Source organism: Chiloscyllium punctatum, chromosome 12 (genome assembly GCF_047496795.1).
Source record: "Chiloscyllium punctatum isolate Juve2018m chromosome 12, sChiPun1.3, whole genome shotgun sequence".
NCBI classification, from domain to species: Eukaryota; Metazoa; Chordata; class Chondrichthyes; order Orectolobiformes; family Hemiscylliidae; genus Chiloscyllium; species Chiloscyllium punctatum.
The window spans coordinates 111,986,621-112,058,709 of NC_092750.1; the positions used below are offsets into that span (position 1 = coordinate 111,986,621).

General features: G+C 42.5%; 1 long non-coding RNA gene across 4 annotated transcripts; it reads left to right on the forward strand.

Annotated features, from left to right (window-relative positions):
* Nucleotides 1-7,904: 7,904 nt before the first annotated feature.
* LOC140483983 (uncharacterized) lies at nucleotides 7,905-40,018 on the forward strand. 4 transcript variants are annotated; one of them, XR_011962142.1, is made up of 8 exons: nucleotides 7,905-7,959; nucleotides 9,817-9,923; nucleotides 16,254-16,342; nucleotides 18,769-18,876; nucleotides 19,143-19,322; nucleotides 34,285-34,410; nucleotides 35,152-35,269; nucleotides 39,246-40,018. It is a non-coding gene; the product is annotated as an uncharacterized lncRNA (long non-coding RNA). The 4 variants fall into 4 exon arrangements; XR_011962143.1 differs by lacking the exon at nucleotides 19,143-19,322 and having other exon boundaries at nucleotides 7,906-7,959; XR_011962141.1 differs by lacking the exon at nucleotides 34,285-34,410 and having other exon boundaries at nucleotides 7,911-7,959.
* The last annotated feature ends 32,071 nt before the right edge of the window (nucleotides 40,019-72,089 follow it).

Consider the following 72,089-nt stretch of genomic DNA (forward strand, 5'->3'; position numbering starts at 1 on the left):
TTGTAGGAACTGGAGTAGCCTTGGCAAACGGGCAGTTTGCAGTTATAGAAGGTGCTGAAGGGACTGGAAGCAGGAAAAGGTGTGGGGAAGGTTGTGGAGGCAGCTTGTGGTTTGAGATACGGATGGCTACAGAGACTGCAGGGGATCATACAGAGAGAGAGTGTTCTAAGAACAGGAGAAAGTAGCAGAAATAGAGAAAGTGCAGAGCCTGAAGAAGGTTCGGCAATCAGGAGGTTTCAAGGTGCAGGATAATGTTACAAAAACAGGGGCAATTGTAGGGATTGGAGGACCATACAAATATAGGGAGAGCTTTTGACACTGCAGGATATATTACAGACATGGGGAGAGTTTCACAACTAAAGGGAGTTAGAAACACCAGGAGGCTTTGAGGTTATTGGAGCAGCTTTGACTGCTCCAGGGAGAGATGTGGAGGCTGGAACAGGAGACAAATTTAGGGAGGGTTTTATGAATCAGGAGGACTTTTCAGAAAAACAGAGGGATATAGGGATGGGACATGGTGAGAGTCGGTGAGAATTACGGAAGCTCATGAAGGTAACGGAAATAAATAGTGTAGTCACATGGGGAGGACGTTAAAGATATAAAGATATGTAGTGACTGAAGCAGATTACATGCACAAGGAGGGGAGCAGGGACCAGCAGAGTTTACAGAGATTGAGTGCGCTTTAGAGAGGAAGAGTTTATCATCATCATTAGGATTATAGAGACAAAGTTCCATGATAGGGACGGTTGAACTGGAAGATTTCTACAGACGTGGAGAATGTTATCAGGTGGAGGGGTTCCTGAAGTCAGGGGTTCCTTGGGAGATTACACGGATAGTGAGATTCTCAGGTAGGAGCCTGACATAGTTTCAAAGACAGGGAGGTATTTAGATCTGGAAGGGATTACACAGATCGGGACAGCTCAATGGAGTGAATAATTTTTCACAGACAAGGAAGACTTGGAGGAGCTGGAGACGTTTACCCAGACAGGAAAGGATGGAGAGGTTAAAGGCAAATACATTTACATGGAGGGCAGTATTGGTAGGAGGGGCTTACAGGGATAAACAGGACTCTCGGGGTTAACCAGGATGAAGGAATTTAGTTTCTACTGGAGATGTATAGGGATTATGTTGTTAGGGATTGGAGAACCTGACAGAGATAGAGAGCATTGTGGGGACTAGAAGAGATTCCAAACAGAGGAAAGATGATCGGGAATGGAGGATATTACAGGGATCACTAATACAGCATGGGTCAAGATTGATACCTGGGACCACCTGGGTTGTCTCAGTGAGGACGATACATCAGAGGGGAAAGAAATGTCCTCACAAGATAGTGGGATTGAAGCCTCGAATATAGCTGTTCCTTGCCCAGCAGTGTCCCCACTCCCAGACCATACAGAACCTCATCACCTCAGGACATATCACACCCACAGCTTCCAACTTCATAGTCCGGGAACTCTGCACTGCCCGGTTCTACCTCCTTCCCAAGATCCACAAGCCTGACCACCCTGGCCGACTCATTGTCTCAGCATGCTCCTGCCCCACTGAACTCATCTCTACCTACCTCGACACTATCCTATCCCTCCAGTCCAGGAACTCCTCACATACGTTCGAGACACCACCCACGCCCTACACCATCTCAAAGACTTCCATTTTCCTGGCCCCCAACGCCTTATCTTAACCATGGATATCCAATCCCTGTGCACCTCCATCCGCCATGACTTGGGCCTCCAAGCCCTCTGTTTGTTCCTCTCCAGACGTCCCCAACAGTAACCTTCAACCGATACTCTCATTCGTTTGGCTGAATTGGTCCTCATCCTTAACAATTTCGCCTTTGAATCCTCCCACTTCCTCCAGACCAAAGAGGTAGCCATGGGCACACGTATGGGTTCCAACTATGCCTGTCTCTTTGTTGGCTACGTAGAGCAGTTGATCTTCCGTAATTACACCGGCACCACTCCCCACCTCTTCCTCCGCTACATTGATGACTGCATTGGCGCCACCTTGTGCTCCCGCGAGGAGGTTGAGCAATTCATCAACTTCACCAACACATTCCACCCTGAAATTAAAGTTACCTGGACCATCTCTGACACCTCTCTCCCCTTCCTGGACCTCTCCATCTCCATTAATGACGGCCGACTTGACACTGACATTTTTTACAAACCCACCGACTCCCACAGCTACCTGGATTACACCTCTTCCCACCCTACCTCTTGCAAAAATGCCATCCCGTATTCCCAATTCCTCCGCCTCCGCCGAATCTGTTCCCAGGAGGACCAGTTCCACCACAGAACACACCAGATGGCCTCCTTCTTTAGAGACCGCAATTTCCCTTCCCACGTGGTTAAAGATGCCCTCCAATGCATCGCATCCACATCCCGCACTTCTGCCCTCAGACCCCACCCCTCCAACCGTAACAAGGACAGAACGCCCCTGGTGCTCACCTTCCACCCTAACAACCTTCGCATAAACCAAATCATCCACCGACATTTCTGCCACCTCCAAACAGACCCCACTACCAGGGATATATTTCCCTCCCCACCCCTTTCCGCAAAAACCGTTCCCTCTGCAACTACCTCGTCAGGTCCACGCCCCCAATCAACCCAACCTCCAATCCTGGCACTTACCCCTGCTACCGCAGGAACTGTAAAACCTGCGCCCACACCTCCTCCCTCACCTCCATCCAAGGCCTTAAAGGAGCCTTCCACATCCATGAAAGTTTTACTTGCACATCCACTAATATCATTTATTGTATCCGTTGCTCCCGATGCGGTCTCCTCAACATTGGGGAGACTGGGCGCCTCCTAGCAGAGCAGTTTAGGGAACATCTCCAGGACACCCGCACCAATCAACCAAACCGCCCCGTGGCCCAACATTTCAACTCCCCCTCCCACTCTGCTGAGGACATTGAGGTCCTGGGCCTCCTTCACCGCCGCTCCCTCACCACCAGACGCCTGGAGGAAGAATGCCTCATCTTCCGCCTTGGAACACTTCAACCCCAGGGCATCAGTGTGAACTTCAACAGTTTCCTCATTTCCCCTTCCCCCACCTCACCTTAGTTCTAAACTTCTAGCTCAGTAACTGTCCCCTTGACTTGCCCGGACTTGTCCTACCTGCCTATCTTCTTTTCCACCTAACCACTCCATCCCCTCCTCCTTGACCTATCACCTTCATCTCCTCTCCCACTCACCCATTGTACTCTGTGCTACTCTCTCCCCACCCCCACCCTCCTCTAGTTTATCTCTCCACGCTTCAGGTTCACTGCCTTTATTCCCGATGAAGAGCATTTGTCCGAAATGTCGATTTCGCTGCTCGTTGGATGCTGCCTGAACTGCTGTGCTCTTCCAGCACCACTAATCTAGTATTTGGTTTTCAGCATCTGCAGTCAATGTTTTTACCTCGCAGTAATACCACTCGGCCATCAGCTCCCTCCTGTGATATTCATTATTTGTTGTTTTCAGTTCTCAAGAAATATGTTCTGCATTAATTTTGAACTCTGTAAAAGCATCCACAGTGAACACAAAAAGCCCACCTCCAGTCATGATGTTTGAGTCTGTATGACTCAGTCAGACTGGCTAATGAGGTGGAGTTACGCATTTTAATATCTGGCAGTTTCGGCTGGCGTTGGGCTGCTCTCATTCCTTCTGCGATGAAATGAAGAAATGACAGTCGATACTCCCCACTAAATCTCTAAATTCAATTGCACCGCAACCAAAGTAATTTATTTTAATTCAAAAATGTTTCAGTGAAAGACATTCCAGGAAGCTCACCACCACCTGTCTCAGTTTAATGGGAAATGGGATCAATTTTGTAGCGCCTACTGTCCCAGTGGAAAAGGCCACTGGTTTAAGCCCTTGAACAGGTTATCAGCTGATCTGAGTTTTCAATCTTATTCTTTGACAGATTGCAACATGTTTTGCACAAGGGGGCATGCAGACAGGGCAAACTTCAATTATATTCAACACAAGAAAAGGCAATTCCATTTAAATGAGGCAGATTAATTGAGATCAGGCCTCAGGTGAGGATACAAATCAGTCAAGTTTGGATTTTTCAGAGACCATCAAGATTGTCCATTCAATTACTGAAGTTTGTCTCAGTATTGCTTTCCCAATCAAACTATTTCAATGCATTATGACACCTCTGGAGGTGGGACAGTTCCAGGCCTTCTGGCTCAAAGTTGGAGACACTACCACAGAATCACAAGAGCACTGTGTTTTAGGCTGAGTGACTGGTGGGTTAATTTGCCCAATTATTTTACTAATCCGGAAGATGCTGTTACCATCCTAATGCTGGGAAATAAGCAAGGTATTAAGGGGAGCAAAGATGTTACAACAGTCTCTCTGACAAGGGACAAAATATCTTCCATCTGTTGTTTTGTTCATCCTTCGATAGTTTGAAATTTTTAAACTTTCTTGTCTACCATCATCTTTGCAGTTTTGTACATCTTTTCTTTCAATTTGATGTCACTCATAATTCCCTCAGCTATGCACCGCTGTTCATCGTGCATTTCTTTTACAAGTTAATATATATTGTTGAGAATAATAAAATAACTGAATATATTCTTCTGCTTTGACATTCTAACTAGAGTCCCATTCCAGTTTAGCGAACTACTACCTTATCCCCTTGTCACTGCCTTTAAGTTTAGATACTAGTTGAAGAGTCAAATTCCTCACCCTAAAGCTCGATTCTATCATGCTGCATTGCATCTTACCAAAAGGGTCTTTGACATTGAGCTCATTAATCAATCATATTATCAGGTCTAAAATAGCTGTTCCCTGATTGGTTCCAGAGCATCTGTTCTGTAAAATTGTACAGAGCAGTCGACCTCAAACTGCTTCAGAAGGTAGCATAAGCTGAGTGTACAATACTATTTTAACTAACAGTGAACCCTCTGAATTCCAGGATTCTGTTAGATCCCCAAAATTACTCATAGCAAGGAATCCCTACGTTGTGGAAACACGCCCTTCAGCCCAACAAATCCACACCAACCCTGCAAAGAGTATCCCAACCAAACCTATTCCTCAATGTTTACCCCTGATTAATGCGCTGAAACTGTGCATCGCTGGACACTATGGCAATTTAGCATAACCAATTCACCTAACCTGCAGTTCTTTGAATTGTGGGTTTGCAGCCCTGGTTCGCAGTTGCTTCGTGAAGTCTGAATGTTGTTGCCTCTATTAGTCCAACAGCACTGTCACTGACACAGGAGCTGTTCCCCCAGATCGGTTTGTGGCAGTCAGAGATCCTGCTACAACCTGCGCACATGCCAACCCAGTCATCTCAATCAGAAAGAATTAGTACAGCACAGATTAGAAGACAACTTGGATCACATTGTGCTTTTGAAATCGGAGGCCCCTCTTCAAACCATCACAACTGTGCTACCTTTTTAAAATAGGTATTTGGCTAGATCCCTGCTCTCACAGTAATACAAACAATTTCTTTTTGCAAGTATTCAAATTAATTTTGGAAATTAACAGCGAATCAGCTGTCACTTCCTTTGCAGCTGATCTCAGATCTTCTTTGAAACAGCAAAACCCAATGAGAACATTAAGGCATCCAATGTTTAAAAAAAATCACATGCTCAGTCACTGTAATATGATGAGTTTTGTTTTACATAATTCTTAGCAAAAGTTAATTTGAAGCAAAAAGGAGAACGCGAAGAGAAAGGTGAACCGCCCGTGGGTAACAAAGGCAGTCAAGAGCAGTACCCACAAGGAAAAGAATGACATAGCCGCGGATGACTAAAAAGGGAGAAAACTGATCATGTAATTAAATTGACAAGAAACAAAAATGAATGACAAGAGTTGTACAGGTATATAAAAATTGAGTATCTAACGTCAGCATCGAACCCTTGGAGGTTCTGACTGTGGAATTGATAATGGGTACAAGGAAACAGCAGATAATTTAAACCGATATTTTACATTGATCTTCATGAAGGAGGATACCGTTATCATCCTAAAGGTAGCAAATAAGCAAGTTAATCATGGGGAGAAAAATGTTATAACAGTTTTGTCACAAGGGACAAAGTATTGACCAACTAATAGGACTAATGGCAGACAGGACCTAATGGCCTGGATCAAACACTTTTCGGGCAACTGACTGCAGAGATATTCAAGGCATCAATTGGAATATTCCAGAATCAGGGGATACAGGAAAAATCCAGTGGATTGATGCACCTGTTCAAGAAGGGAAGGGAGACAGAAATCAGGAAACTATAGTTAGTTTAATGTCTGTGTTTGTAATATGGCAGAGTCGAATATTAAAGTAATAAATAGCAGGACATTTAGAAAAGCTTATCATTTAACATTGTAGACTGGGTTTTGTGAAAGAGACACTATGACAAATTTGCAACAGTTCATTTAGGAGATAACAAGCAGGGCTGATAAAGGGCAATCCAATGATGTTCTGTATTTGGGTTTTAAAAAATGCATATGATAAGGTGCTATAGAAAAGTTAATTGCATAATACAGGAGCTCACTGTGTCAGGGGTAACCTATTTGCATGGAGTGAGGATTGGTTAACCACACTGGCTGTTGCTGAGACCTCACTTGGAGTACTGTACACAATGTTAGTTCCCATATTTAATAAGGGATAAACCAGTATTGGAGACAATTCAAAAAAAATTCAGCTAGCCGCTTCAAGGATGAAAAGGTTGACCTATCAAGAATAGCTAAACAGGTTAGGTCATTATTCAATAGAATCTCGACAAACAGATTACATACAGTGTGGAAACAGGCACTTTGGCCCAACAAGTCCACACCGATCTGACGAAGCACAACCCACCCAGATCCATTCCCCAACATTCACCCCTTCACCTAACACTACAGGCAATTTAGCATTGCCAATTCACCTAACCTGCACTTTTTTTGGATTGTGGGAGGATACCGGAGCACCTGGAGGAAACCCACGCAGACAACGTGCAAACTCCACACAGAGAGTCACCTGAGGCAGGAATTAAACCCAGGTCTTTGGCACTGTGAGATATCAGTGCTAACCACTGTGCCACCCACATAATATAAGGGGTGATCTTATGGAAACAAGGTTCTGAGGAGCTTGACAGGGTAGATGTTGACTCGATCTTCTAGCACCAATGAAGTCTCAAACTAAACATTACATAAGGGAACATTCATTTTGTAAAAAATGTAAAGAATTTTTTTCTCTCAGTGAATGGCTAGAATTTTCTAGCCCAAAAAATTGTGAAAGTTAAATGTGGAAGGGGAATGGATCTGGTTGGGTTAGTCATCAGAGGGTCAGTGTGACTTGTTGGGCTGAAGGGCCTGTTTCCACACAGTAGGGAATTTATGATTCTGTCTCAAATTATTCTAAAAGAGGCCAGATAGATTTTTGAAATATTGAGCAGTTGAGGGATATGCGGATCAAGCATAAAAGAGGTGTTGAGGTCTGGGTTGGCCCAGCCATGATCTGATAGAATGGGGGAACAAGCCGAAGGGAATGAATGCCCTATTCCTGTTCTGATTCCTTGAGGCTCCATTTCATGCTTTTTTTATCTCCAAAGAAGAGTGTGATACAATGTGCTGAAGATCTCAGATGTTGTGAAAATGGTGTGTTTATGTACTGGTTCAGATGGCATTGATTCATCAATCACAGCTATGCAGTCATGAGTAGGAAGGGAATTCCCGCCATGAATAATGGAAATCTACTGCAGTGCTCACACAAAGGGATCCTTCCCCTCAGTGAACTCTCCCATCACATGACCCAACATATCAGCGAAAGCAGGACGCACAGTGCATGCTCGAGCCAACAAAGGGACCAGGGGTGATTGATGTCAGCACCGGACCAATGAAAGGACGGTGGGCGGAACTGGAGGACCAGGGGAGGTTGGTCCTCCAACCAATCAAAGTGAACTAGGGGCAGAACTAGACTAAACCACGTGGTTACCCTCGCGCGCAGCGGAGAGTCGCTGTAATGAGTTTTCCGGAAGTTATGGAGCGAAAGGATACGGTAAGGAAAGAAACAAATAAACAGAGGGAAACGGGAGAAAAACTGTATTGCTATGAGGGGAGAGGTTTTACAAGCATGTTGTGCACGTCGGAAAACACAAATTTGAACTTCCCAGTCCCGTGTTTGTAGTAAAAGGGAAATTGCCTCAGCGCGGCTGCAGGCCTGAGTGAGCACCGCCATCTTTATTCGGGGCAACGATTCACTGGACACGTGCGCAGCCGCCATCTTTGTAGGGGGCAAGGTGCAGCCAGGCGCATGTGCAGCCTTTCTCTGGTACAGAGTCATTGGGCAGGATTTACACAGAGTACATTCAAACTCAGAGTAATGAATGTTTATTTCTGGATTTGTTTCGTCATTCATTTAAAGGACTTGCTATCGTAACTGAGTTTGCAGGTCAATCAAAATTGGAGGTATTGTGCATAGGGAAGAAGGTTACCTCAGGTTACAGTGAAATATTGATCAGATACGGATTAATTTAGATAAATGTGAGATGCTGCATTTTGGAAAAGCAAGTCAAGGCAGGACTTATACTCTAGGGGAAAGTGAAGACTGCAGATGCTGGAGATCAGAGCTCAAAAATGTGTTGCTGGAAAATCACAGCAGGTCAAGCAGCATCTAAAGATCAGGAGAATCGACATTGCGGGCATGAGCCCTTCTTCAGGATTCCTGAAGAAGGGCTCATGCCCGAAATGTCGATTATCCCGATCTTTGGATGCTACCTGACCTGCTGTGCTTTTCCAGCAATACGTTTTTCAGCCCAGGACTTATGCACTGAATGGAAAGGCCCTGGAGACGTTTGCAGAACAAAGAGACCTTGGACTGCAGGTTCACAGTACTTCCAAGTCAAGTTGCAGGTAGATAGGATGATGAAGAAGGTGTTCAGTGTATTTTCCTTTATTGGCTAGAGCATTGAATATAGGATGTGGGAGGTCATGTTGCTGTACAGGACATTCATTAGGCCACTTTTGGAATATTGTGTGCAATTCTGGCCTGCCTCCTATCAGAAGGGTGCTGTGAAACTTGAAAGGTTTCAAAAAAGACTTACAAGGATGTTGTTAGGGTTGGAGGATTTGAGCTACAGGATGAGGCATAAAAGGCTGGGGCTGTTTTCCCTGGAGTGCCATAGGCTGAGCGGTGATGTTATGGAGATTTATACAATCATGAGGAGCATGAACAGGGTAAATGAACAAGGTGTTTTCCCTGGAGTAGTGGTGTCCAAAAGTAGAGGACATTGCTTTAGGGTTAACGGGGCAAAAATTCAAAGGGGGCTAAAGAACAACTCTTTCATGCAGTGGGTGGAATGAGCTGCCAGAGGAAGTGGTGGAGGCTAGTACAATTAAAACTTGTTGAAGGCATCTAAATAGACACATGATATGATTAGGAAGCGTTTACAGGGATATGGGCCAAGTGCTGGCAAATGGGAATAGACTAGGTTCGGATACCGGGTTGGCATGGATGAGTTAAACCGAAGGGTCTGTGTCGGTGCAATACGTCTCTATGACTGTGGGATCATAACAGCTTCTACAGCTCTACTTCATCTCTGGGCTCCCTTATGAGCACTTTGTCAATATCTAGCTTGCTCAGTATCGAACTATGGGTGTATTTTTGGTCTGTTTCGTATTTTACGATTACTTTTACAGACATTTTTGTAAGTTAATTTTTCTCTGCCACCCAGCCCCTGACCATGTGCTGCTTATTAATTTTCTTTCTGGAAAATCTTTGACACTCAAGAATTCTTTTTTCCAATAAGCAAGTGTATTTTCCTTCCATTTCGGACTATCAAATTCTGCACCATTTTCATTCCCTGTAATCCATTTTGCACTCCCTGAAACATCAACTGTGTTTCTCCTTCCACAGATACCAGTGATTAATGCCAAAGCCCTGTTGCTTGTGGAGAGGGTGATGTTTGACTTTCTTGTACAGCTGCAGTTTGTGTGGTGAAGGTACTCCCACAATGTGGTTAGGTAAGAGATATTACAGAGTATTCATTACAGCAACAGTGATGATTTGAAGGTAATGTCCAAATCAAGAACAGTTTGTAGTTTTATCATCATGCTTATAATTTCACAAAAATATTATTGGGAACTTTAGACATAAGGTCAGAGACTGATGGTATTAGGTCAGGTGACCAAAAGCATTGCCAAATAAGCAGGCTTTGAGGAATGTCTTAAAGGAGGAAAGCAGACCTGTGAGGTTTTGGCTGCGAATTTCAGAAAATGATGCTTTGGCAACTGTAAAAGCAGCCACACAGGTGAAGTAATGAATTAATAGATCATTGGGAGTCTCGAACAGAATGGGTTGTCGAGGTCTTCACGGAGGTCTGATGCGGCAAGCTAGGGATGATCACAATCAGGAATTAAATCAAGGGTCAGAATTTTAAATTGAGGGATGTGGGCCGGATGCTGGCAGGTGGGACGGAATTGGGTTGGAATATCTGGTTGGCATGGACGGGTTGGATTGAAGGGTCTGATTCCATTCTGTACATCTCTGTGGCTCTATGTTGTTGATTATGAATAGGAGCCTTGTGATGGATCAACAAGTTTTGGTACGAGGGAGTACTTGGGCAGCAGAGATTTAGTTTTTCTTAAGATTACAGGGAGATTGAATGTGGGAAGCTGGCCAGGAGTGTGTTTGGATACTGACGTCTGGAGATAACACAAGGTGGATGACAGTATATGAGCTGAGACAAGGGTAGAATCAGCTAGAAATAGTGATCTTGGAGTGGGACTGGGCTGTCACCCTCACCTCACCTCTGGGATTCAGCTGGTTGTCAGGTTGTGAATCAGGGCCGTAACACAATCGGGAGCTGAGTGACCCTGGTGGAGCCTAAAATGAGTGTCACTCAGCTGGCTATTGCTGTGCAGATGCTGCTTGATAGCCCTGTTGATGACATCTTCCATCACTTTACTGCTGATCGAGTGTGGACTGATAGATGGAAATTGCTTGGGTTGCATTGCCCTGTGTTTTTGTGCTGAACATCCCTGGGCAAGGTTCCACATTGTCGCTAGATGCCAGGGCTGGAGCGGTCCTTAGCTTGGTGGGTGGCAAGTTCTGGAGCTCAAACCATCAGTATTATTGCCAGAATATTGGGAGGGCCCGTAGCCTTTGCACTACTTAACCATTTCTTGATGTTATTCACACTGAATCAAACTGGCTTAAAACTCACATCTGTGATGTTGGAAATCACTGGAGAAGGCTGAGATGGATCATCCCACTTTGCACTTCTGGCTGAAGATTGCTGCAAATGCTGTCATCTTATCTGGTGCGTGGGCGTGTGAGACCCCTTCACCGGTAAGGGTGGGGATATCTGTGATGTTTCCTCCAGTGAGTTATTTAATTGTCCATCACCGTTCACAACTGGGTGTGGCAGAACTGCAGAGCTCCGATCTGATCTATTGGTTGTGGGATCGTTTAGCTCTGTTGCTTGCTGCTGATGCTGTTTGACATGAAATAGCTTCAGGAAATGGTTTAAGTAGAATCCAAAGAGATCAAACAAATATATCACAGACAAAAGATTAACTGGACCAGAGAATAGGACCCCTTAAAGATTAACGAGGCTGTCTATGGAACCACCAGGGGTGGGAAAGATATGGAAATATTTCACTTCATTTTTACTGGAGAAAGATATGGAAGCTCGAGAGTTTGGAGAAATAAACAGAGAGAACTTGAAAAGTATCCATGTTACAGTGGAGGTGTTACTGGATGTCTTGAATTGCATCAAGTTGAATAAAGCCCTGGGACCTGATCAGATGTATCCCGGAACTTTCTGGAAATCTAGGGAAGTGATTGTTGGGCCTCTCCTGAGGTATTTGTATCATTGATAGCGACAGATGAGGTGCCATTATTTTAAAAAGGTGGTAAGGAGAGGCCATGGAACAAGAAAATAGTGAGCCTGAAGTCAGTGGCAGGCAAGTTGTTGGAAAGGATTCTGAGGGACAGGATATCCATCTATTTGGAAAAGTAAGGAATAATTATTGACTGTTCTCAATGTGGCTTTGTACGTGCACAATAGTGTCTCACTAACTTGACTGAATGTTTTGAAGTGACAAAGAAAATTGATTAAACCAGGCTGTGAACGTTGTTTATATGGACATTCGACAAGATTCCACAAAGCAGACTGGTTAGCAGGGTTACATAACATGGAATGAAGGGGAACAAGCCATTTGGGTACGAAACTGGCTTGATGGTAGGAGACAGAGGGTGATGATGGAGATTTGCTTTGTGGACTGGAGGACTGTGAGCAGCAGTGTGCTACAAGGATCAATTATTGGGTCCTTATATAAATGACTTGGATGTGAATATGTGAGATATGGTTAGTAGCTTTACACAAGACACCAAAATTGGAGGTGGAGTGGACAGCGAAGAAGGTTATTTCAGAATACAACAGGATCTTGATCAGATGGGCCAGTGGAGCAAGGAATGGCAGATAGAGTTCAATTGAGATAAATGTTAGCTGTTGGATTTTGGAAAGACAAATCAGGGCAGGACTTATACACTTACTGGTAAGGTCCTGGGAAGTGTTGCTGAACAAAGAGACCTTGGAGTGCAGGTTCATAGTTCCTTGAAAGTAGAGTCACAGGTAGGTAAGGGAGTGAATGCAGCGTTTGTTATGCTCTCCGTCATGTTGTTGCTGTACAGGACATTGATTAAGGCTCTTCTGGAATTCTGTTTTCAGTTCCAATCTCCCTGTTCCAGGAATGATGTTGTGAAACTTGAAACATTTCAGAAAATGTTTGCAAGGACTTTGCCAGAGTTGGACAGTTTGAGGGCAGTGCATGTTTGGAGTGAGCTGCCAAGGGAAGGGGTGAAGGAGAGTACAATTACAACATTTAAAATACATTGATTAAGCCACTTCTCGAATTCTGTTTTCAGTTTGATTTTCCCTGTTCTGGGAAGGATGTTGTGAAACGTGAAAAGGTTCGGACAAGATTTACAAAAACGTTGCCAGGTTTGGAGGATTTGGGCTACAGGGAGAGGCTGAATAGGTTGGGGTTAATTTCCCTGGAGAGTCCAAGACTGAGAGGTGACTTCATGGAGATTTATAAAATCACGAGGGGCATGGATAAGGTGAGCAGACGGGGTTCTTTTTCCTGAGGTTAGATGGGTCCAAAACTGGAGCACATGGTTGAGAGGGCAACGATTAAAAGGAATCTAAGGGCAACGTTTTCAAGCTGAGTGTGGTGTGTGTATGGAATGAGCTGCCAGATGAAGTAGTGGAGGCTGATAAAAGCACAACATTTAAAAGGCATCCGATTGGGTACGTGAACAGGAAGGGTTTTGATGGATACAGGCCAATAGCTGGCAAATGGGACTCCAGTAGTTTAGGATTCCTAGTTGGCATGGATGAATTGGACCGAAGTTCTGTTTCTGTGCTGTATATGTCTATGACGTTAATAAACTAAGATGCATTCCTCTTTTGTGGAGAGCAAGCTGAAGCACAGATAATTGTCCTTGGAGCTGAGAAGGTGAAGCAGTGATTTTGACCTGGTGCAGATTTGGTTCCAAGGTCTTGAATTTGAGGAGAGAGAGGAATTGTTAACACTGTCATAACTTTTAGTAACTACTTTCAAGTAATTGGCAAATAATACAAAGTGAAAATGTGAACATTATTGTACTCAGTAAGTTCTGAGCATCTGGAACAGTCTGAATGACGCAGATTCAGCAGGTATTCTGAAAGAGACTTGGAATTTTAATTTTTAAGGAAAGATTTGGGGGGCTGTGGGCAAATAGGAGGGGATTTGGGACAGATTTGCAGCATCTCCAGAGGGAGAGAGTACAGCCCCAATGGGCTGAATAGCTCCCAGGCCCTGTGCTCTGTGGTACTGCCCCATTCACTGTGAATGATGAAGCTCATCCCAGGGCAGAGAGAGGGATTAGCCCTCCACTCTCATCACAATGGGGCCTGGCTGATTGACGGCAGCTCCAGACCAATGGGAGGAGAGTCTGTGTGGTCCTGCAGCCAATGGGAGTGAATGAGGGGTGTGGCCAGCAAGATGACACAGGTCCATGAGCTGTGCAGGTGCCGTGTCACTGGGTGGGGTTGGGAGAGACAGCAGAGACTGGGACAGAGGCTGTGGGACCTGAATTACAAACTCCCGGTAAATTAGAACCAAAAAACTGTGGAAGATGTAAATCAGAAAAAACAACCAGGAGGTTCTGGAAAAGCTCAGCAGGTCTGGCAGTATCTGTGATGAGAAATCAGAGTTAACATTTCAGATCCGGTGTCCCTTCCTCAGAACTGATACTGAGAGAAAACAATGTTGGTTTATATGCAGAGGGAAGGGTTTAGGGGAGGATGTAAGGATTAAAGGATAGGTGGGAATAGAGCGAGAAGAAGGGTTGGATAAAGGAGTGGATAACGATCTAGCTGGGGGAGGGCTACTAGCTGTTAGTGGAAACTGTTAGTGGCTAACCATAGGTAGTGTGTAATGACAGGCTGTGAGAACAAGGACTGGTGTGTGGGGTAGGGGGGCTAGGACATGGGGTTGCTAAACTACGGTTAGCCACTAACTGTCTCCGTCGTAAGCTGTTCTCCACAGACATCACTCCATGATTGGAGCTGCAGAGGACAGAGTTGCAGATGGGCGGCACGGTGGCATTGTGGTTAGCACTGCTGCCTCACAGCGCCAGATACCCGGGTTCTATTCCCACCTCAGGCAACTGTCTGTGTCGAGTTTGCACATTCTCCCAGTGTCTGCGTGGGTTTCCTCCGGGTGCTCCGGTTTCCTCCCACAGTCCAAAAATGTACAGGTTAGGTGAATTGGCCATGCTAAATTGCCCGTCGTGTTAGATGTAGGGGAATTGGTCTGGGTGGGTTGCTCTTTAGACGGTTTGTCTGATCTAAAAATCTCTTAAATATCCTTCCCAACCCCCTCTATACTCCTCAAAGATGTATCTTAAAGTTGTTCTCTTTAATCAACATTTCCAGCATTCGTGAAGCACTTTAGGAGATTTGTCAGTGTGAAAGGCTCCATACAATGCAGGTCGTTGTTGTTAATGTCTGACATTAGGAGAAACAGGAATGAACACTCTCTCTCTTATACCTGATAAACAGCAGCAAAAGCAGGAAGCACTGAGCATGCTCCAGCCCACAAAGGGCCTCTGGTGATTGATCTCAGTGCAGGACCAATAAAAGGATGGGGACGGGGCTGAAAGACAAGGTAGTGCCGGTTGGTCTGAGTGAATGAGGGGCGTGGCTACACTCAACCACGTGATAAGCCTCTCGATTAGTGGTGCTGGAAGAGCACAGCAGTTCAGGCAGCATCCAAGGAGCAGCAAAATCGACGTTTCGGGCAAAAGCCCTTCATCAGGAATAAAGTGATACCACGTGATAAGCTTCACTGGCAGCACTGTGATGTTGTGATCAAGGCATTGGAAATGTGTGAAGGTGCAGGGCATGGTTAAGGAAAGACATATTGATCAGGAAGAGAAGGAAATTTTAATGGAACGGGCTGAGATGTTTTACAGAACTTAGTGCACATCGGAAAACACAAATTTGAAAATCCCAGGCCTGTGTTTGTGGCAAACGGGAAAATGCTTCAAATGGTGAAAGGTGTGAGTGATCGCCGCCATCTTTATTGGGGGCAGTGATCCACGGGACATGTGTGTGGCTGCCAACTTTGAGAGGGGCAAGCTGTAGGGGGACGCATGCACAGCCTTCCTTGGCAGGGAGTGATAGGGCAGGATTTACACAGTGTCAGAGTCAGGATGTTTTCAATGTCAAAGAGTGTGATGCTAGAAAAGCACAGCAGGTCAGGCAGCAGCTGATTGGTGGGAAGGAAGATGGAAACGTAGGACAGGTCAAAAGGGCAGTGCCGAGTTGGAAGGCTGGATCTGGGATAAGGTGGGGGGAGTGGAAATGAGGAAAGTAGTGAAATCCACATTGATCCCATGTGGTTGGAGGATCTGAACACAGATGATGAGGCGTTCTTCGTCCAGCCATCAGATGCCTGGGATTTGGCGGTGGAGGTGGCCCAGGACCTGCATATCTTTGGTGGAGCGGGAAGGGGAGTTAAAGTCTTTGGGCACAGGCTGTTTGGCTTGTTTAGTGTTTTACTGTTACTTTCACAGACCTTTTGTAAGTTAATTTTCCTCTGCTGCCCAACCCCTGACAATGTGCTGCTCTCTCAACGGACTAAATTTTCCACAGTATCTTTGCCAGTGAATAAATCTTTTTTTCAACAAAAGAGTGCATTTTCCTTCCATTTCTGACCATCAAATTCTGCAACATTCTCACTTCCTGTAATGCATTTAGCACTCCCTGAAATATCAACTATGTGTTTCTCTCTCCACAGACACCAGTGATTAATGCCAAAGCCCCATTGCCTGTGGGGAGGGTGATGTTTGACTTCCTTGTACAGCTGCAGTTGGTGTGGTGACTTGGGTAAGAGATGTTACAGATTATTCACTCAGTGACAGTGAAGAGTTGACAATGTGTGTGCAAATCAACAACGGTTTGTATTTTTATCATTTTTATAATTTCACAGAAATTGAGAATTTCTGACATAAGGCCACAGATGGGGATATTAGGTCAGGTGATCAAAAGTATTGCCAAATAAGCAGGTTTTCAGGAATACATTAAAGGAGGAAAGCAAGTCTGAGAGGGTCAGGGTGCGAATTCCAGACTTTGTTCCCTTGACCGTGTCGAAACAGCCAGACTGGTGAAGCAATACATAAATGCATCTTTGGGAGTCTGAAAGAAAATGAGTTGTCGAGGTCTCTCAGGTTGTGTGGTTCAGGGAGACAGGGATGTTCACAGCCAGGAATTACATCAAGGGTGAGAATTTTAAATTGTTGCTTGGAAGGAGCCTTTTGATGAATCAACAAGTTTTGGTACAAGTGAGCACTTGGGCAGTAGGGTTTTAGATACTCTTGAGATTATATGTAAGTTGAATGTGGGAGGCTGGCCAGGACTGTGTTTGGATAACGTAGTCTGGAGATAACACAAGGATGGACGAGTATTTCAGTAAATGAGCTGAGACTAGGGTGGAGTTGGGTGATGTCACTGATGTAGAAATAGCAGTTTTGGAGTCGGGCCCCTCCTCATCACTCCCCCTCCCCAATTCACAAATATTGTTCGTTGTCCTGTCTGTCTTTTCTGGTTATGTCCTTCTCTCCAATTCTGCTAAGAACTAATACTTGGCCTCACGGTTGTTGGAAAATCCTGCTCCATCTCCACTCTCCCTTTCCTTTCTGAATTCCTCATATGTGGTGTCCATCCAGGATCTATCTTTGTTCCCTCCTGTATCTCACCTACACACTGCCAGGAGGTGACATCGTATTGGTTTCCCATGTACACTGACGATGCCCAGCTCTCTCTCCCTATCATCCCTCTCCATTGCTCCACTGTTACTCATTCATCAAACTGCTAACCACTCGATTGGCTGCAATTTCCTCCACTGAAACACTGCAATGGTTAAACCCATTGCCTTCAGTTGCTATTACAAATTACTTTCCCTTACTGCTCAGCCCCTCCCTCTTACTGGGAAATGCCTGAGGCAGAACTTAACAATATTGCTCTCATGTTCTGACCCCAAGGTAACCTTCTGATCAGACATCTACACAATTGCAAACACCTGGAACTCCAATCTCTAAAATGTTGCTTTTCTCCACCTCACCCCAGCTCCATTGCTACTGAAACCCCTTACCCATGTCTGTGTTGCATTAAAGTTGACAAATCTAAAACAGAACCCTTGATTCTGCAACTGACCCAGAATCTGGTTCTAGGTTCCCTCATGATGGGACACATCCTCTCAGTATTTACCCTGACATACCCCTTAATAAGCCTATGTTTCAATAAGGTCCCCTCTCATTCTCCCCCAAATCCAATGAGTCCAGTCCCAACTTCTTCAGCCTTTTCTTAAAAGATAGTCCCTGCAAACCAGGGATCATCCCAGTAAATCTTCTCTGAATGCTTCCGATGAAGTGATGTATTTCCTTAAATAAAGGGACCAAAATTTCTCTCATTACTCCATATGTGGTCTCACTCGCATATATAAAGTGGCTCTCAGGTATATACTCCAAACTCTTATACTGCAAATCCCCTGAAATCAGGAATAATATTCCATTCCCCTTCCTGATGACCTGTTGTAACTGTGTGCTAGCTTTCTGTGTTTCCTGCACAGTTACCCCCTGGGTCCCTTTTGTGTTGCAGCTTTCTACAGTTTCCACCATTTAAATAGTCCTCTGTTCTTTTATTACCTCCTCCAAAATGAACAACTTCACATTATCCCAAGTTATGCTCCATTTACCAACTTGTCCACTTCTCCGAATCCATCTCTGTAAACTGTTTATAATCCTTTTGGAATTTTACTGTTCTACATTTTCTAGGAGACTCCCCCCTCATTCTTCTAAATCTTTCCAGGGAGCACCAGGCAGTGGGAAGCATGCTGAGTTGCTGTCTTTTCAGAGAGACTCTTTGGAATGACTGGGAGGATCTTGCTGCCCTTTGGTCAGAATGGAGACAACTTGCCCATCGAGCTGCATGAGCCTTTCACACCCCCCCCCCCCCCCCATGTCTTATTGATGAGGCACAGCGGCAGAACGGAAGGAAAGAAAAGGAAGGAAATCCTGCTCTCCAAATCTCACTGACTCTTGGAACATTCTGTCCCATGTGTCAAAGATCTGCCCTGTTCAGTCACATGAAGTCCCAAGTTGGAAAATCATAGAAACCCACACAGATTTCCCCCTGAACTGACTACTGACCTCCACAAGGGGTAATATGTACAGTCATCCTGGACCAGGAGGAGGGGATGGTGTGAGTTTCTAACCTGAACTGACAGTGACAGATTTTATAAATTTGTATTACAGGATACTACAGGTGGATATTCAGATGGCAATCTCAGTAACTGTAATGCCAAACTCTGATTGAATTACTCCATTCATCAGGACCTCAGGACCTGGATATTTGCACTGTGTGTGAGTATTTTGTTCCAGCTCAATTCCATTTTCTGCATAAAAATTCTCCTTTGAATCAAACCGTCCCTCAATAGATCTCCCCAAAATCTTCAATATGTGTCCAGTAATCCTTTTATGATGAGTTGATGAGTGCAAGGTTTAACATCCTGTTGTATATGTTTTGTAAGCACTTGTCTCTCAGCTCCCCTCAATTTCCTTTGCTACAATGAGAACACCTCAGTTTCCCCAAACCCCTGATTCCCCAGTGTCTGTTTGCTCTCTATAAGGTACACATCAGGATCGTGTTGGAACATTCTCCACTTGCCTTCATCAGTGCAGCCCTCAACAGTATTAAAGAAAGCGAACATCCTCCAGGACAAAGCACTGTGCCTGAGTGGTGTCCCATCCACCACCTTCAGCATTCCCTCTCTCCACCTCCGATGCACAGTGGCATCACTGTGTAAAAGGTAAAGTCAGCATTGTCCTACCAGACCATAGGGCTGCTCTCTCATTAGGGAGAGATGTCTGGTGGTGGTTTAACCTGAAGGTTACCACAGCCCAGGCAAGGGGAGAGGTTGAGAACAAGAGTCCATCTATTGTAGATGGATATTCTTGATATGTATTAACAACACCCATGTCCCTGCAACTAAAATCCCCCATTCCTTGAACCATCCTGGTAACTCTCCTGTGCCCCCTCTCAGGGACCCTGCCATCCTTCCCAATGTGTGGGCAAACTCTGGTTTGCACAGACCCAGCTGCTCTGTGTTCCTGTGGGTGATGTCATCATCGAGCAACACTTGCACTAAACCTCACTGTCTGTGAGGGTGGGAGACACAAATCCCGAAATCATTTGAGATGTATTTAGTGTGCACTTGCTATGCCATGATAGATGACACTTTTCCACATGTACTGGAAAATAGAGGAGGATAATAGTATGGTGGTAGTTTTCAGTCGTAGTTTTCTTTCTCTCAGATTCGATGGACCACCAGAGCGTTTTTCTGTTCTGTAGACCGCTGAGATGTTTATTATAGGAATATGACAGGCTCCATTGGACATCAGGTCAGAAACGGTGATACTAGAATAGATGACACATGATTGGTCGATTTTCTTGGGAGGAAAGTGAGACGCAGAGATTTAAGAGGAAATTCAGAAGCTCAGCGCAGGAATTGTAAAGGGCAATCATCAAGTGAGAAATAAACATTGGGCATCCTGAAAGCTGGAAATAAAGAAAGGCACATATAGCAGAGCTTTGAGAGTCTGGAGGGGATTAGACATGGGGAGGATAATGAAGCTGGAGGAGATGCAAGTTGGAAAGGATTGTGAGGATGGAGGATGTTACAGAGATAGAGATATTTGTGATAGAGGTTTTTGAATTTTGAGGCTGGAGTGGAATTATAGAGATGAGGAATATTTGTAAGGCTGGATGAGATGGCACTGATAGGGAGAGTTCCAAACATAGAGGAATTTACAGAGGTAACGAGTCATAAAGTTACACAGCATCGACACAGAACATGTGGTCCAACCAGTCCGTGTCGACCATAAATTCGAACTGAACTAATCGCACCTGCCTCCACTTGGTCCAAGTCCATCCTAGCATTCCCTGTTGATATACGGGTCCAAATGTTGTTTTCCTATTAGAATCCCATTCCCCTACCCTTTTGCTCTACATTTACCCCGACTAATTCACTCAACCCAATCATTCCTGAACACTATGGGCAATTGAGCACAGTCAGGTCACCTACCCTGTACATCTGTGGATTGTGGGAGGATATGGGAGTTCGTGGAGGAGCCCACGCTGTCATGGGGAAGAATATGCAAACTCCACATGGACAGTCACCCAATACAGGAATTGAGCCTGTGTCCCTGGTGTTGAGAGGTCGCAGTGCTAACCGTTGAGCCACTGTGCCACCCTGAAATTGTAATTGCATTCACATCTACCACGTCCTCTGCAAGTTTATTCCACATGTGAACCACTCTTGTGCAAAAACAAAAAATAACATCGGAACTTCTTTTTAAAGCCTTACTTTTTAATTTGAGAAAAGGATGTCCCCAATCTTGAATCGCGCCCCCTCCTGGAAAGGGCACCTGCTGTTCACATTACCAAAATTCTTCAGGATTTTATAAACCTCTAATAAGTTCACCCCTCACCCTCCTGTGCTCCAGTGAAAAAGGACCCAACCTATCCAGACTCTGCTTATAATTCAATCCCTCCGTTCCCATCACCATCCTGGTAAATCTCTTCTGAACCTGCTCCGATTTAATAATATCCTTCCTATAACAGCACAAGCAGAACTGGGCACAGTATTCCAGAAGAGGCCTCCCCAACATCCTGTACAACCTCAACATAATGTCCCAACGCCTATATTCAAAGATCTGAGCAATGAAGGCAAATGTGCTAAACCCCTTCTGAACCACCCTGTCTGCATGTGACACATAGTTCAAAGATCTGAACCCCTCGGTCTCTTTGTTCCATATCACTATCCGAGGCCCAACTTTTAATCAGTCTAAGTCCAGCCTTCGTTTGTTTTACCAAGATGTAATATTTTGCATTTATTCCAATCCAAAAATCACAAACATCCTTCGAGTATAAAGGCAAGAGGAGTATACTTAAGAGTTAAATCAGTAAGGCAAAAAGGGGACAGGAGACCGCTTTGGCGAATAGGGAAAGGGTTTTTACAAATACATTAAGAGCAAATGGGTCACTAGAGAGAGAATAGGCCACCTCAAAGATCAGCAAGGCAGCCTTTGTGTGAAGACACAGGAGATGGGGTTGTTGGGGGGGATACTAAACGTGTGGCATCAGTGTTTACTGTGGAGAAGGACAGATTTGTGGGGGTTGTCAAGATTAGAGATCGTGAGGGTGGGTGATGAGATGGGAGGCAATTGGAGGATGTTACAGAGATGCTTGTGATACCAGAGATAGTGATGGTTCTGAGGCGAGAGAGGATTTCTAGAGATAAGGAAGAGTTTAGTCTGGATGAGGTGACAGTGATCTGGGGAGTTGTGAGCATGGAGGAATTCAGAGATAGCGAGAGTTTGAGTCCTAAAATGATACAGAACAGAGACAGACCCTGTGGTTAAACCAGTCCGTGTTGACCATAATTCCCAACTAATCTAATCGCACCTGCCTCCGCTTGGTCCACATTCATCCAAATATTTCCTATTTATGGACTTGTCTAAATGTCATTTAAACATTGTAATTGTATTCACAGCTGCCTCTTTTTCTGGGAGTTCACTTCACACATGTAAAGGTAAAAATAAATCCCCAATTTATTTTTTAAACCTTTCTCCTCTATTTTCAAATTGTATGCACCCAGGTCTTGAATCCCCCCCTCCCCCTTATCTACACGCTTCATGGTTTTATAATCCTTTAAGGTCATCCCTCAACCTCCTACGTTGTAGTGAAAAAGCATCCCAGCCTATCCAGCTTCTCCTTGTGACACAATCCCTCCATTCATGGCAACATCCCAGTTAGTCTCTTCCAAATCCGCTCCAATTTAATAATATCCTTCCTATCACAGCACAACCAGAACTGGACACAGTATTCTAGAAGAGGCCTCCCCAGCATCCTGTACAGCCTCAACCTAAATTCCCAACTCTGGTACTCAGAGGTCTGAGCAATGAAGATAAGTGTGCTAACCACCTTCTTAACCACCCTGTCTACATGTGACACAGACTAAGAAGACCTGTACCTCTCAGTCTCTTTGTTCCATAACACTACTCAAAGCCTTACTTTTAATTAGTGTAAGTCCTGCCCTCGTTTGTTTTATCAAGATGCAATATTTTGCATCAGTATTTACTGTGGAGAAGGACACGGGAGATGTAGAATGTGGGGAAATAAATGGTGACATCTTGAAAAATGTCCATACTACAGAGTACGGGATGTCTGGAAACGCATAAAGGTGGATCAATCCCCAGGCTTTGATCAGTTGTACCCTAAAATTCTGTGGGAAGCGAGGGAAGTGCTTTCTGGGCCTCTTGCTGAGATTTTTGTATTATTGATAGTCACAGCTGAGGTGCCAGAAGACTGCGGGTTGGTTAATACGGCGCTACTATTTAACGAAGGCAGTTTGGACAAGCCCAGGAACTACAGATGCTGTGCTAGACTAGGTGTTGGAGGGAGCCCTGAGGGACAGGATTTGCGTGTATTTGGAAAAGCACAGACTGATTAGGGATAGTCAGCATAACTTTCTGCATGGGAAATCATGTGTCACATACTCGATCTGGTTTTTAAGAAGTAACAAAGAGGATTGATGAGAGAAGAGTAGTAGATGCGATCTATATGGACTTCAGTAAGGTGTTCGACAAGGTTCCCCATGGGAGACTGGTTAGCAAGGTTAGATCTCACGGAAGTAGCTATTTGGATATAGAACTGGCTCAAAGGCAGAAGACAGAGGGTGGTGGTGATGGATGATTATTTTTCAGACTGGAGGCCTGTGACTAGTGGAGTGCCACAAGGATCGTGCTGGGTCCACCACTTCTCATCATTTATATAAATGAATTAGATGTGAACACGGGAGGTATAGTTAGTAAGTTTGTAGATGGCACCAAACTTGGAGGTGTAGAGGACAGTGAAGAAGGTTACCTCAGATTTCAATGGGATTTTGATCAAATAGGCAAATGGGCTGAGGAGTGGCAGATGGAGTTCAATTCAGATAAGTGCGAGGTGCTGCATTTTGGAAAAGCAAAGCTTAGCAGGACTGATACACATCATGGTCAGGTCCTGGGGAGTGTTGCTGAACAAAGGGACCTTGCTGTGCAGGTTCATAGCTCCTTGAAAGGAGAGGCGCAGGTAGATAGGATAGTGAAGGTGTTTGGTATGATTTCGTTGATTAGTCAGAGTATTGACTAAGAGAGTTGGGAGGTCATGTTGCGGCTGTTCAGGACATTGGTTTGGCCACTCTTGCAATATTGTGCGCAATTCTGTTCTCCACCTATCACAAAGATGTTGTGTAACTTGAAAGGTTCACAAAAGATTTATAAGGATGTTGCTAGGGTTGGAGAATTTGAGATATAGGGATAGGCTGTACAGGCTGGGGCTGTTTTCCCTGGAGCGTCAGAGGCTGAGGAGTGATCTCAGAGGTTTATAAAATCATGAGCATGGATCAGATAGATAGACAAGGGATTTTCACTGGAGTGGGGGAGTCTAGAACTAGAGGGTATAGATTTAGCGTGAGGGAAAAGATATAAAAGGGACCTAAGGGGCAACTTTTTCATGCGACGGTGTTGTGTTTATGGAATGAGCTGCCAGAGGGAGTTGTGAAGGCTGGTACAATTGCAACATTTATTCGACATCTGGATGAGTATATGAATAGGAAGGGTTTAGAGGGATATTGACCAAGTGCTGGCAAATGGGACGAGATTAGGTTCGGAAAACTGGTCGGTATGGACGAGTTTGACTGAAGGGTCTGTTTCCGTGCTGTATGTCTGTGACTCACAGCCGGGGATCAGCTCAGTGGGTTTCAGTCTCTTCAAAGGTAAATCTTACTCTGTTTTACTTTTTCAAATCTGCAACATTCAGTAGGGTGAGTGTTTACTATTTTAAGTGCCTCTGTTATGATCTTTTGGTTGAATGTTTTAAATGTAAAATACAGGTACTAATGTATTCGAGAGTAGTCTTTTGTAAAGCTGTAAGACTCTGCCTTTTTCTGGGTCTACAGATTAAGGTGCAGAGATGGCCATTCGTACAGTGATGTGCACTTCCTGGAGGAGAGAAGGGGGAGTTTGAATGATCCTGAGGATAGCCTACAGGAAGTGATGCAAATCCTCTTGGATCACATGGATCAGATGGAGCGGTGCTTAATGGTAATGAAGAATTTACAAGAGTCAGGATGTGTGATAGGTGGCAGTTTCAGGCCGAAAAACTGCCGATACAGTCAGGTAGATGGGTTACCTCTCGGAAAGGTAGGAGAGGGAGGTAGGTAGAGAAGGAGTCTCCTGTGGCTATCCCCATCTGAAACAAGTATACTATTATGGATGATGTAGGTGGTCATAGACTCTCAGGGGAATTTTGCACTGACAGCCAAGTTACTGCTACTGAGACTGGCTCGACTATAATGAGAGGTATATCAGATTCCAAACGCTCAAGGATGATAAGGGACTCTGTAGTTGGGCACAGACTGCCCTTTCTGTAGCTGACAGACATCAGAATGGGGTGGTACCTCCCTGGTGCCAGGATCAAGGATGTTTCGGACAGGTAGCAGAATATTCTCAAAGGGAAGAATGACCAGTGAGAGGTCATTGTACATTGGTACCAATGACATAGGAAGGGGAAGAGATGAAGTCCTGATGAGAGAATATAGCAAATTAACCTGGAATATAAAAAAGTAGGTCCTCGACCATAATATCTGCATTACTTCTGGTGCTACATGCTAGTGAGAGTAGGAATAGCAGGATGGAGGAGATGAATGATTGGCTAAGGAGCTGGTGTAGGGCAGAAGGATTCATATCTTTTGATCATTGTAAGCTCCTCTGGAGTAGAGTTGACCTGCATAAGAAGGATGGATTGTACCTGAATTGGAAAGTGTCTAATATCCAGGCAGGGAGATTTGCTAGTGTTACTCAGGTGGCATTAATCCAGTGAGGGTAAACCCAAAGAGATAGTGAGAAAAGAGGTAAGTCTGAGGCTGGTACAGTTCAGAAGTCAGACAGTCAAGACAGGCAAGGGCAAGGCACAGAACCAGGTGGAACTGACAAGTTACACTGCATTTACTTCAATGCAAGAGGCCGGACAGGGAAGGCAGATGGGCTCAGGGTATGGTTTTGAATGTGGCACTGGGATATCATGGGTATTACAGAAACGTTGCTCAGAGATGGGTAGGACTGGCAGCGTAATGTTCCAGGGTATCGATGCAAGAGGAAGGATAGAAAGGGGGACATGAGAGGAGGCTGAGTGGCCTTTTTGTTTAGAGGTAGCATTACAGTTGTGCTGAGGGAGGATATTCCTGGGAGTACGTCCAGTGAAGTTATTTTGGTGGAACTGGGAAATAAGAAAGGGATCATCACCTTGTTGTTACTATCTGCGTGGGTTTCGTCTATTTGCTCTGGTTTCCTCCCATTATCTAAAGATATGCAGGTTGTGTGGATATTCCAGGCTGAATTGCCCATATTGTTCAGGGATGTGCACGCTAGGTGGATTAGCCATGGGGAATGCAGTGGTAAGGTAGGAGTCTCTGAGGGTCCGTGTGGTTGTGATGAGCTGAATGGCCTACTTCCACGCTGTCAGGGTTCTTTGATAATTCTACTAGTTTTAAAATAATTACAGAAAATAATAGACCAGATCTAAATGGTGTTCTAAATTGGACAAAGGCGAATTTTGACAGTACAAGGTATTCCTTTGCTATTCCCAGGCTGGAAAGTGGGAACATAAGAACATAAGAAAGAGGAGCAGGAGTAGGCTACATGGCCCCTCAAGCCTGCTCTTCCATTTAATAAGATCAGGGCTGATCTTTTCTTGGCCTCTGCTCCACTTTCCTGTTCTCTCACCATAACCCTTAATTCCTTTCCTGTTCACAAATCTACCTTTTGACCTAACGATAGTCAAGTCGATAACCTAAACTGCTGCACTCAGCAGCAAATTCCACAGATTCACAGATTTACCTAAAGAAGTCCATCCTGAACTCAGTCCTAAATCTGATACCCCCTTATTTTGATGCTCTGCTCCCTAGTTTAAGCGACCCCTAGCGGAAATCACCTCCCTGCTTCTATCTTATCTACTCCGTTCATAATTTTATTTTTTTTCCCATCCAACCTCCCATATTTCGAAATTCCAATGAGCATACTACCAGTTTCCTCAATCTCTCTGCATACGCCAACCCTCTGAAATCCTGACTGAAACTAGTGACCCTCCTCTACACTCCCTCCTGTGTCAGTACATCTTTGCGAATGTAAGGGGACCAAACCTGTACACAGTACTCCAGGTGTAGCCTCCCCAGCACCCTGTACAGCTGCAGCATAACCATCCCTCTAGCAATGAAGGACAATATTCCCTTCACTGTCTTAATTACCTGCTGTACCTGAAAACCAACTTGCTGTGATTCGTGCATAAGGACACCCAGCTCCCTCTGCACAGCAGCATGCTGCAAGTTTTCACCATTTCATCATCAGTTTGCTGTTAGTCTGACCAAAATGGATGACTTCACGTTTCCCAATCTTGTCCTTCATCTGCCAGATCCTTACCCACTCACATAGCCTATCTGTATCCCTGTGCAGACTTACAGTGGCCTCGGCACACATTGCTCTACCACTCATCTTAGTGAAGTCTACCTTTCATGAATCGATGCTGTGTCTGCTCAATGAGATAATTTCTATCCACATAGCTCACTATTTCTTCCTTAAGAGATCGGGCATTTTCCCCACCAAAGAAGTTATGCTAACAGGTCCATTTTAAAATATTCGCATCACATTTGTAGCTTGCCAATCTGTCAGAGCTGTCCCAGAGTCCAGCAAATTTTAGTGAATTATCACGAGTGCATTTGCTATTTACCCACTGCCATCTGTTAACGTCCCCTGGGATGCACTCCATCACGGCCAGGAGACCCATCTACCTTTCGGCTGTTATCTTTCCCAACACCACCTCTTTACTGAGAATGATTGCTTCTTTGTCCTCATCTGCCATTGCGTCCATAGGCCTGCAACAACGAGAGTACACAGACAGTATGTTCCTGTTAAGGCCTTAATAGGTAGTGTAGGGAATGCTGCCTGTCGAGAGAAATTGAGAGTCTCGTCAAGAAAATGAAGGAGCGATACGGCAGGTGCAGACAGCTGGGTTTGTGTAAATTCCTGGAGGAGTATAGGGGCAGTCGGAGTCTCCTCGAGGGAAACCAGGAGAGCAAAAACGGGACATGAGAGAGCTTTGGGAAATAGGTTCCCAGAGAATCCAGAGATTCCAGAAATACACTAAGGATAAACGAGTAAGCAGGCAGAGAATAGGGACCCTCAAAGATCAAGAAAAAGGTCCTATTTGTCCGAGATAAGTATATACCTGTCAGGCAGGGCGGAAGCTGTAGAGTGCAGGAGCTGTGGTTTACAAAGGAAATGGAATCTCTCTTCAAAAGGAAGAAGGCGGCTTATGTTAGGATGAGATGTGAAGCGTCTGTTAGGGCGCTTGAGGGTTACAAAATAGCCAGCAAAGTCCTAAAGAAAGAGCTCAGAAGTGCCAGGAGGACACATGAGAAATTGTTGACGGATAGAAACAGGGTAAACCCTAAGGCTTTCTATAGGTATTTAAAGAATGACGAATAAGATTAGGGCCAATCAAGGATAGTAGTGGGGAGTTGTGTGTAGAGTCAGAGGAGATAGGGGAAGCACTAAATGAATATTTTTCAACAGTATTCCCTTTAGAAAATGACAATGTTGTTGAGATTACTGAGATACAGGCTACTAGACTAGGTGGGATTAAGGCTCATGAGGAAGAGGTATTAGAAATCTTGCAGAGTGTGAAAATAGATAAAACCCATTTGGCCCAGTGAACTTATCCCAGGATCCTCTGGGAAGCCAAGGTAGAGATTGCCGAGCCTTGGCATTGATCTTTAAATCATCATTGTCTACAGGAATAGTGCCAGAAGACTGGAGGATAGCACATGTGGTTCCCCTGTTCAAGAAGGGGAGTAGAGACAACCCTGGTAATTATAGACTAGTGAGCCTTACATCAGTTGTTGGTAAAGTGTTGGAAAAGGTTATAAGAGATATGATCCAGAAAAGAATAATTTGATTAGGGATAGTCAGCACGGTTTTGTGAAGGGTAGGTCGTGCCTCACAAACCTTATTGAGTTCTTTGAGAAGGTGACCAAACAGATAGGTGAGAGTAAACCGGTTGATGTGGTGTATATGGATTTCAGCAACGCGTTCGATAAGGTTCCCCACAGTAGACTATTGTACAAAATGCGGAAGGGTGGGATTGTGGGAGATAAAGCAGTTTGGATCAGTAATTGGCTCGCTGAAAGCAGACAGTGGTGATTGATGGGAAACGTTCATCCTGGAGTCCAGTTGCCAGTAGTGTACCGCAAGGGTCGGCGTTGGGTCCACTGTTGTTCGTCATTTTCATAAACTACCTGGATGAGGGCGTAGAAGGATGGATTAGTAAATTTGCAGACAACACGAAGGTTGGTGGAGTTGTGGATAGTGACGAAGGATGTTGTACGTTACAGAGAGACTTAGATAAGCTGCAGAACTGGGCTGAGAGGTGGCAAATGGAGTTTAATGCGGACAAGTGTGAGGTGATTCACTTTGGTCAGAGTAACTGGAATGCAAAGTACTGGGCTAATGGTATGATTCTTGGTAGTGTAGATGAGCAGAGAGATCTCAGTGTCCAGGTACACATTTCCTTGAAAGTTGCCACCAGGTTGACGGGGTTGTTTAGAAGGCATACAGGGTTTTAGCTTTTATTAACAGGGGGATCGAAATCCGGAACCATGATGTTATGCTACAGCTGTACAAAACTCTAGTGAGGCTGCACTTAGAGTATTGTGTACAGTTCTGTTCCCCACATTATAAGGAGGATGTGGAAGCTTTGAAAGGGTGCAGAGGAGATTTACTAGGATGTTGCCTGGTATGGTGGGAAGGTCTTACAAGGAAAGGCTGAGGGACTTGAGGCTGTTTTCGTTAGAGAAGAAGGTTGATACGTTACTTAATAGAGACATACAAGATAATCAGATGGTTAGATAGGGTGGACAGGGAGAGCCTTTTTCCAAGAATGGTGACGGCGAGCACGAGGAGATATAGCTTTAAATTGAGGGGTGATAGATATAGGACAGATGTCAGAGGTAATTTCTTTACTCAGAGAGTAGTCCGTGTATGGAATGCTTTGCCTGCAACGGTAGTAGATTCACCAACTTTAAGTACATTTAAGTCGTTATTGGACAAGCAAATGGACGTACATGGAATAGTGTTGGTTAAATGGGCTTCAGATTGGTATGACAGGTCGGCGCGACATTGAGGGCCGAAGAGCCTGTACTGTGTTTTAATGTTCTATGTTCTATGAGCAATATGCTGTAAGGATCGTTTCTGGGTCCACTGCTTTTCTTCATTTATGTAAATGTTTTCTATGTGAATATAGGAGGCATGGTCAGTGACTTTACATAGATACCAAAATTGGAGGTGCAGTGGACAGGGAAGAAGGTTACCTCAGATTACAATGGGACTTCAAACAAATGGGCTAAGGAGTGGCAGATGGAGTTTAATTCAGAAAAATGTGAGGTGCTCCATTTTGGAAAATCAAATCAGGGCAGGGCTAATACACTTAATGGAAAGGTCCTGAGGAGCGTTGCTGAACAAAGATCTTGGAGTGCAGGTTCATAGTTCCTGAAAGTGGAGTCATAGATAGGCAGGGTAGTGAAGAAGGCGTTTAGTATCCTTGCCTTTACTGGTTAGTGGATTGAGTACACGAGTTGTGACGGCATTTTGTGGCTGTTCAGCACATTGATTCAGCCACTTCTGAAATTTTGCTTTCAGTCCTGGTTTCCCCGCTATCGGAATGATATTGTGAAACTTGAAAGGGTTCAGAAAAGATGTGCAAAGATGTTACTAGGGTTGAGGGTTTCAGCTATATAGGGATGGGCTGAATAGGCTGGGGCTGTTTTCCCTGGAGCATCGGATGCTGACAGATGACCTCAGTGGTTGATACAATTGTGAGGGACATGGATAGGGTGATCAACCAGGATCTTATTCACAGGTTAGGTGTGTCCAAATCTATGGGGCACAGGCTTAAGGAGTGAGGAAAACAATTTATAAGGGATCTGAGGGGCATTGTTTTCATGCTGAACGTGCTATGTGTATGGAATGAGCTGCCAGAGAAAGTGTGGTGGCTGGAACAATTGCAACATTTAAAAGGCAACATTTAAAAGATTGGGTAAGTGATTAGGAAAGGTTTAGAAGGTTATGGGCCAAGTGTTGTCAAATGGGACGAGATTAATTTAGAATATCTGATCGGCATGGACAAGTTGGACCAAACGGTTGGTTTCTGTGCTGTACATCTCGATAACACTGAAACATTAAAGTAAGATACGTTTCTCTATGTGGAGAGTTAGCAGAAGGTCGGATAATTCTCCTTGGAACTCAGAAAGTTAAGCAGTGATTTCAACTAGGAGCAGATTTCTTACAGGCAAATGGGAGGTGAGTTGGGACAGACTGGCACCATCTCCAGAGAGAGAGAGTACAGCCCCAATGGGCTGAATAGCCCCCAGTCCCTCTACTCTGTGATACTGCCCCCTTTCACTGAATGTTGAAGCTCATGCCAGTGCAGAGCCATAGAGATATACAGCATGAAAACAGCCCTTTTGGTCAAACTAGTCCATGCTGACCAGATATCCGAACTTAATCTCGTCCCATTTGCCAACACTTGGCACACATCCCACTACACCCTTCCAATACATACACCCATCGAGATGCCAAATGGTCTAGTTTTACCAACTTCCACCACTTCCCCTGACAGAAGATTCCATACACACACCACCTGTTGTGAAAAAAGTTGACCCTCTGATCCCTTTTATATATTTCCCCTCGCACATTGAACCTATGCCCGCTAGTTCTGGACACCCCCACCCCAGGGCAAGGAGCTTGTCTATTTATCCTATCCATGCCCCTCATGATTTGATAAACCTCTATAAGGTCACCCTTCAGCCTCCAATACTCCTGGGAGGAGCGCACAACTCGTGTCACAATGGGGCCGGTGAGATTGATGGCAGCTTCAGACCAATAGGAGAGTTGATGTGATCCTCCAGACAATGGGAGTGAATGAGGGGTGGGTCCAGTGGGCCAACATGTGACCATAAACTGTGCAGGTGCACTGTCACTATGGTGCGGGTGTACTCCGTGAGTGTGAAGGGAATGAGAGAGACAGCAGAGATTGGGAGAGAAATTGAGTTTGTATGGACTGGGAATGTTGATAAACACACGGTTTTAGGTGGCTAGACCTGAATTAGAAATTCCTGGTAAATTAGAACCAAAAGAGCTGCGGATGCTGTAAATCTCACAATAACCAAAAGGTACTGGAAAAGCTCAGCAGGTCTGGCAGCATCTGAGAAGAGAAATCAGAATTAACATTTTGGATTCGCTGAGCCTTCCTCAGAGCCGATGTGACTGAAAAGAAATGTCGCTTTTTATGCAGAAGGTAGGGGTTAAGGAGTACATGATAGGTGGGGATAGAGTCCAAAGAAAGAGATGGGAGCAGTTGGACAACGGAGTGGATAACGAACTGGCTGGGGGAGGGTGAATAGCTGTTTATGAGGACTGTTAGTGGCGAACCATAGGTAGTGTGTAATGGCATGCTCTATGATAACAAGGACTGGTGTGTGGGTTAAGAGGCTAGGGCGCTAGGACATTGGAGAGTTCAGGGCCTAAAATTATTGAATTTGATAGAGGTGTTCAGGATGTCCAAGTAGAAAATGAGGTGTTGTTCTTCCAGCTTGTGTTAAAGTGTGGCGCTGGAAAAGCACAGCAGGTCAGGTAGCTGACCTTCAGCACTTGATCACCCTGAAGCTCTACTTTCCAGGGACTGTACACTTGTTCTGAGCCCTTCAGAGGGATTGAAGGGGATAGGGAGAGAACAGGAACAGGGTTGTGTTGTAATCTACAAAATAACGGTCACCCTCCCCCTCTCGGTGTCTCCCCTCTGTCTCCCATCCCCCATCATGCCTCCTCCCCACCGCAGGGAAAAGATCTTGTGTATTTTCCCTATCCATGCCCCTACTGATTTGATAAACCTCTATAAGGTCACCCATCAGCATCTGACGCTCCAGGGAAAACAGTGTATTCATCCGCTCCCTTTGGTTCAAATCCTCCAACCCTAGCAACATGCTTGTAATACTTTGCTGACCCCTTTCAAGTTTCACAATATTGTTTTGATAGGAAAGAGATCAGAATTGCATGCAATATTCCAAGCATGACCTAACCAAGGCCCTGTACAGCCGCAATATGACTTCCCACCTCCTATACTCAGTGCTCTGACCAATAAAGGAAAATATACTAAACACCTTCTTAACTATCCTATCTACCTGTGATTCTGCATTTCAAGGAGCTATGAACCTGTACTCCAAAGTCTCTTTCTCAGCAGCAATCCCGAGGACCTTATCATTAAGTGTATTCACCCTGCTAATATTTGCTTTTCCAAAATGCAGCACCTCACATTTATCTAAATTAAACTCCATCTGCCAGTCCTCAGCACATTCAACCATCTGATCAAGATCCCATTATAATCTGAGGTAATCCTGTTCACTGTCCACTACACCTCCAATTTTGGGGTCATCTTACGAACATTACTTCCTATATTCACATCCAAATCATTTATATAAATTATGAACATTTCAGGATCCAGCACCGATACATTGTGACATCCCACTGGTCACAGGTCTCCAATCTGAAAAGCAACCTTCCACCACCACCCTCTGTCTTCTCCCTTTGAACAAGTTTTGTATCCAAATGGCTAGTTGTCTCTGTATTCCATGAGATCTAACCTTGCTAACCAGTCTCCCATGGGGAACCTTGTTGAATGCCTTACTGAAGTCCATGTAGATTATTTCTACCGCTTTGCCGTCATCAATCCTCTTTGTTGTTACTTCAAAAAAATTGAATCAAGTTCATGAGACGTGATTTCTCACACACAAAGCCGTTATTAATATCCCGGACTTAACTCTGTACATTGGGGTCTGCGTCACCCAGTTATGGGTGTTAATATTCTGGATAAATTTCACATACACCAGCTTTGTGTTGGTGACTGTGTACTGAGTCTTGTTAATAACACCAACACAGATGAGTTCCTTTTGAAAGGCAGTCCCTATATCCCTAACCCCCTTCCAGTTGCTCTGTCTCCTCCATTCCCACCGTAGACAGTAAGTGGGAGGAGCTCATGGAGTTTCCATGTGAGTGAGATTGAGAAAATCTTCCCTTCTTTCCACTAGCCCACCAAGAAATGGCGGTAGTGTCCTTACCTCTGGACCAAGAGAATCGGGTTCAGAGTTTGGTAACAGCGGCTTTGAAGAGGCTGATTGGAAATCATGCCCAAGCCACCAGGCCATACTGTCTCCCAGCTGTCCCTGCCTGAGTCTCCAAACAGAACCATCCTGTCGTTTCTCTCCTGTCAGACTCTCCCATTGCTCATTTTGTCCAGTATTCCCTCCTGCTGCTGCACTGCTCCTGTCCCTCACTGACCTGTCCATCCCCAAGTGTCCTCCACATTCATTCGTTGTTTACAATCCCATTGTTCCAGTCCTGCAGCCCCTCCCCCTCCACTGTATTGGGCACAGCTGCTGTCAATCACCCAGGCACCTGTGTGATCTGGAGCATGCTCTGTAGGAGGGGAGACCTGTGCACGGGCGCAGTGCTGGCCAATTGTTGGCGTATGTGCAGTATGGGTCAGTGCCAGCGAGGGAGGCTTTGGATGTGTGGGATTAATCTGTCATTGGCTGCTCCCTCCCTTCCTCCCTCTGAGAACAGGACCCAGGGGACTGGTCCCTGCCCTGGTATCGTGACAAGTGGTCGGCGTATCGGTGGGGGGAGCATTTTGCAGAAAGTTATCAGAACTCAGGTGAAGATTCAGGAATGTTATGGAAAGGAACAAAGGTAGGCCTGCAATTAAAGTTCTAATTTGGTTCATTTTAGTTCAACCAGATGTGATTTGTCCAGTGTGTGCAGGATGGTTCTTATCAGAGGGTTGGTGTGGAGGAAATAAATAAGAGGTTCCAGATTGGAAAAAAAAAATCAATGTTGGTCTGACTAGGAAACCTTGGGAGGTGGGGGGAGGATTCACCAACACCCAGGAGACTCCGAGTCAGATTCATTGATTTGATTAGATTAGACTTCCTGCAGTGTGGAAACATGCCCTTCGGCCCAGCCAGTCCACACCGACCCTCGGAAGTGTAGCCCACCCAGACCCATTTCCCTCTGACTAATGCACATAACACTATGGGCAATTTAGCCTAGCCGATTCACCTGACCAATGCATCTTTGGATTGTGGGAGAAAACCGGCGCACCCGGAGAAAACCCACGCAGACACGGAGAGAACATGCAAATTCCACACGGACGCTGTGGGGCAGCAGTGCCATCGTGCCACACCTTTGTTTTGGTCCTTAGTCTGCAGGCAGGAGCTAAGAAGCTGAATTCAACGAGAGGAGAGAGCATTAGAACTGGGTGTGGAGGAAAGGGGTGAGGAGATTGGTTTGGATTTCAGTTCACAGAAGGGAGAAATTGTGAGACTGAGAATTAAAGCTTTGGGGGAACAAAGAAACTACAATTTAATGCTATAATTGTCTTATGAATTTCCATCCTGTGTTAATGGTGGTGACTTGTTTTCTCTGTTGTAGGGTACTGAAAGGGCAGATTTGTGAATGAGAAATTCAGATTGAACTTCATGTTCAGTTTTGACAGTTACTTAATCCGTGCCGATCTGAATATCATTGGCCTTTTCATGTGGAAAGAAAGGTGTGTATTCTGTCCGTGGGCGAATATTTCAAGTGTCAATGTGACTGGAAAAATTACTGAGACACAGCCAAGTCCATGTCAGCGTGGTGAATGTGGAGAGAGCTTTCATTTGTTTTTAAAAGTCTGAAAATACATGTCACATTTCCCAGGAATAATGAAGTTACAGATTTGTTTTGTATGAGGACAAGTTTTTAATTAACCATGCAACCAGAAAGACAGAAGGATACCTGCACCATGGAAAATACAATGAAAACGGGATTGTTGTAATGGGGTTAATTTTCGATCATGGCTTGTAATCCGTTGGCGATGTCACGTCTGTTCCAGCGCCGTGGGGAGACACTGGAAATGTGATGAATGCAGTGAAGATTTCGGTTATTCAACTGGATAAGGTGCAGAAGAAATGGGCTCAGGGGTCTGAGTTAGAGGGAGAGGTTGGACAAGCGAGGATTCTTTTTTGTTTAGAGCAGAGGAAACAGAGGGGAGATCTATTTCTGGCAGTGTATAATATTGTGACAGGCTTGGGTAAGGTGAATGCACTCAGTCTTTTTCCCAGGAAATCAAGGAGTAGAGGGCATCAGTTTAAGGTGAGAGGAGAAATTATGAAAGGGAACCTGAGGGGCAACTGTTTTACATAGAAGGTGGTATGTATATGGACTGAGCTGCCAGTGGAAGTGGTTGAGGTGGGTACATTAACAACATGTAAAAGACATTTGGACAAATACATGGATGGCAAAGGGTCAGATGCAGATGGGCCAAGTGCAGGGAAATGGGTTCGCGTGGATGGACATATTGGCCGGCATGGGCCAGATTGGGCCAAAGGGCCTGTCTCTGCTGTAGGACTCTGACTCCAAATATATTTTCTATTTCTCCCGCCACCTCTGGTAGTACCCTGGGATGTATTCCATCCTGGCAAAGAGACATGTCTACCTTTAGCTCCATTAGCTTGCCCAGCTCTAACACTTTCGTGATAATGGTTGTTCCTTGGTCCTCACCTTCCTCAGTCTCCTTATCAATTACTGGCATGTTCTTCGTATCCTCCATTGTGAAGACTGACTGCTGTGTACTCATATTCCTGAACCCTGCTGGATAGGAATAACTGGGCACAGAACTCTGAGAGGTCTTCTTTGAGTCTTTATTGATGAGACATGGCAGTTACCTGGATAGTGTACATGCAGAACACCTCCAGGCAGCATCAGGTAACTCCCCGCCTGTCCGATGTGCCGCTCCCATTCTTATACCTTTGTGGTTTGTGTTTTGAATGGACGCTGTCTCTCAATATTATCTCCATGGCAATGGCAGTTAAAAAAGTCGAGTTAAGCTCAGCACTTTGTGGTTAAACCACATACCCCTCCCTCACGGCCCTGTGGCTCAGTCAGGTATCTGACAGGCACTTCAGTTTCCGTGGGGCTGTCTATCAGGATTCTGATGTGGAAGAACTGGTGTTGGAGTGGGGTGGGCAAAGTTAAAAGCCACACATCACCAAGTTATAGTCCAACAGGTTTATTTGGAAGTACAAGCTTTTGGAGTGTGCTGAGATTTTGCACTTGATCAGGATTATCTCTATGGTAACAGTTAAGTGCTTCAACAATTACAGAGGCCATATGTTCCCCAAATAATAGGTTCCCCTCTAGCAGTGTAAACTGCTATTCCAGCCCTGGGGATAGCTACTCATCACTTTTCTCCCCCAATCCCATCCAGCTTTCTGTTGATCTTTAAAGTTTTTCTAATCTCCTAGTTTCTTCTTGGTCTTTGCCAATTTGAATGCTTTCTATTTCAGTTTGATAGACTCCCTTATTTCCTTATCCACCCACGGCAGATTATTCCATTTCCTACAGTCCTCCCTTTTCACTGATATATAATTTTGCTGAGCAGTTTGAAAGATTATTTGATATTCCCGCACTGTCCGTCAACTGTCCCACCCTAAAGTCTTTGCTTCCAGTCTACATTAGCCAACTCCTGCCTCATCCTATTGTAGTCTCCTTTGTTTAAACACAGGATCTTGGGATTGGATTTAATCTTCCCGCTTTCCAACTGTATTCTAAATTCAACCAGATTTATCACAAGTCTTTTATCAGATTACGAGGTGAGGCCATGTTACCTGGATGTTTTGGTTTTCATTGTCAGAGACCTTGGCTTTGTAATAAAGTACAGGATAGATGTTCAAAACAGAGTATTCTGGACGGTGTGAATGTACTGAACAGTCTAAAACCATAAATCACTGTCTCCCCTCAGTTTACATGATCTGGAGATGCCGGTGTTGGACTGGGGTGTACAAAGTTAAAAATCTCACAACACCAGGTTATAGTCCCTCAGGTTTAATTGGAAGCACACTGGATTTCGGAGCGTTGCTCCTTCATCATGATCCAATTAAATAAGTTGGACTATAACCGGTCTAACTCACCTCAGTTTAAAATTGAAAAATCATTTTCTCCCACATGCTTCCTTACTTTCGAAGTTTGAAACGCTAATCCACCTGACTATCCTGCTTTTTCCAAAAATCTCCTTTGGTGAAGGTGGTGAGTTTTGGATTCAGCTTTTCCGTTATTACCGCAAGAAGATAAGCACTGGGCACAGGAGAGGCAATGCAGCTCCACCATTTAATACCATGCTGATTGAGCTCACCTCGGTCTCAGCTGGATTTTCCTGCCTGCTCTCTCTTACCCTTCAATTCATTGCAAATTCAACATCTGTATTTCTTCAGTAAATTTGCTCATTGTCCTAGCATCTACCGCATTTTGAATAGGGAATTCCACAGATACACAGCACATTGAGATAGGTACATTCTTCTATATGAGAATGGAATAGGAGCCCTACCGTGCAGAAATAGGGTAATCGTCCATGGAGTCCACACCAACCCTATCATGAGCATCCCATTCACACTCACCCATTCCCTGTATTTCCCATGGTTAATGGCTTAACCTGCACAGGTATGGGCACTGGGAATTTCGCATAGCCAATCCACTTTACCTGCACATCTTTGGACTGTGGAATGAAACTCGAGCACCCAGAGGAAACCCGCAGTGACGCAGGGAGCACGTGTAAACTCCACACAGTTGCCTAAGGCTGTAACCAAATCCAGGTCTCTGACGCTGTGAGTCAGCAATGCTAACCATTGAGTCACCTCTGCTTAAAATCTCCTGCTCCTATTATCCTCGCCACACCCCAGTTGGCTGAATCTATATTCCTTACATCAGAAAATCAGGTTGTGGAAGCAGATGTTTCAATAAAACCCAGTGACAATCCAAATGTTATGTGTGTCTGAATGGGGATCAGATACACAACACCCTCCAGTCTACACTTTTCGTTGACTTTCCAGAGACAGTGCTCCAATGGCGTCATGGGGACTACAACTCCCACAATCCCTGAGGCAGGGACCACACATGTGTGGGGAAACACGGCACTGTACATGTACAAAATGTGTGCGGGTTTTGGAGCATGTGCTTTGGGTAAATATGCTTTGCGGAAAGTTTTTCACACTGTGATTGGCTGGAGGAGGAACGTATTTACTCATAGTATTGATCTGTTGGGGGAGGGGGTCAAAGTATCACTACATCCATGTAGGACCACTCTCCATCCCCAATTCATTGTAATGGTCGGAATCAACTAATGGGGAACGAAGAAGGATCTGATCCATTCTCCCAGATTGAAGGTTCCTCTTCTGTCCAGGATCTGCCACCTCCCTTTCTTTCCTTTTGTTTCATTCTGCTGTTACATTATTCACTTGCAGCAACTGAAGGGAAAGGAAGTGAACCCAGAAAGGGTGCAGAGTCTAACCAGGGACGGGAAGTGGTGGCATGGATCTGTTTATCAGTTACTCCATGGGAATGGGGAGGGTGTACATTAGGGGGTAGCAGAGTCAGAATGGTGGGAGAGAGTAAGTGGGCTGGAGGGTTACAGCTTTGAGGGAAGAAAGGGAAAAAGAGTAAGTAGAATTGTCTGCTCTGAATTTCTAACATGTACATATTCCTTTATACAGGGTGCTAGATGGTGAAGATTTGCAGACTGAAATCTCAAAGTCATGTGCAGATCATGATTAAGTTAACCAGCATTTGAAGAAGCAAAGACAGAGAATCACTCAGCCAAAATCCTGCAACACTCTCATCGCAGCATTTTCGATCTCTCTGCACCAAATGGACTGTGAATTGTACAAGACAGCAGCTCCCTACCATCTTCTCAAGGGTAACTAGAGATGGGGAATAAATGCTGGCTGAGCCAGTGATGCCCATATCCTGGAAATGGTTTCTATCTCTAGTTGCTGAACCCCAGTTGATGTTCCTGCAGGATGATGAGGGACGCTGAGTGCATCCTCCAGGAGGTAGCACCATCACATTACCCCTGCCTACAACCACACAGTAACACAGCAACATCACTGGAACAAAAGGCAGTTGAAGCTAAAGGAGGACTTAGATATAGTTCTTCAAGGTAAAGTCATGAAAAGGGATTGGAACACAGCAGGAGACTGAGCTGGATGGTCAGCTGTTTCCCATTGAATGGTGGAGCAGGATTGAAAGGCTGAATGGTCTCCTCCTGCTGCTATCCCCCAGGTCTGTATATAGTCATGGAGCCTGGGCAGGAAGGAGTTCGCAGGGATTCTCCAGGAGATTGCACTTCCACAACAGTTTTCAGTGAGGGATGGTTTGATGGATTTTATTTAACATTTATCTTTAACAAAAGGTTTGTAAATTTTGGTTTTAAAATGTTGTAAAAGTTATTTTGCACAGCAAATAAAATTAAAGAAAATAACGTAAACTGTCTGAATATAACAGTTTTAAAACTTTCAACCCTTGTAAAACAAAATCCTGTCTATTCCTGGACACAATCACTTTCCAGCTACTCAAACTCCAGGGAAATATTCCCTCCCTGTCTGAACCTTTGGTTTGATTTAACTGCTTTTCAGTTCTCGTTCTGTTAGCTGTGAAGCATTCTTTTTCCCCATTTCTCCGACCCAGAAATGTGAGCACAGCAATCTACCCACCATCAAAATCATCAGTACGCCATTTTGCTTTTGGTTAACATATAATCACCAGCAGTGCAAATGTGAGGACTGCAGATGCTGGAAACAAGAGCCTAGATTAGAGGGATGCTGGAAAAGGCCTTTTGCTGAAATGTTGATTTTCCGGCTCCTCAGATCCTGCCTGACCTGCTGTGCTTTTCCAACACCACTCTAATCTAGACATATAATCACCAGCAGTCAACCATTTGTGTAACCAATTGAATATTTCCAAACAAAGCCCATTTCGGGCCAAGCAAACCATTACAAGTGTCAGAATGAGAAGGGACTAAATCAAAGTAGAGTTGTGGGGAGGGGGCAGCGATGGAGATAAAGCACTATATCCCCTGCGGTGCCCACTTCTATCTAAAGGCATCGAGAGCATTGATCCACACCACATGCTCCTTTTCCAAGGACACCCTGCTGTGTAGCATTTATCCTCAATCATAGAATAAAATCCCTACAGTGTGGAAGGAGAGCATTGGCCCATCAAACCCCACCGACCATCCGAAGAACATCACGCCCAGAGCACTCCATCACTGTAACACTGCATTTCCCATGGCTGATCCACCTAGTCTGTACAATTCTGGATCCTGTGGACAATTTAGCACGACTGATCCACCTAACCTGCACATCTTTGGACTGTGGGAGGAAACCAGAACACCTGGAGGGGACCCACACTATCATGGAGAGAATGTGGGAACTCCACACAGGCCGTTGGACAAGGCTGGACTCCAACCTTGTACCTGATGCTGTGAAGCAGCTGTGCTACAATCACAATTTAAATCAAAACAGATGATCCCTGCTCATTGTCACATTGCTGTTTGTGGGGACTTACTGCCCAGAGAGACATCCTGAGGTTCAGAAAGTGGCAATGTAAGTTCAGTCACCTCCAGCCCAGTTAATGTGGTTAACAACAACATCAATACTCCAACAGTGTCATCATGTACAAGGTCCACTCCTGACTCTGATGGACAGTAACATCAGAATCAGAGTCCTGCAGTCCACATGGAGCAGGGGGATGACCACTTCCCTGTGAGCACTCACTGGGCTCTCAATCGTGTTGAAGACGCAGCAAATCTCTTGTCACACAGAGGGGTGAACAGCTCCTACCCAGTGTGAACACGCTGGAGTCTCAGGGGGTGGGATGAATAACTGAATCCCTTCTCTTCACTGAGCATCTGAATGAGATCTGCCTCAGTAGATTGTGAGGTCGAGTAAATCCCTTCTCATACGTGGGGCAGGTGAAATGCCTCTCTGCAGTGTGACTGTGTCGGTGAGTGTCCCACTGTTCGGGTGAAGTGAATTCCTTATTCTGATTGAGCCCGTCCTCCTATTTCTCTCAATTATCATTGACAATCTCACACCAGAACTTGTTCCAGAGAGTGTTCCAGAACAGGCAGAATGGTCAGCTGCGGCTGGTCACCTGACTTGTCACTGGTCCTGAAAGGTTCACTCCACAAATGCTGCCAGATCTGCTGAATTTTTCCAGCAATTTCTTTTATTTTTTTCAGTTTTTCCCAGCATGTGCAGATGTTTAGTTTTCCAATTCTCATCTTGTCTGTTGCAGAGGAGTTTATTGATGAAATTAGAGGGTTTTGAAAATTGTACGTTATGTCACACATCAGCTATGATCATCATGAATGGCAGAGCAAAGTCGAGGGGCTGAATGGCCTCCTCCTGTTCCAAGGAAAGTTTTCCATTGTCAGCTTGTGGTAACATTTCCCGTCACTGCTCAATTCACCTCCATATCGAACACATTGTTACTGACTGAACAAACCTCCTGTGTTTGAAATTAACTTGCTAATGTTCAGTGGCTCCCTCTCCTGCCACCCGGGTTTAACTCTCATCATGGAATACTGTCGTGTATTACTGCAGGAATGCCCACAAAGACTAATCCTGGAGTCTGTATCCCCTAGGATCCACAATCACCTTTTATTGACTTCTTCCTATTTCATTCTGGCTATTGAACTCTTGGTTTCAATCCAATCTCCTGTCATGCTCTTCAACATGTCCACATGGGTGGACTAGAGGTAGCTGGGATTTAATGAAGGGAAGTGGGGATTAAGCGGAAGCATGAGGAGCGGTGACAGCAAAGACAGTTCTCATTGTAACAGCAGAGTTTCTCCATGACCTAGTGAGTGGTGAGGCAGCTGAGTTTGTGGGCGGAGACAGTTTCAATCAGGGATTTGGTAAGACACTCAGACATTGACCTGTCCAACTGATTGTTAACTCAGACAGATAGAAAGAAAGATGCACATTTAGATATCACCTTTGATGATCTGGGGCAATGAAACATGCTTCCAACCCAAAGATTTCAACCTCAAAACTCTGAAAACACAGACACAATGCTTTCTGTTTGTACCAGGCTGTCTCTGAGACTCCTCTTTTCTTGTGAAAAGCGTTTCGACCTGTTCAGCCTTTCCTGGTGATTATAATCGCTATGTTCCTGTGAGATTTGTGACTGAACCTTTATTTTCCTCTTCCGTGTGAGTGATGAAAGTAGCAGAAACAGTTCCTGACCTGTGAGGGGTTTTGATTGGAGTATTTATATTTACAAATCCATTCCCACCCTCACATACAGTGTGAAATTGATGTAAAACTGAAGGAAATGAGTGAGTGAGCACCCACAGAATCATAAAGGAATCATATGTATCTGAGTTGAATGAACAACAATCAAAACTAGTTAGAATCACAGAATCCCGTGGGTGCAGAAAGAGTTTATTCTGCCCATCGAGTCTGCAATGACCTGCTCACCCACCCTACCCGCATAACCCCACATTAACCATGGCTAGCCCAACCCACCTAAATTGCACACTGCGACCATGTTAGCATGGCCAATCCAGTGACGTTACACATCTGTGGGAAGGTCACAAATTACATACAAATGCTGAGAATTGTGGAAGATGGCTCACAAATACTAGACTCTGACACAAATGCTCTGCTTTTCAAAATAAAATCTGGGGGACACTGCAACCGGAAAAAGTTCTGATTTTCTTAGGAGGAAGAGAATTCAAAACTCACGCCACTGACCCAGGGGGCGCAGTGAAAGTTACAGAGGTCTCGGAACCATCAGAAATGTAAGAGGTTGTGAGCAAGGTGGGGGTGAGACAAGGACACAAAGACAGTCTGTCACACGGGGGAAGGCAGGAGAGGTTCAACAGCAGAAATGGTCGTCCCTCAAGGCCATGGAGAATGGAGTTAGAGCTGGGAAAGAAACAAGGAAATAAGGTGTGCAGCTGCCAAAGGAATATGTTAAAAAACAGATTATAAAAGCATAGAGGGCAGAGTTCAGTCTGAAATCTTTGCTCTCAATGATGAGTAAAAAAGCTGTAACGCCTGGGGAGTTGTATTTCAGCCAACACTTACCCAGGATTGGCCAAGTGTGCTGTCATTTTCTGATAATTTTTTTTCTGGCATTTGTAGTTCAAGTCTGATGACGCTAGTAACTTTTCAATTTGGACTGGAGTTTAAATTTCTGGAGAAATGTCAAATAAATCACATTGATCACATTCTGCACATCTTAGTCCATTACCCTGCATGTTCCAGTATTTCAGTGACATCCATGTCCTGCCGGTGGGACAGGACATACAGGGATGGTGACGATGGTGTCTAGGACATTGTAAGCTATGATTCTGTGCGTATGACTGTGTCGGCTTGTTGCTTGACTTGTCTGCGTTCCAGCTCACCCAAGAAGATGTTGGCAGGGTGAGACAGTACAGTTGGAGATCCTCTGCTCGCCAATTCCTTTCCTTTTTGTTTTTTTAGAATTTCATTCTCTCTCATTCTCCCCTTTGCAGACTCTGACAATCATGACAATTTTTTTTTAAAAAAACATGTCTCTATTAGAAAACCAATCGAGGAAAATATATTATTCTTGCATCAACTGCATTTTTAAACAAAATCCATTGTGTTCAATAAACACTGTCTCATTTTTTCCTTCAATTCTATCAAGTGAGCTATTATATTTTGTCCCTCAGTTTACCGATCTTAATAAATATCCAATCAATTTCAGAGCAACATGCTGACAAAGTATTGAAACAATTTATCTGTTTAGGTTTTAGCATTAGTTATAACGTCATTACAATTACAACAATTGCAGAATAATTGGTCTGGGTAACAAGTATACTGAGGTTTACAATTTAATTTATTGATTGTTTGAAAATTGGTACAATATATCCTTTTTTCAGGATTCTAACAGTAATTGTTAAGGCATTTGTACGACAATAATTATAGTATGCTTTAGTTTAGTTTTGCTAACAACTACAGTGATGTTTATATTTGAATTTAATCCAATCTTCCATAGTACCTATATAGTAATATAAAACTCCATTTTATTTCCAATCAACACACCTACAAAAGAATCCATTATTTCTGATGCAATGCGCACTGTTCAAAATATGACTTTTGCTCATTTGAATGATCTGTGTAATCCCAGCCTTATAAATTTAGAAAATCCTATTTACTTTTCCCTGCAACAATTCCTGTTCATTTTTTGCAGATAGCACAGTCAAATAGCAAGATGAAATTTATCATTATTCTTAAGTATGCCAGTAGAATTTTGAAAATCTCTATGTTGCTAATATATAATAATTGTTCATTTCAATCCATAGAATATAGAACAGTACAGCACAGCCCTTTGGCCACGATGTAGTTCAGACCTTTTATCATACTCTAAGATCAAACTAACCAACATGCCCTTCATTTACTATCATCCATGTGCCTATCCAAGAGTCGCTTAGATGTCCCTGATGAATCTGAACGTACTACCACCACTGGCAGTGCATTCCACACACTCACCACTATCTATAAAGAAACTATCTCTGACATCTCCCCACAACTTCCCCCATTCATCTTAAAATTATGCCACTTTGTGGGGAAACGTCTTTCATTATCCACTCTATCTATGCCTCTCATCATCTTACACAAAGCTATCAAGTAAACTATCATCCTCTTTCATTGCAATGACCAAAGCCCCAGCTCTGTCAATCTTTATTCATGAGACATGCCTTCCAGTCCAGGCAACATCTTGATAAATATCATCTGCACCTTCTCTAAAGCTTCCGCATCCTATGTCTTATGAGGTGATCAGAACAGAACACAATATTCCAAGTGTAGTCTCATCAGGGATCCACGGAGCTGCAGCATAACCTCGTGGCTATTAAACTCAATCTCGCCACTAATGAAAGCCAACACCCTATGCACCGTCATAATAACCCTATCACCTTGGATGTCAGCTATGAGGGATGTATGGACGTGCACCCCACGATCCCTCTGTTCCTCCACATTGTCAAAAATCCTGCAAATAATCTGAAAATTTGCATTCAAATTTGAAATTCGAAAATGAATAACTTCACATTTTCCCAGGTTGAACTCCATCTGCCACTTCTCAGCCCAGTTCTGCATAGTCAATGTCCTCCAGCAACGTACAAAAGCCTTCCACACTATCCACAACTCCACCAACCCTCGTGTCATTGGCAAACTTCCGAACACACCCTTCCACTTCCTCATCCAAGTCATTTGTAAAAATCACGAAGAGCAGAGATCCCAGAACTAATTCCTTCAGAACACCATTGGTCACCGTGCTCCAAGCTGAAAACTATCTATGCAATCTCACCCTGTCTTCTATGGGTCAGCCAATTTATTATCTAACCAGGCAGGTTTCCCTATATCCCATGCCTCATTACTTTCTAAATGAGCCTACCATGGGGTACCTTATCAAACACCTTGCTAAAATCCTTATACACCACACCCACTACTCTGTCCTCACCAATGTGTTTGCCACAACATCAAATAATTCAATGAGCCTTGTGAGGCATAACCTGCCACTCACAAAGCCATGCTGACTATCTCTAATCAATCTAAGCTTTTCCAAAGAATCATAATCCTGTCTCTCTGAATTCTCTCCATATATTTGCCCACAACTGATGTAAGACTGACTCATCAATCATTCCCAGGATTATCTCAATTTCCTTTCTTGAATAAGGGAATAACGTTTCCCACCCTCCAATCATCTGTTATGACTCCAGTGGACAGTGAGGATGCAAAGATCATTGCCAAAACACAGCAATCACTTGCCTCCCTTCTCATAACAAACTATGGCCCAGGGGACGTATCTATCCCCATTATGTTTAAATGTTTTCAGCACATTCTCTGTCTTTACATCAACCTGTTCGACCATATCAGCCTGTTTCATGTTGTCCTCACAAGGAAAAAGGTCCCACTCACTCGTGAATACAGAAGCAAAGTACTCATTAAAGACCTCCCCAACCTGCTCAGACTCCTGGCACAAGTTTGCTTCACTATGATGCGTATAAATGTGGAATTATGTCTCAGCACTGAATTACTGTAAAGATATTGCAGTGTACAATCACTCGACTACTTTGAATATTGAACGGTATTTTAACTGAGAAAACACAGTTGAATTCATTTGATTATATTTCACTTCATGCTAACATTTATTGCATTTAGGACAACAATAAGAGTTTCCTTTTTACATATATGAAACTTACTTAAATTAATCACACGTTTATGTGAAGAAAATAGAAATAACATCTCCTTGTTCCTTCCTTTATCAATGACTGTTCATTTTGAAATTGTGGAAGTTGTACATTGTTGAAAGGAAGGGAACTTGTCGTCAGCTGAATATTCACATTGAATGACTGATGTATATTTAAAATTAAAGTACAATGATCATGCAGTTTTGTCAATTTGTCTTTCAAAGAATTGCCATGAGATTCCTCTTTATTTAAGACTATCATTCATTTATTCTATTGTTATTGTAAAATATTGTTTAATTTCCAGTCCATTACACACAGAAACCAACGAATTAATTCCCAATCGAATTACTACAATAAACAGCTGATTAGTTTTCATTTGTGTAACCACATTAAACATAATATTGTAGTCCTGCCGTCCTGAGTGGGAACATTATGAAAGGAGCCTGTGGAGCTGTGGCAGTGTCTCTATTACTAGACCCGAGGGAAGGTTTCAAATCACACCTTCAACACAAATATATCAAGAGCTATCTGAATGTTGATGAGAGAGTACCTGAGCACAGATTGAACTGCTTTTCAATCCAACATCAGATCTGCTTTTATCTATAATATCAATAATCACAAAATCTGATGCTTATTTGAGTCAGGTTACCAAGAAATATCTGTTGGAAAATTCGCTTTAGCCACTTTGCTTTTACAAAAGACTTACATCTGTCCCTGTTTTCTCTGACTGAAATAAATCTGAAGAGGATTTTCACTTTTACGAAAAAAGGGGTGGTGTTTCCCATATAAATTAATGCTTCTTCGATTTACCCCTTTTAAGTTTGTGTAAGGTTTCATAATAACGCTCGACTTTCGGATAGTGGAGATACCTGTATCTAAGTCTGTTGCTTATAAGTTCCTGGAGAGTATTTGAAAATGCTGCAGAATTAAAGATTACGATGTCTAAGTAATGAGATTGATCTTTTATTGCTGCAAAGGGGCAAGTCCAAACAATTGAAACACTTTAAACATTATTCTCTTGTGCTATAAATTTGAAATAAAGTTGATATCTTCTTCAGTAAACTAACGAATGCTACCACCTATTACTTGTCAGTCAGCTGATTATCTACTTTGTAACTAAATGTTGTGATTCATCTAAATATTACTCTGTCCTTTGATGAAAGTGAATTTGTAACTGTTGTTCAGTTTATGAATTGTCAGAAACTTGTTTTTATTTTCCCATTCACCTGTTCATTTTGACCGTAAGATTGAAATGCTTTGAAAATATTGGAGTTTGTTCATTTAAAAATAAGGTTTGCACATCTCTCACATATCTCACTTCTTTTATTATGATTCAAGAATGTTTTCTGGTGGAATTCTAGTAAAGACCAAACATTTGTTGGCTTCAAATAAGGTCTTTAACATCCAGTTATCCATCTGTTGTTAATGTTTCAGCTGTTACATTGACATTGATTAGGTACTCATTCAGAGAGATCAACTGACAATTATAAACTACTTGCAGGATTATTGAATTGAGAAAAAGATACAGACGTGGAAACATTTTTTAGAAGGAATTGCTTTTTCATTCAAATATGTAGGCTGTTCAAGCATTCTTTCACGCCTTCCATTGGTTTTGTTGTCGAGAATGTAAATTTATAATTCATGTGAATTTTAATGTGTTCTGTATTTTAAAATTTGTATCAGATTTAAGAAGAAAAAGAGGTGCAATTAACATGAAAACTTCAGTGAATAGAAAGCACAGTAAATTAAATTGACAGAGGTAACTTTTAGTATTGTCTCTGAATATTCAGTCAAATATTTCTAATGGCACGAGCATTGTGCCGGTAAAGCACAGCAGGTCAGGCAGCATTCAAGGAGAAACAGAATCGACGTTTTGGGCATAAGTCCTTCATCAGGAATCTTTTCGATACTCCTGCTCTTTGAATGTGCCTGCACTTTTCCAACACCACAGCTTTCCTCACTTTCTCCAAATATGCTTAATGAACATGAACTGAAAATGTTAGCATCAGCAGTTGAACAAGACCAAATAAATGCAAATTTTTTTACAATATTTATCGTGAAAACTTGTTTGAGAACATGCAACAAATCAGGTCGAACAACATCTCTTGCCGTTAGAACCCTTGGCCATTCATAATAAAGAATAACCATGCTTTGAACAACCAGTATGGTGTATAACGACTGAACTGAAATACCAGAGGACAACTACTACATTTATTGAAGGGAATGATAACCAGATCCTTACTGTGATAGTGGGGATTGATCTCAGTAACAATAAAATTTTACTGTGATTATTCCACTGAACAGTAATTAGATGGTCGTGAAGATCTTTGTGTGGCTTTATGTGCAGTGTTTTGTTTGAACATTGATTTCAGTAACATTGAGATATTTTACAAGATTGACAAGTGACAGTTAAAGATAAGTTTTAAATGCAACATTTCAAAAAATTGTCAGTTTTGTTTAGCAAAACACAATTCTAATTATATGGAATCCCTACTGTGTGGAAACAGGCCATTTGGCCCAACAAGTCTACACTGACGTTCCAAAGAATAATCCACTCAGCACCATTCTGCTCTCAGATTACTGGACATTTACCCCTGACTAATGTACCTAACCTACACATCCCTGAACAGAATGTGCAGCTTAGCATGGCCAATGTACCTAACCTGCATATCTTTGGATTGTGGGAGAAAACCAGAACATGCAAACTCCACGCAAACATGTGGCCGAGGATGGAATCAAACCCAAGTGCATAACACTGTAAGACAGGCGTACTAACCACTGATCCTCTGTTCTCAATGCCCAACCCCATGCAAGAAGTGAGTTAAGTGAGAGACGTGCAAAGTCAAATTTCAAATGAACACTCTCTGATGTTGCCAAAGCATATCAATCTTGCATTCAATATGAATAGGTGAATGGAAAACAAAAAATAAAAACCCCTGACAAAGCATTAATGTACAATAATGAGAAAATTAATGTGATCAACGGGCACAACAATATTTACGTGAATTGCATTGTTTAATTAAAAATTTGGGAATTAGCTAACTTAGAATAATGGAAATTGACATTTGTTTATTTCACTGATGATTAAATTTACTTGCTTTTCATCTTTGTAACACTGCAGAATAGAAATTGATGTGCCTGAAATGTTTGAATTAGCTTTTTCCAATTAAAAAAATCAATAAAATTAGATTGACTTCTTCAGCTTTAAGACTGCAACAATACCAAATACTTTCCAGGAATTTAGAACCAGCAGAATTAATTAATTTGGTTGCTTGGGAACTCGAAGAGAATAAACAGCAGATTCTGTGAATTAGTCATTCAATGTTATTATTCAGCTGAAGGCAATATCCCTTCTTTGCAAAAATGCTCAACTTCGAAAAATGCAAAATGCATTGTCATTGCTAATGAAACAAAATAGAAATGTTAATTCTTTTTCATTTGACTTAACAAAACGCAGGAATTTTACATGATATTGTGTCATGAAAAATACTTAAATCTTATTATGGTTAGAAATATAGTAAATGTTCGCATCAAAGTGAAATATATTTAAATGAATTCAGCTATGTTTCCGCAGGTAAAATAAGAATTAATATTAACAATGATTGAGAGATTGCACCTTACAATAGTTATTCATGTAAAGAACCATAATTCCACATTCATAGCATGTACTGGATTGAATAATTTTTAGGTTTGAGCAACAACTGAATTATAAAATTCGACAAATGAATTTAGAAACAATGAGAAATCTCGTTTTGCTATGTGACTGAGGAATATGTGCAAACAAACCGGAATTATTGCAATGAAAAGTAATTGCAGGTTTGTGAATTTAAAGTCTGTGGTTACGGAGATCATTCAAATAAGCAAACATTAGGCATTCACAATTAATGTTGGATGAGAAGTCATTGGATCCATTGTGGGAAACTTGACCTGAAAATAAAGTTTCATATTGCAGTGTTGGTACTTAGAAACAATTGGTCAAATTAAAATGTGAATCTCACTTTACTTGTTCAAAAGATTTTCTCAAACAATTGTGCAATTATTATTATGACAATGACTTGATAATGTTGTTATATGAGCAATTAAAATGATTCATTATATCAAAAACACTTTGCTGTTATGTTGATAGGATATTTATTAAAATTGGTAAATTGTGGAATTAAATATAGTAACTAGCTTTATGAATTGAAGAAAAAATGAGCCATTCAGTGATTATGGAAACTTTTTTTCTTTCATTGCTAAAAAATGAAGGTAACACAAGAAATATGAATTTCTATCAAATGGTTTCATCATACAGACATATTATTTTAATTTAGATGATTAATGTTATGATCAGAGTTCAGACATTTGTGTTAGAATTTGGAAGCAAGTTAATAGATAATGAAAGTGAGCATGAAAGTGAACAAATGATGCAGTCAATGACATTTGGTACATAAAGGAATTATCATAATTTTTCATTATTGTACAGTGATGAATAGTGTTGGTATAGAAAAGACAAAAAGAATCGACATGTTCAAAACAGTTATTTTCTTACAATTAAATGAAACCAATAATCATTTTGCAGAGCGCGTGATTTGGAAAAAAAAAACTGTTATTTAATGTGTTATATAAACTGAAAACTACTTCCGTTTTGCAAAAATGAAGACTTTCCCAAATTCAAATTTAGGATTGCTGAATTATGCAACAACAATGGTTGTAATTTGAAATATCTCTTGCAAACAAATTTAAAATAAGTAAACTTAAAGATTTTTAGAATGACAAACGTTTGTTGTTTGCATGATTGTATTACAGTCAATATCCGTAATAAAGTAGAAGCATTGTTTTAAGCAACATAAATCATCTTTAACTACTGAACTGAAATAGAAGATATCAATTGCACTTGTTGCATGGAATAGTAAACAAATGTTTACTGTTGTCATTGGTTTCAGGAGCAATAAGTTACTTACTCAGGTTATTCTACTGAAAAATAATCAGATGGCGATGGAAGTCTTTGTGTTGCTTTGTGTGTATTGTATAGTGTTAACATTGGGTTCGATAAAATTGAGGTATTTGTATGAATTAAGAACAAAGTGATAATTGGGTGCAAATGATCAGATTTAAAATCAGACAGTTTTTGATTTTTTCGAGGATTGCTGAGTGAAACGTTCTTAAACCATCATGCAACCAACGGGATAAGTGAGAGATATGCAAATTGAACTTTCAAATGAACAAACCCTGATATTTTCTCACCATTTCAATATCACATTCAATGTAAATAGATGACTGGAAAACTAAAATTAAATCTCACACAATTCATAAACTGACCATTAATTATTAATTGATAAATAATAGCAAGTGACATTTGTTTACCTTACTGATATGTAAGTGATCTTTTCTCATATTTATAGCACTGGAACATAAAATTCTGTGTTGTTTTAACTAAGATCTACAGAACAAGAGAAAATTAATGACTATCGTGACTTTGTATATTTCAGCTTTATGACCACAACATTCTCAAATATTTTCTGAGGCATATTGATTGAGTGGAATTAGATACATTTTGCTATGAGTGACCAGAAGAAAGAATATAGCAGATACTGTGATTATTGGAATGGACGATGATACCTCCAAATAATCTACTGATATTGTGATTGTATATACAGTAAGTGTCAGCATCGAAATAAATTATAATCAAATCATTTAAAAAATGTTTGCAAGTTTAAAATAAATACAATTTTCACAATGATTGAGAGATTGTACTTTGTAATGACCTTGCAGTATTTATTGTACTGAAGCATAATTCCACATTTGTAGCCCTTACTGGATTGCACAATTATTAGATATAAGATATATTAGCAACAAACGGATTTAAAAAATCATATTCGTGAATTTGAGAATAATGAGATATCCCATCTTGATATTAGACTGAGTAATATGTAGAAATGAAGAGTAATATTGCAGGGAAAAGCAATTGGAGCTCTCTGAATTTCAAAAGCTGAGATAATTGTTATATTTCACCTGAGCAAAAATCAGACATTTACAAAGAATTTTGCAAGGGATATTATTGGTATGTACATGGGCCTGAACATATTGGTATTAATAAAAAATAATGAATGAAATTTTTTTAAAAACTGCATTTTTACAAAGTCTATGTTAAATTTCTGTGCAATTATTGTAATTGATAAATTGATTTTAGAATCCTGACAGATAAATTGACTTAATATTTTGAAAACACTTTGATTTGATGTTGATTGGATATTCATTAAGATTAAGAAACTGAAAATTAAAGCATAACACTTAGCTGTATGATGTAAAAAAATCATTCAGCAACAATTGAAAAAAAATGATTTTATTTAAAAATGCAGGCAATGCAAGATTTATATGCTTCCAATGGTTTTCTTGAAGAGTCATGCCAATTTTGTTGATGTAATTTTTACCACAATAAATGCTTCGATATTTATTTCAGAATTAGGAGGAAAAGAATTAGGCCATAAAAGTGACTATTATTGTGAACAAAATATAGAGTCACTGACATTTGATACAGAAAGGAATTCTCATAATTTTGTGATTATTGTTCACTGACACCTAATATGGGAGGAAAAGGAAAATTGTCAACAATTGTCCAAGCAATTTTTTCTTATAATAAAAATAAAAATCATTTTGGAGGGCACATTGTTTGAAAAAAGGAAACAGTCATTTCATATGACATTTGAGCTGAAGACTCGTTCCCGTTTTTCCCATTGTAGTCTTTACAATAATTTAAAACTTAGTGTTGGTTGAACAAAAGAACAAATGGATATAATCAAAACGTTTTCTTGTACACCAAACAAAGTAAATGTAAAGCAATTTTATCATGAAAATTAAATCACTCTGAATGTAATCATTTCACACACAATAAAAGTTTGTATTGAATTGAAATGTCATCATAGTGTAGAAGTGCTTTCCCTGACAGAGAATGAGGACTCAGGAGGCAGGCTGAGCTCAGGCATGTGGAAGATGTTTACTCATGCAGCAACTAGTTAATGAAGGGATCATCCCCCGAGGCCAATCTCGGAAGGGAGATCCATAAAACACTGTAACATGCACAGTAAAAAGCAGCATTTTTATGCACTTTCTGCATCACAAAGGCCACATGCAATGTGGTTACAGCCCTTCTCTCCTCATCCAGCCACCCAATTGAAATACATAATCGCAGATGGGCATTCTAATGGACATCCCCAGATTCCTATTGGGATCTTTCCATGCATCTTATTAACTTAGATTCCAAAGTTATTCCTGAACTCCCTCGCGCCTCTCAGGATACCTTATCAGTTGGGACATTTTGAATTCTGCTATTCATCATATTTTATTTTATGAAAGCCAATTACTCCTCATATTTTTCACTGTCTTAATTATATATGTACAAATAAATAGAAAAGACAGTTAATTTTAGCTTACTTGCCATAAGATTAGTAATATGACTTATGTTATAAAGTTCGTTATATTGTGCAAAATTATACAGCTACTCTTTCTGTCAGGACTTTATAATTAATGGGCAGTCAACATCATACCGTGAAGTTAATTCCTAAAACTAGCTAACTTCAAATCTCAGTCTAAATGCTTTTCTATAATGTTTTTAGTAGGCATTGGTTACATGTATCAAACTTATGTTGCAAATTTCCCCTATTATACTCAAGAATCTGTAATTAGAACCTTTGTTTAATATTCTGAGTAACTGTAAAATAATAACTATATCTGACAAATGAACTCTTCTGTTGTCATGATAGCTGCTTAGTGAGGTAACTGGGCTGCACCCTGCAGCTGCTGTGTATTCATTTCCTGCGACAATAATCCTTTCATTTATGAAGATCAGGATTGGTCATTTGTCTGCATGTCGGCATGCTCTTATTAAGAAATGTCTGGAATGCTGTAGTCCTGGCGTTGGAGTAGGTCAATTGGTAGTGTGCTTTCTTTTAATTTAAGGCTGGAACAGAATGTTCGTCTAGTTTATCATCCCCTGACACCTTGTATTTTAGTTCTAAGGTAGGCTGCCTGTTTTTAATTGTCAGGCATTTTGTATGAGCCAATATGGACCATTCTATTCCAGGTTGGGGCAAGCCATGCCCAGGACAGCAAATTAACTAAGATTCAAGTATTGAAATAAAAATCACCATTCGCTATCATTGGTTTCTGTACAATGCAATACGTTTACGTTACTGAGCCTTAATTTCACACTTAAAGCTGGATATACTGGAATTGATCAATTCTTAAATATTAGATATAAGCAACAATTAATCTTAGAAACATTTCATAGCAAACTTAAAAATGATTAGAAATCTCATATAGCTGCCCGTCATGTGTAAAAATGAACAGCATTTGTTGGAGTGTAAAATAATCAGACGTCTCTTAATATGTAAGGACGAATATTAATCCAATAATTTCTGTGAACATTCAAATGAGAAGGGACCAGATATTATCTTTGAGTGTTGGATAGGGAATCATTAATTAGGTTGTGTTTGTGTTATCCTGGAATAAGGGAACTACTATCCTTTTTTTAAATATTGACACTAAGAAATACTGGAATAAATTAAAATGTGAATTTGACGATGTTTGTTACAAAACCTAAACTGAATTGCTGTGTGATTTTTGGAATGACAATGAATTGATAATTAATTTTAGAACTTTGGCAAAGTAAATGATTCAATATTGCTAAATGGATTTGCTTTGATGTTGACTAGATATTTCTTAATCTGTCAGCTGAGACTGCAAATTCTGGCATGATGATATGGAAAGACATTAGACATTCAGTGGATGTTGATCAGAAATGGTTTGTCATTCAAAATTCTCAGATCTTCAAGATTTCTATACTTGGTTTCTCTACTTTTCTTCTGGAGAAATATAATATATAACAAGAACAAATTCTGCATTGTATTTAATTCATGCAATTTTTCATATCATCAATATTTAGACATTTGAGTCAGAATTATAAAGAAAATAAGTCAATAAGGAAGGTTTATTTTCACAGAAACATACAGTCAACAGCATTTATCAACGTATTTGTTTCAATAGTGTCTCTGAATAAACAGATAAATACGTTTAATGGGAATCTGTTGACAATGAATGAGCCACAATTACATTGTTATCATAAGTGTGTCAGGATGTCCAAGACTGTAGGGAGGCTGTGGAGAAGGTAGCACTGACAGGGACTACTTACGGACACAGAGATGGGCTCAAGTGCGTATACTTCAATGCAAGGAGTATCAGAAATAAGGTGGGTGAACTTAAGGCGTGGATCGGTACCTGGGACTACGATGTTGTAGCCATCACGGAAACATGGATAGATGAGGGACAGGAATGGCTGTTGGAGGTTCCTGGTTACAGATGTTTCAGTAAGATTAGGGAGGGTGGTAAAAAAGGAGGGGGGGTGGCATTGCTAATTAGAAATGGTATAACGGCTGCAGAAAGGAAGTTTGAGGGAGATCTGCCTCTGGAGGTAGTATGGGCTGAAGTCAGAAATAGGAAAGGTGCAGTCACCTTGTTGGGTGTTTATTATAGGCCCCCCAATAGCAGCAAAGATGTGGAGAAACAGATTGGGAAACAGATTTTGGAAAGGTGCAGAAGCCACAGGGTCGTAGTCATGGGCGACTTCAACTTCCCAAATATTGATTGGAAGCTCTTTAGATCAAGTAGATTGGATGGGGCGGTGTTTGTGCAGTGTGTCCAGGAAGCTTTTCTAACGCAGTATGTAGATTGTCCAACCAGAGGGGAGGCCATATTGGATTTGGTACTCGGTAACGAACCGGGACAAGTGGTGGGCTTGTTAGTGGGTGAACATTTTGGTGATGGCGACCACAATTCTGTCACTTTCACCTTGGTTATGGAGAGGGATAGGTGCACACAACAAGGAAGTTTTTACAATTGGGGGAAGGGAAATTACGATGCTGTAAGACAGGATTTGAGGAGCATACGTTGGGAGCATAGGCTGTCAGGGAAGGATGTGGTGGAAATGTGGGACTTTTTCAAGGAGCAGATACGACGTGTCCTTGATATGTATGTACCGATCAGGCAGGAAAGAAATGGTCGTGTGAGGGAGCCTTGGTTGACGAGGGAGGTTGAATGTCTAGTAAAGAGGAAGAAGGAGGCTTACATAAGGTTGAGGAAACAAGGTTCAGACAGAGCAGTGGAGGGATACAGGATAGCCAGAAGGGACCTGAAGAAAGGGATTAGGAGAGCTAAGAGAGGGCATGAAAAATCCCTGGCGGATAGGATCAAGGATAACCCCAAGGCATTCTATGCGTATGTGAGAAACCTGAGAATGACGAGAACGAGGGTAGGTCCGATCAAGGACAGTGGTGGGAGACTGTGTATTGAGTCGGAAGAGATAGGAGAGGTCTTGAACAAGTACTTCTCTTCAGTATTTACGAACGAGAGGGACTGTATTGTTGAAGAGGAGAGTGTGAAACGGACTGATAAGCTAGAAGAGATATCTGTTAGGAAGGAAGATGTGTTGGACATTTTGAACAACTTGAGGATAGACAAGTCCCCCGGGCCTGACGGGATATATCCTAGGATTATGTGGGAAGCAAGAGAGGAAATTGCAGTACCGTTGGCAATGATCTTCTCGTCTTCACTGGCAACGGGGGTGGTACCAGGGGACTGGAGAGTAGCGAATGTTGTGCCCCTGTTCAAAAAAGGGAATAGGGATAACCCCGGGAATTACAGGCCAGTTAGTCTTACTTCTGTGGTAGGCAAAGTAATGGAAAGGGTACTGAGGGATAGGATTTACGAGTATCTGGAACGGCACTGCTTGATTAGGGACAGCCAGCACGGATTTGTGAAGGGTAGGTCTTGCCTTACAAGTCTTATTGAATTCTTCGAGGAGGTGACCAAGCATGTGGATGAGGGTAGAGCAGTGGATGTAGTGTACATGGATTTTAGTAAGGCATTTGATAAGGTTCCCCATGGTAGGCTTATGCGGAAAGTCAGGAGGCATGGGATAGAGGGAAATTTGGCCAATTGGATAGAAAACTGGCTAACCGGTCGAAGTCAGAGAGTGGTGGTAGATGGTAAATATTCAGCATGGAGTCCAGTTACAAGTGGAGTTCCGCAGGGATCAGTTCTGGGCCCTCTGCTGTTTGTAATTTTTATTAATGACTTAGATGAGGGAGTCGAAGGGTGGGTCAGTAAATTTGCAGATGATACAAAGATAGGTGGAGTTGTGGACAGTGAGGAGGGCTGTTGTCGGCTGCAGAGGGACTTAGATATGATGCAGAGCTGGGCTGAGGAGTGGCAGATGGAGTTCAACCCTGCCAAGTGTGAAGTTGTCCATTTTGGAAGAACAAATAAGAATGCGGAATACAGGGTTAATGGTAGGGTTCTTGGTCAGGTGGAGGAACAGAGGGATCTTGGGGTCTATGTACATAGATCTTTGAAGGTTGCCACTCAGGTGGATAGAGTTTGTAAGAAGGCCTATGGAGTATTATCGTTCATTAGCAGAGGGATTGAATTCAAGAGTCGTGAGGTGATGTTGCAGCTGTACAGGACTTTGGTTAGGCCACATTTGGAGTACTGTGTGCAGTTCTGGTCGCCTCACTTTAGGAAAGATGTGGAAGCTTTGGAGAGGGTGCAGAGAAGATTTACCAGGATGTTGCCTGGAATGGAGAGTAGGTCATACGAGGATAGGTTGAGAGTTCTCGGCCTTTTCTCGTTGGAACGGCGAAGGATGAGGGGTGACTTGATAGAGGTTTATAAGATGATCAGAGGAATAGATAGAGTAGACAGTCAGAAACTTTTTCCCCGGGTACAACAGAGTGTTACAAGGGGACATAAATTTAAGGTGAAGGGTGGAAGGTATAGGGGAGATGTCAGGGGTGGGTTCTTCACCCAGAGAGTGGTGGGGGCATGGAATGCGCTGCCCGTGGGAGTGGTAGAGTCAGATTCATTGGCGACCTTTAAGCGGCATTTGGATAGGTACATGGATGGGTGCTTAATCTAGGATAGAAGTTCGGCACAACATCGTGGGCCGAAGGGCCTGTTCTGTGCTGTATTGTTCTATGTTCTATGTTCTAAGTTTTGGATTGGAAATCTATCAGAAAAAAAATTCTATATTCAGGACTAGCTTCATCTCGATAAATGTTACTCGTAGTATCCTCAGTCAGAAGAAATAAGGTGTCATCATGGGTCTGGAAAAGATCTAGTGTTTAAATTATAATAAGGTTTCTCTTACATATCTTTGGATCTGGTGAGACTGTGATGTTTGCTGTGATAATTAAACCTGAGAACAATTAGACACGTACAAAGTGTTTTTCACCGAACAGTAATTAGGTGGTCTTGAAGACCATTAGGAGTACTTTGATTTCAATAATGTTGAGCTGATTTCCATGATCAGGGAAATGTTTCACAACATTTTACCAAAATTCTGGATTCTAAGCATTCAATGGGTTTCGTACAAAACACCCTTCACTTGTCATAATTTTCAAGCGAGGTGTATAACGCTCAGACATTGGATGCAAGTCAAGGTGCCAGGAAGTCTGCTTCAAACTCTCCAAAGCACAACTCTCGGGCTGGTTGTGATTGGATCTCTCGAACCTTTGTGACCTCTTTGACTGGGCTTTCCACAGTTTTCTAGACCTGATTATTTTGTCTAATGTTTGATTTAGTTTGGCCTTTTTAGCTCCGATTTCTCCAGCTGTAGGAATATTTAGAATGTTCAATTATGGGCGATAGGTCACTTGACCTTAGTGGACAGGTAAAATATGGTTCACTTATTGTTTTAATAACGAATTGAGAATGAATCTTTTCATTTTAACAAATAAAAGTTTCAATTTTTTCGGTGGTTTGCAATGACATTGATTAGATACTCATTAAGAGAGATCAATTGACAATTATAAGCTATTTGCAGGATTAATGAATTGAAAAAGGATACAGACATCCAAAGATTTTTTTGAAAGGCATTGCTTTTTCATTCAAATATCTCGGATGTTCAAGAGGTCAATATAGCTGTTTATTGGTTCTCTTGCCCAGATAATAATTTATAATTCATATCGCTTTTATTGTGCCTGGAATTTTGAGATTTGTCTCAAAGTTAAGAAGAAAACGAGGAGCATTTAATATGAGAACTTGAGTGAATAGAAAGCACAGTAAAGTTAAATTACAGAGTGTGAGAAACACAGCTCACTCACGTCAATAATTTCAGTCCAAGACCAGATCTGAAGCAATCAGTATGTTTATTGGACGCTTGCAAGCGTGGTGCCTGGAATAAGGCACACAGTGTTTAGCAAATACATATCTTGTATAGGATTCACTACTCCAAATCGGGTGCCCATTACTATTGTTTCTCGCTTGCCTTATCCGGCCTTGTGCATAACAATGTACAAGTTTTATTTCGCCATTTCACCGGATCCTGCTGCGGCCCACTGTTAGGTATATCCTCCATCACCTCTATCTAAATCCATCACTTGTGACATTTCCTCCCTTTTCCCAACCATATTGATCCTTATGACCATTTAATTGGGGTTTGCTTTTGTGTTTTTGCAAAAGTGGGCAACAGATGCTTATAACTACTGCTTGTACAAGCATATTTGGCTTAACCTACATCCCACCAGCACCTTATCTCGTTGTCTGTAATATCTACCATTGTTTGCAGGCACGTTTCATTCTTGTATGCACATTTTAGCTAATACTAAAACAATTATATATTTCCTCCACATAATTTTCATTCTTGTTGATTCAGCTCTTGGTTGAAACAATTATACACTGGTGTGAGTGCATTTACCTTGCATAAATAATTATGATTGCAGAAGTAACACTGCTTTACCTAGATCCTACAATTTCCCCCTTTTTCTTTAATTACCATTTGTTATCTTCTGCACTTTTCTTTTAAGCATTGCCCCCAAAATTCACAAGCATCATTCCGGAGATTTCATCCATCTTGGTCTCACTCATCCCTCATTATTTAATCGACAAAGTTCCTCTGCCTGATTGCCTTTTCGGGGCATTTGTTTTATTAAAGCTGTCTCAATCAGTCTTTGGGTAAGTCCTCGTATACAGGGCATGATACAACAGCCAATGGCTACCAATACCCCGACTATTGCTATCAGGGAAGTAAGGATGGAAACCACCACCCCCTTCCATTTTCCAAACCATGATTCAATCCATCCCGTGAGAGATGTGTCTACTCCTGAACTCTCAGCCAGTTACTCTGCTAAGGCAGTCAATCCCCTTAATGCCCGAGTAATTTAACCAGCAGGTGTAGTGTTATTAGGAATAAAGTTGCAACAGCTTCCTCCTGACATCACACACACACAGACTTTTTCTGCTAAAATCATACCAAGGGCCATTCTGTTTTCCCATGCCATCCTACTTGTCACATCAAGCTGTTCTGATATTCCTTCAACTGCATCACTTGTATAATTTATAAATTTCTGTTGATTATAGAAAATGTAATTTATCCAATCTACACTTTCTGTGCCTCTCTTAACAATTCGTCTAATGGTGTTTCGCTCCTCCCTTCTATCTTCAGTGTCTTTCTCTGTGTCTGGCCATACCTTTGTCACAAAATGTACTTTGAAAAGACCCACTGGGTCCTCAGGATTCATTCCAGAGTATTTCTGCATTGAGTCTCTTAATCTTTGTAAGAAAGCTAAGGGAGTCTCATCTTTCTCCTCTGTAACTTCAAAGGCTTTATTCAAATTCTGTGACTTCGGAACTGACACTCTTATACCTTTTAGCATCAGGTCTTTCAATTCCCTCGTTTCTTCCCTATGCTCTGGGTTTTTATTTTCCCACTGGGTGTCTCTGAGGGGAAACTCCGTCTCTTCCTGTCCAGTATCCCCATCCCCAATGGGAAGTTCCCTGTCCCATATTTTAATGGCTGCTCCTGGCAAAGTCCCCTTTCTTCCCCAGTAAATAGTATATTCAAAATAGACATTAACTCAGTCCACGTATACAGACAGGGCCCCAAGAATTGATCAATTTTTTCAGACAACCTGACCGGATACTCAACCAGGACCTTCATCTCCTTTTTAAACGTTCTGACCTCCCCACTGGTGAAGGGGGCACTTACAAACCCAACCTCTTTGTACCCTATTGGTACCTCCCGTTCTTCCCCTTTTTTTTGCTTTTGTTTTTCCCCCTTAGGCTTTGGTTCAGATACTCCAGAGGCCTTCTCTACATCTACTTTATCTTCCCTTTCTTTTGCTGAGGATTGAGGGTCGGGAAAAACAACATCCCCGTCCACCGCCCCTTCGTCCTCCTCTTGAGGGTCATCCATTACCTGTCCCTGTCGGTCTGTCTCTCCTCCTCCCCCATTTTCACCTCATCTGATTTTATGGTACGTGGGGGGGCGGGGAGGGGGAGAGTGCAAGCAGGCAAATGGATCCCAGGGACTGGGTGGGGCAGAGGGGGAATCCTTTGTCTTTACTACCATCATTCCCAAACTGCCCTTCCAACAGGACACATAGTCCGCCTCCTCTTGACTAAAAGTTTGTTTTTTATTCGCATGCAAATCTAAATTCTGAAATACATAATCGTCATCCGAATATACTTTGGCCAGAAGACAGCCGGATGAAGAATTGGTTCTTTGGTCCATACTAAACAAAAATATTTAATCATTTTCTTTTTATCTTTTTCCCTTGTACAAGTCTTACTTGTCCATTCCCGCAACATCCTCCCCAACGGACTTTCAGGAGGAATGTTACCAGGGACGTTTTCTTCCTTTACTCCGTGACAGTTCGACTTACTCTGTCTACCCCCCATTTCTCGGGGCCCTCACCAGTCCCTCAGCAATTAAATACCCCTTTTCCCGGCCACCAAGGCAATACTTAAAAGTCAGTTTTCTGACGTTGTCTGTGCACAGAGTTGCCTGGCCCCTTTTTTCTCAAGTTTTTTATCGACCTCCTTTCACTGTCTGATTCAGATATCTCTCTTGTGGGATTCGTACCAGTCGCCCAAGGGAGCGGACAAAACCGGGACCAGAAACTGCTCCTCAATTGTGAATGGTGGGCATCTTCCCAGTGTCCAGGGCCAGCCACTCCTCCCGGGGATGGAAGAATATCCCGGACAATCCCCCAGTTGTGAGAAACTTCAATAATCTCAGTGCGAGACAAGATCTGAAGCAATCAGTATGTTTATTATATGCTTGCAATCGTGGTGCCTGAAATAGACACGCAGAGTTTAGCAAGTACATAGGAGTCACTACTCCAAACCCGGTGCCCATTACTATTGCTTCTCTCTTGCCTTATCCGGCGTTGTGCATAACAAAGTACAGGTTTTACTTGGCCTTTTCACCACATCCTGGCTGTGGTCAACTGTTAGGTATATCCTCATTCTCTGCGATCTATTTCACCCACTTGTGACATTTCCTCCCTTTCCCCAAACATATTGAATCTTACGACTTTTTAATTGGGGTTTGTTTTCTGTTTTTGCAGAAATGGGAAACAAATGCTTGTAACTACTGCTTGTACAAGCATATCTGGCTTAACCTATATCCTCACAGCACCTTAACTATTTGTCTGTACCATCCACCATTGTTTGCAGGCACCTTTCATTCTTGTATGCACATTTTAGCTAATATGAAAACAATTATATATTTCCTTCACATAGGTATCATTCTTGTGGACTCAGCTCTTGATTGAAACAATTGTGCACTGCTGTGAATTCATTTACCTTGCATAAGTAATTATGATTGCAGAAGTAACAATACTTCACCTGTAACGCACAGTTGGTCGTGTAGTGAACAAAGAATAACAAAGAATACAGAAAATGTGCAGCCCAGCAATAGGCCCTTTGGACGGCCAAGCCTGAGCCAATCCAAATAAACTATCTAAACATGTCGTCCAATTTCTAAGCATCCATATCCCTCTGCTCCTCACTTACTTGTGCATCTGTCCAGGCGCACCTGAAATGAATCTACCATGTCTGCCTCTACTACCTCTGCTGGCAATGCATTCCAGCACCTACCACCCTCTGTGTAAAATAATTTCCATGTCTATCTCCCTTAAACGTTTCAACTCTCTCATTGAATGCTTGACCCCTCATTATTGAATCCTTCATCTTGGGAAAAAGCTTATCTCTATCCATTCTGTCTGTGCTTATCTCTCTCACCCTTCATGATATTGTAGACCTCAATCAGGTCCTCTCAATCTCGTTTTTTCTAATGAAACAGAAGTAACCTACTCAACCTCTCTTCAGAGCTTGCATCTTCCATACCTGGCGACATCTGCGTAAACCTTCTCCGCATTCTCTCCTAAACGTCCAAATAATTTTGGTAATTTGGCGACCAGAACGGTACAGAGTATTCTAAACGCGGCCGAACCAAACTCTTGTACAATTTTAGCAGGACTTGCCTCCTCTTATACTCAATGCCCTATCCGGTGAAGGCAAGCATGCCATATGCCTTCTTGACCACTCTATCCACCTGTGCAGTCACCTTCAGGGTACAAAGGAACTGAACTCCCAGATCTTTCTTATCATCAAGTTTACCCAAGGCTCTTCCGTTTATCGTATACCTGGCTCTGGAATTTGACTTCCCAAAATCATCACCTCACATTTGCTTGGATGGAACGCCATTTACCACTTCTCCGCTCAACTCTTCTGTTTATCTATATTCCCCTTCATTCTTTGACAGTCCCCTCTGTTTTCTGGCTAATCCACCAATCTTTGTGTCATCTGCAAATGTAGTGGTGAGATACTGGGCTAGCAACCCTTGGAGATTGGAACATGGCAGTTGTTCATCCCATGCAGCAAGGAACCATGTTTGGATGCTTGTTCCCAGTGAAGTACCACTGTTTCCTGATTTAGATCAATCATTCAAACTGTTTTTTGGGAGTAATGATTTAGACGTTTACTGATGATACATAGTCGTGCAGTTGACTATGATGGGTAATGTCAGGGGCCGCAGGGATGTATCCATCAGGTGGAAAGGAAAAATAGTGAATGGAATTGAATCCAGACCAATGAGTGGTAGTGAATTTGGGGAGTTGTAACAATAACAGTGAGGATTCTGAGTGGTGTACAGGAACAACGAGATCTTGGAGTGGACATTCACAGATCCCTGAAGAATGTTAGACAGGGAGATAAGTTGTTATGGATGTTTTTTGGATATTTTCTGCTGTTGACCACAGACTGTGGATGATATTCGATCTTTAGCAACTGCCAGTTTAGGAAACAACTAAAGGAACGAGCACAAGTCTGGTCCATGCAATAATCTACATTTTTAAACATTGAAAGATGAAAGATAGAGGGCTGAAGTATCAATCTTTGCCCATCAAACTACTGCACCACTCAATGAATTTACCACTCATTCCTCTCCAGGTCATGCTGGTATGTACCTTAGAGGGTAATTTGCAAATGGTGAAGGTTCAGTGCATCTTCAACCTTGTCCTTATAGTCAGTACAACATTTGAGCTTTGAAGGTTCTGTCAATAAAGCCTAGATGACTTACTCCAGTGAATCTTCTATGTGGTGCACTCTGCTACAATTGTGCCTTAGCAGTTAATGGATGAAATATTCAGGTGTTGAACAATATACAGTTCAGTGACTGCATTGTCGTGGAGGGTGCCCAGTTCCTTCAGTGGTATTGAAGCTACACGCCCCTCGGCAAATGGAGAGAGTTCTGTTCAACATCTAATTTGTGTGTTGCAGACGATGTAGGCTTCACGGAGACAAGAGTTGAGTTAATAATCAAACAAAGTCGACCCACGGACAGGTTTTTGTCTTCAACTTCTTTATATGGGCGGTCAGGTTCCATTTCTCCTAAATACTAGCTTCCAGGACGATTACACGGAGGAATTCAGTTACATTGAAGCCATTGAATGTCAATCAAATATGATTAGATTCTCATTTGTCAGAGTTACCTTCGCTGTATTTGGTCCTGTGGGTCAATCCAATTCTAATCACTTTCTGATTTCAAGTTCCAATTCCCGTCGGCGCCTGAAATATCAACCCGTTTCCTCGCCGAAATTTCTCCACCTGTCTTAATAATATGTAAGGTACAGCACAGACTTACTAACATGTTGCTAACTCTGTATACAGTAGAACTTCGTGAAATGATTGGTGAGGCTGGGATTATTCTCCTTCAAACAAAGGACGAGGAGGGGAACTTTATAATCACATAATAACAATTATAAATGGGACCTTGACAGGGTAGATACGGGCAGGTGGCTTGCTCTGTGCTCTGAGGAGAGCACCAGAGGTCATAATCTCAGAATTAGATATTGCCCATTCAATTCAGAACTGAGGAGTAATTCCTTTGTTCAGGGGTCAAAGAATCTGTGGCATTTTCCAATAACCGCTGTTGAGACTGTGTGGTTGGGTATTTTCAAACTGTGCCAGATAGTTAATCAGAAAGATGATGAAACTTTGTCGAGCTAAGTGAGCAGAAAGGGATTCAAGACTAGCAGAGCAACTATGTTAAAAATCACACAACACCAGGTTATAGTCCAACAGGTTTAATTGGAAGCACACGAGCTTTCCGAGCGACGCTCCTTCATCAGGTGATAGTCAGGTGACTATCACCTGATGAAGGAGCATCGCTCCGAAAGCTAGTGCTTCCAATTAAACCTGTTGGACTATAACCTGGTGTTGTGTGATTTTTAACTTTGAACACCCCAGTCCAACACTGGCATCTCCAATCAGATCATCCATGAGTTCGTTGAATGGTGGGGCAGACTCCTTGGGCTGAATAGCATACTTCCATTTGGTTTAACTTTTCGTCTAACGCCTTATTTTATTCATAAGTTCAGAAGTGTGAGGGGATGGGATGAAGTGACAGAAAAGGTTTATTAAACAGATCAGACAGATCAGGAACAAAGCTCATAAACTCAGGAAGAAAAAATGTGCTGCGACCTGGGGGCAACAAATGATACTGGGCACAGCACAGGTGGCTGTGTACAGAAGCTGTGATTGCTGAAGGAAGTTGCTCGATCTTATATAGTTGGCAACGTCAGTGATCACGCTGGATGATGGATCGTTGTATGATTCACACACAGCAGAAATTTGTGAAAGAATGAAAGGTTCGTTTCATTGGAGAAATTTTCTGCGGTTCCAATTCCGAGTGACTGTTTGAAATACTGATCAGATTTTTGTGTGAAGTATCAGGTTAAAATACTCATGAACAACCCCACTGGATAAACTTGTGCTCCCGATCTCTTGTTATTTTTTTCTCTTTGTTTCGATGTATAATCATAGAAAGACACGATGGAATGTAGGGCGGAAAGAAAAATGCTTTCCTTCTCATTACACCAATTTCATCTACAATTGAATAGAATGACTGCTCTTACTCTTCATTTCGACATTCATGTGGTGTCGATTATTTGTGAATCTCCTTTGCAGTGAAGGGCAAGAACAAGATTCTCGATCCAGTGTATACCAGACGTGGGAGGTGCAAAGGAAAACCGCGGTGCGTAAAGTTAGCAACCAGAGTGTGACTCGAACCCATGAATGTGGAGTACAGCGGTATAATAACCCAGCACCGTAATCTCACAGTCTCCTCTGCACATTTTGTAATGGGGTGACATGTGACCTCATCAGGTTACATGTGCTGAAAGTCATGGATGAGAAAGTTCCAGAGCGGAGTCGAATCCACACCATTGTGTTACTGCTTTCACGAGAATTATAATAACAGCAAATTCCAATAAATAGCCATGCTGATCAGAATGAATAGCTGTCATTAATACATTGAGTCAGAACTGTGTCAGAATGAAACAGGACAAGAATTTTCCGTCATATTTACACTTACATTTGACTCATAATTACTTCAGTCACTTTCTCTCTCAGGTGAAGAAGCAGCCATGGTGAGTGAAATAAAGGCGATGTTGTCGCTCAATGGCCTTTCTCATATGGCTGAACATGAATTGGATTAAATCGCAAGAAATGCTGATTTGTTCATTTCATTTTAATTTTGCTGAATTCTCACAATGTTCGTTGTAATTATCAGAAGTTAATTAGATATATCTCATTGGAACGATTAATGTTGTATTCAAATTTGCTCTGACTTTATTTCAGCTTAAGGAAAATACTGCTTAGAAAAACAAAGGGTTAAAGCGCAAAAGAAAACCCACCAGTTTTGTTGCTCGTTGCTTTGGCAGATTTCACTCAGTATTAAATGGATCAAACATCATGGTGTTTGTTCTCACATCCTTAACGCATGTGATGAAAGCAGGAAGTCGATCTCCAAGCAACTGGTCACTTCCTATGCATTATGTTCCGTTCACAATAAATAAAATTCCACTCAGTTCCATTTACAATGCTTTAGGTGGAATATTATGCCAAATCTTTCAAAATGCAGAGTTTTGGAACCGAATCTTATTCAGTTGCACACATGAAAGAAATTTCTTTACATTTAAAGACAACCAACTTAGACATTGTTTCCCTGCAACTTCTGACCGACTACACCCCAACCCTACACCTTCACCTAGCCACACGCTGTCTCTCTCCTTGTGAAATTTATTCCTTGTATGTCACCAAATGTGCCTTTCCAAATATTTTGAAAAACAGATTCTCGGAGTGACAGCGATTTATTTCTCATCATTTCTTTGTCCTTCAAAGGTTTTTATCAAAGGCTTTGAATGCCTGACATCTCGATGTTTACTGACTTGAAAGAGGGAATTTTCCACCTATTTACTCTGTCCAAACATTTCATAAGCTGAATAAATCCAATTAAGTCTTCCTTGCTTCAGGGATAATAGTTCTCAATTTTTCAAGAAGACAAGTGAATAAAATCTCATCCTCAGTACAGCTCCATCAGCATCTTCTCTAATGGCTAACCCTAGTAAATAGCGTCATTATCAATTCATAGAATCATGGAATACGACAGTGCAGAAAGAGCATTTCAGTCAATCGAGCCAGTGTCGACTCTCTGAAGAGCATCTCACCCAGATCCAGCTCCCCTCGCTATTTCCTGATATTTCACCTGAAGAAGGGGAATCCCTCCCCCTTATGATTTCAAATAAACCTGTTGGAGTATAACCTGACGTCCTGTGACTTCTGACCTTATCCCCACCTTCCCCGTGGCTAATTCACCTAACTTACTTAATTCAGTCCTGGACACGAGAGGTCAATTTAACTTTGCCAATCAACCTAACCGTCACACTGAATAGCAGTGCGAATTACTGAGACAATGTTCCATCATACTGAGCAAATGCTGTATCATTTTTAATGGCTTTATACCCTGGTTACAGCCTCATCAAAACAAATGAACCCAAATTCAATGTATTGAAACGCTAATCTGTCCTTTACAATTTCATTCGTGCTGCGGGAAATGTTTCTGCACTCATATTTGAATGCGTTTATGTTGTTTCTTCCTCGGCTTCCTGCTTCTAGTAAACACTTCAATCCGGAACAAGTCTGTCAAACGTTCTTCATTCCAACGCAGTCACAAGGTGAAGTTTGCAGAAGTCACGTGTTTGGCTGTTCACTGACACTCTGCCTCCCTGAGAGTTGCAGCCCTTTCTCACACTAATTCAGGCAGCACTGTCCTTCCTGTAACATGCCCCATCGAGAATGGAACGACAAGTATCAGTACCCGCACTTGGGAATGGAGCGACAGTTTTAAAACGTTTACACTGTCCCCAGCAGAAAATTGAGCCCTGTGACAGGCGGGGCAGCTAACCATTATACTACTGAGGACAAGAGTGTCAAAGGAGGCCCTTCAAATGTGGCCACACTTGTCAAAAACAACTGCCTAATTAACTGAATCCCATTTCACAATGCTTACCCCACTGCCTTAAATGTCTTGGCTTCAAAAGTTCATATCTGAATATTTATTCAGGTTATAAGGGTTTCTGCCGCTCTGAAATATGCAGACAGTGTATTCCAAATTCCAACCACCCACTGGCTGATAAAGCTTTTCCGCACATCTTCTCAAAGCTTTCTGTCTTTCTCCTTAAGTCTCTGGCCCCTGCTAATCGATCCCTCCATCAATGGGAAACTCGTTCAGTCAACCCTGTCCATACCCTAACTCAATCATGTCTTGTCTACATCTCCTTTACACTGCGACAAACACTCCACTCTGTCCTGTCTTTCTTCACAACTGAAACTCTTCAGCCCAAACAATATCCCGGGAAATATCTCCTGCAATTTTCTCAGTGTGATCACATCCCTGCTATAATGTGACTTGCAAAACTGCACACAACACTCCTGCTTGAGCTTAATGAGCATTTGTTTCAAAATTTCTGGATTAGTGTGAGGGCGATTCTGGCTAAGCAGAATGTATTACCCATTCCGAATTGCCCAGAGGACAGTTGAGACTCAACCATATTGTTATGAGTCTGAAGTCACATGCAGCCCAGACCAAGTAAGGATAGCAAATTCAATCCCGAAATGACATCAGTGAAACAGATTTTGTTTTCAACAATTGTCAATGGATCTATAGTAGTCATTAGATTCTTCCTTGCAGATATTTTTTGAATCCAAATTTGACGATCATGACATGGTGGGATTCAAGCCCGAGTACCCAGACTATTACCTCGGTCTCTGGATTATCAGTCCTATGAAATTATCACAAGACCAACGCAGAAAGCCATAAAAGCTGATCTTTTCCAATGAAATGTCTTTTCACCAAAACTGCCCTGGGTATTTTCCATGAGCCTGACGCTACAATTGTATCTGGCCTATGTCAGTAAAAGCTGCTACATGGAGATTGACTTCACAACCCCGGTATCCAAATGGATCGACTTGTTTGAAGCTCCCGATGGTGGGATTGGGGCACGTTCACCCAACAACAGTAACCACAGCAGCAGCACAGAGAGAACAGTATGAATGTGAAAGAGAGTGATAGATTGTGCATTGCCTCAGAGAAATGGGGGGAGGGACGGTCAGGAGGTTTAATGATCGTGGGAAGGACCGGAATCTCTGACAACGGGTGCGTTTGAATTCTGATATATGAAACGCAGAGATGCGAGAGAGCGGAACTTGAAGGTAAAACAATTAATTTATTAACGTGTGTCACAAAAAGGACAACGGAGAGAACACTTAGTGCCGTGATTTGGTTTCAAATCGAGGTTGCTGTGGTCACAATGCAAGATACCGACAACCACGATCACAGTAACCACAGAACAGGATGCTTGCAAGCAGAAATAAGTACACTAGCAGAGGAAATGTTCGGAAGAACAGCAAATGTACAATATCAGTACTCAGCGAACAGTGACAGACATGTGGGAACTGAGAATGAGCTGAATCTATCAGCTGGATGTCCTCAGAGGCTGTGGAGATCCCTTGAATGAGAATGTTGAAAACTGAGATTGATCGATTTCGACAAAACATCCAAGACTCGAGGGGCCATACAGGGTATTGTTGAAATGTTTGCTTCAATAGCATTTTAGCTTAACATCGGCACAGCCGCCCAGATCCAACCGGAAATGGGGATGGGAATGTGTGCGCGGAGTTACTCTCTGGTTCCAGTGATGCAATAGGTGAGCGTGCTGTACTTCTACGATGGTATAGAGGCGCAAGAAATTCCTTGGTTGAGTGTGCTCCTGCTCAAGGGAACGGTTGTTCCCGTTTATAGTCTCATAGCGATTTCCAGTGCATCTTGCTAAGACAGCTGAGTGGCACAAGTGGAGCGTGTTCAGCCCTGAACTTTGCAGTGGTGGGTTTAAAAGATGATTTTTCTATTTGGATCTGTGTTTCCAACACTGGTGGTGGCAGCTACATTTGCTTGCATTAGCTCAGTATCAGTTTCTTCCACACAGTCAAGATTTCAACCTGGAGAAGGTGGTGTTGGGGTAATATTTTAAACTCGTCATCCTTGGGGGTTGGAACACGGAAAGGGTGATGTTTAAGTTCGACGAATAAAACCTGAAATGCAAGCCTGACCTCAGGAACAGAGATCATGACTTTAATTTGCTGCAATCTCATTCATCCATGTCCCTTATGCAGGGGATTCTACCATCTTCACCCAGTCCTGCCTACGAGAGACTCCAGGACCAGAAAAAAAAACATTAGCTGACCCTTAATCCAAGAATCCCCACTGTGAGGGAAGCAGACTTGTCGGCCCTTCCAGTCCACACATTCATCCGAAGCGCATCACACCAGACCCCACGGTACTCCCTGTCCCATAAGCCTGCATTTTCCATTGTTGATCCCTGTAACTGGCACATCTTAAGTCAGAGGGAGAAATAAAAACACAAACACACAGAGAATGTGCAGACTGCCCACAGACAGACACCCGAGGCTGGGATCGCACCCGGGTTTGTGGTGCAGCCAGACAGCAACGAACGAGGGGCGAAGAATAAATGTTGTCCTGACCAGTGATACTCACACCCTGTGGGTTAATGAGAAACAATGAAAACACCTTAACAACATGGAAAACGGGATTTGTATCTGTGTGGACACAATTTGAAAGGATCGTTCACCCTGGGTAGAAAAAAAAAGACGA